The following is a 72089-nucleotide window of genomic DNA, read 5'->3' on the forward strand; positions in this document are numbered from 1 at the left end:
CTCTCTGTCACCCTCTGATCACGCTCTCATCACGCTCTGATCATCTCCAGTCTCTTAAGAGGGCAATATATATAGGTGTAGTCATATAGGTACGGTGCAGGTAGGTAAAATCGTATCGCTGGCCTTATCATTCCCCCATTTGACATCCGTGGAGCATGGATATGGTTCATCACTGGTGGTTGGGTCGTAGCCGGAGGTTTTAAGGACTCTACCCTCAGTCGCAGGTTGATCAAGGGACCACAGGTGAGAACATCCTCCAAGTACTAGTACAGCATCCAACCTCCAGAAATGTCCAGGCGGCACAGATTCAAGAGAACCGATAAGAGAAAGAAAGCATAGTAACGTTAGTCTCTTATATGAGGGTGAAGCTTCCTCCTGTTTGTCGAGGTTTTATACGAGAGAAAATACACATGAACACTTTTACTGAAAAACAGATCAGTATTATGCATAAGACCACTTGGAAGAGACCCTGAAGGACTCCCATTAGTTTATGGGCATCACCATAGGATAGACAAAAATAGTACCATACGTTTTATTGAAAGTTATAGATGGCGGAACAAACTTACAGCAGATGAGGTAGGAAGATCTGCAATAACCGAAAGAAAATACTAAACAATGGGCGAGTCTGTATAGTATACATCAATATACAGCTTAGTTACAACAAAACAAATAAAAGCTTATTATCAATACCCAAACTAATATATGTATATGACAAATACCTCTCCGGATTTTATCAAAATAACCAAACCTTATTGTCTCATCACTCCTGTCCCTAAGATTTGTCCCTAATCTTGACTACAGATGTAGCCCCCTTCTCTAGGTCCCTTTACCGTAGGACTGCTTTAAAGGTAAGACAATCCTCCGTCCCGAACCTAACCTAGTCTCCTGTCACTCCTACGTCTCCCTGTGACACTGAGTGATCAGACAATAAGTTCTTCACTGTATATAACAGACGTGACTCTATCACAAGGACTCTACCACTTTGGTATCATGTGGGTATTGGAAAGTCACAAAAACTAACTTTAAAAAGTTTCTGAAAATAAAAAGTTTTGATGTGAGCAAATCTTATCTCATGGCAAAAGCAAAATGAAAAGTTGATTGATACATAAACCAAAAACAGCATAACAGGTAAATGCAATAAAATCTCCACAATGTGACCTACTATGTAACCACTAGATTCACTTATAATAACCAATTAGTGAATTCACAACCTTCAGTAAGGGATTCTCAAAATTTCCACTTCTTTTTAGTCTTTTTACTTCATTTTGTACCTAGAAAACGTCTTTATAATTAGATCACACAGGCCTAATGACTGGTCGCATGGTCACATCTCTTCCTGTACATAATCATATAGTATAATACATACACCAATAATATGAAGTAATTGGGCGCTTATTACCGATATAATATTTTGATCCTACTGAATTGTCTCTTGTCTCACTGAGATCATCACATATTACACATAAGATAACCACCATAGAAATAAAAGCAAAGTGTAAACCATACATCACCTAAGGTTTCAAAGCCTTTTTATGAGAATAATATATATCATATGATCCTTTTTGTAATAGTAGCATTGGTATGGATCCTTTATCCTTAAACCCATCTTTTGACTGACAGGCCTCTTTACAGACACTTGGATTCTTGGCCTCAGTTATATCGCTTCTTTTAAGGCCACTAATATCACCTCAGACATTGGCTTTGTCGTCTCCCATAGTTTTGGCTTGACCTGTAAAGAAGACACCAATACAGACAAGGACATACCTATATAGGCCACCTGTGGCAGCTGGATGACGTCCACTTACATTCCCTGAAACAGGCAGGAAGATGACAGACTATGCAGACAGGCACTTTACGGTGTTACTTACAGTAGGTTATGGCAGGTGTAGATAATACAGCCCTACACAACCCTCTCCTATATTTGTTGTCCCCTGGGCCGCCCAATGTGAGGATACTACACCACATTACACATGGCTTCCTTCTGCTGGTTTTGTCAGATAACTTACAGTGGGATACAAGGCTGTCGGCAAATAGTTATTGGATGCCATCTTTACCCTGTACCTCCTCTCCATCCGCTGGTCTCACAGCTTGTTGCTGATTGTCTCTGGAAAAGACTTAAAAACAAACAGATCCACATCTCCCCCTCCACCTGTACACTATGTACGGTTACCTCAGGAAGAGACTGGAAACATCTCCCCATTCCCTTGTACGCTTTGTACGCTGTTACCTTGGGAAGAGCATAGAAACCACCGCATCACCATCTTCATCCATCATCCATCACCCTTTAGGCTTCAGGGTTTGTCTGCGTGAACGTTGCGTCAGCCGCTCTATGGCAGCTTTTTGGTAAGCCCAGGGACCAAACAAATCTCTAATTTGCCAATTAACCCATAATGGTGGGCTTCATATAGACCTCTGCACAGTCACCTCCAACCATCTTACATGTCTCAGTGATTGTCCTCACCTCCAGCTTATGGCAGGAGCGGTTTCTGCAGTGGAACGTCACGCTGCATGGCGGTCACCATATATCCTTGCGTCTTGTGTCATCCATCTTTGAAAAGTCTGGGATAATCTACAATGAAAACTATTAAACTTTCATTAATATTTGGGCTTTCAATTACATTTTCATCTTTCACAATTTAAAATATCAAACACAATAAGTAATAAAAACATCCTTATTCAAAAATAAAAAATTTGTACGGTGTTTAAAAAAAATTTAAAACATCAAAATTGGCTACTCCATCAAAATGGCAAAATTGGCTACTCCATCAAAATGGCTGCTCCCATTTCCATTCACCTCCATCCCCTCCCCCATTTGAATCTACATCAAGAGGCAACAGAGATGCTGGATTCAATGCACTTAGCAAAAATATATATATATTGGGGGCATAAGGAGTGCAGACTGGAGCCATGGACATGAGTTTGGTTTTTACTAGGGATAAAAATACATATATATTCATGAGCTAAGTTTGCTATAATCATCACAAAACTGTTAACCCTAAAAATAAAAACATTAAAAAAAATTAAATGAATCAGCTGAAATGAATATTCCTTCAATACGCTGCTCTTATCAGTAAACAGAACGCTCTGTACCTCACTTCTAACCTTGAGCAGTGAGCAGTAAAATCATAGATACAAGAGTTAAAACTTTTTGGAAGTTTTTTTTTTTTTTTTCAAACATCCTTGAAGTTACAGAAGATATCAGCGCTGTGCTCTTATGCACCAGACTGTAACCTTGGACAGTGGCACACATACTTATAACTTAGTAGGAAAAAAAACCAATTTGCGTAGAACTTATTAGGATAGTTGTGTACACATATATACACATATATATATAAAGACTTGTTAAATAAAGTTACATAGAAATATATATTACAGTAGTAAGTTACTACTCCTTAGAAATATATATATTTTACTGTAGTAAACTACTTCTTCTTTGAAATATCATACGTTGGGGACACACACTTAAAGAAAATCTGCTTACAATATATATTGGGATACATATATATATATACAAAATACTTTTTTTAAATACAAATGTGTAAGTTACAGTAATAAGTTACTACAGGCTCCTTATACCATTGGGTTCTTAATAAGTGCACAAAATTCTGCGTTTGATCTTTACCAATTATCACTTTTCTCTTGACATTCCTAATAAAACGTACTTTTTCTCTCTGACTCCTCCTACTGACACTTACGTATAACAATCTTATACACTAATAGGTCTAATAGACCCAGCTCCTTCAAACAATCTCTATACTTTTCCTTTCAACAAACCTTTGTCTAACTTTCTTCACCATCAGGTAATAACATTTCTTAATAAATGTGCAAAACAGTTGTTAGACTCTATCGGAGAGTCCTGTGCCCGCCCCCTCAGTGACACTAAGCAGTATGGGCGGAGGACAGAAATGCCAGGAGTTAAAATGGCCTCCGGACCAGATAACCGGATATAGGGGTGTTGGCTTAGGGCATGGTTTTGAGACGTCACAATTATAATACAGACGTGGATGATATGTGGGAGTGGTTGACTTTCAGTCGCCATCTTTGATTACAAAAAAACTGGCGTAGCTAAATAAGCAAATGTTCCACGGTCGGGACAACAGAAAATGATCAACATTTTGTAACACGTAACATACTTCCAAAGCGGAACACCAGCTTAGTAAGACTGGCTGAAATACAGTATAATGTAGGAGCGTACATTACATTACACTAACAGCTCTGATTCTTTTTCCTAATGCTGCTTGCATGTGATCTGCAGCCCTCAGAGCTGGTTGATGGCCTTGTACAAAACATAACAAATAACACACAAAAAAACTTTGTATGCTGCTTCACTACGCAGCATTAATTAACCTCTTCAGCTCTCTCAGTACTGTATCTAGCAATGAGCTGGACTGTTCTCCTTGTCTGAGTACGTGGCTTTGTACTTAAGACACTTACATGGCAATATACACTATTTGAGGTTAGGCTGCCCACCTCCACAAAGGCATTGGTCTTACTATCAGGTCAGGCACTTTAAATCAAAGTAACTACTTCAACAGCCGACCAAGGGGAAGATTCCTGCAGAACAGAGGGTCTATACGCCACCATTGGACGTAGGTTGGCATTTCGCAGGATCTGGGGTTTGTATACAGATATAAACTGGGTACAATGGTGTAACATAATGATGTGGCTTGGGTCTGCCACACACACTACAATATTCTGTCTTATCTAGATATTGCTGGTCACCGGCACATGTCCACCCAGCTAGACCTGTGCTTCCCACCCATTATCCTGAATGTTTTCCTTCTGTCTGACCCTCTGGCTCTCATCTATCTACTCCACACCCTCCCCTCTTAGAACTCTAATCCTTGATTCCCCCTTAGGGATAGTACTTCGATTAACCCCCAAGGTTCCTGGAAATTCCAAGGACCCATTTGCCCTGCATGTTACATGTAGGTCTGGTTACCTACCCACAAGGCAAAAATAAGTGTGCACAGGAGTGTGAGTGGTTTCCCAGGTGTTGGTCAGAGAGCCAGAGGTTGGTGGGGCTAAGGCATGTATCTGCCTTCATATCAAACCTCCTAAAGATCTGTTCTAGATCTTGCACTGCATCTTCTCATGCCCATCGCTAACTATATCTTAGCTATTCAATTTCCCATAGCCCTCCCATAAAAAATGTTGAGTTCCTGTTTTTTTTTTTTTTTTTTTTTTTTTTTAGTGAACATCTGTCCCATTCTCGCACCCAGCCCTAGGTAGCTTATTGGGGATTGTCCAGACCTATCTAGGTCTTATAGTAGGCTCCTGCTTGCGGCGGGATGCCTTCCCTCTTTGCCATCCTCCTAAGCGGCGAGAATAATCCACGGGTCTATTGATCCATGGCGCCTACATCTTGTACCGAATCGACAGGGCACAAGCAAGGAGTGGAATTAATACAAGTACTATTTCCACTGGTCACCGAACAGATTGTTTTCACTTCCGGAACCCATTCATACAGAGAGTCTATGCGCCTACTGTCCGTGACCTTGCAGCTGCTCTCGATATTATGCTGTATTACAAGGGTTAAGCATTAATCACAGCCTCCCCGTAAGGACGTAGAAGTGAATAAGTTCGGCAATCCCTTTCCTTAATTCAGCATGAATACAGCAACAGCTTATCTCAATCACACCACAGTTTGCGACGGCAATGCAGCACTTTAACCTTGTCCTATCCTGGGTTACAGAGTTCTTTGTCTAACAAATAGACTCAGCTTTACAAACATATATATAGAACGCAGGTGTGACGGGAATCTGATTAGATCCGTTCCCCTGAGGCACAGATAGTACGTAAGAAAGGAAAGTCTTTCTTACCTGGCCAGTTATATCTGTGCGTCCGATGACGGATAAATCACCGCATCCCGTCTGTCTGCGTTCTGGTTGCAAGCGGCTGAGTCCCGGTTCGGACGCCAAATTGATAAGTCTAAATTTATATGTTGACCTCTCTCTATGGAGAGAAGCCAAAAACCCAGGTAAAGGATGGTTTTTTAATTATATCTAGAGTTGGAATCCTGCAGTGTTCCCACTCGTTACTTATACGTCATGGACACAGATAAGACAATGTATCATGATTATAAGCCTGGAGAAATGGCCCAAGTTTTATTATGGTCATCACATTTTATAGACAGATAAAATATAGGGTGGTAACAAATGCTAATAAGGCATAGATGAGGCGGTGCTAGTGATTTAGATATTCAGTCATGCGCAATGGCATCTATATTAGTATTCATTATTATTATTCAAAAAGGTCAAAAAGGGTAGAACAATACATTCTGTACAAAGATACTTTTTCATGAATCCAAGAGCACAATGTATTTGTTTTCCATAAATTGTTTATAGATAAGTGTCTCTGGGTCCTTGGGGATTGTGTCTACAAATGATAACTTTCCAGGAGTTGTTCTCAGTGACGTGCTTCCAGCACTCCTTTTCTTTATCCAGAACATCTCTCTGTCACCCTCTGATCACGCTCTCATCACGCTCTGATCATCTCCAGTCTCTTAAGAGGGCAATATATATAGGTGTAGTCATATAGGTACGGTGCAGGTAGGTAAAATCGTATCGCTGGCCTTATCAGAGCACATGACTAACTGCACCGGAACAGTGCGCCAATCTCAAGTATATGCTGATAGAATAAGCCACAGTGATGCAGCATAGTCAGTTTGCTATCTGGCAGTTTGGACTGCTTATCGTATAGCTGTAGCTGTGTCAGTCTGTCCTGCAGGATCTATATATTTATCTGCAGGAGCAGGAGCTTAGTCTGGATTGTCACCAACAGACCCGCCCTCACACCCACTTCATAAGACACAGCTGAAAGTGCCAACGCATGGTTGCTCAGCACATACTATGGAAAAAAAGAAAAAAGAAAAAAAAAAGCTAAGCAGGACATGAGAACAAAAGCTGATGAGTATATAGAGGTTTGCATATATATATATATATATATATATATATATATATATATATATATATATATATATCTCATGTTTAATACGTATATTTCAGTATAAAACTTAATACTTATTAATGTGGAAATGTGGAAAAGAATAAGATGACTTTACTGACAGAGTAGTAGATGCTTAGAGCAAACTTCCAGCAGACGTAGTAGGTAAATCCACAGTAAGTGATGAAAACCTGCCTGGGATAATCATATATCTATCCTAAGATAATAAGGAAGGAAATACAAAAATATCTTCACTAAAACTTTTGCTTGCTTTTGCCTCTACACTCTCATCAGTTTTCTGTATGAGCTCTGTTTTCTCTCTACAGTTGTACACAACCTCTATGATTGTCCCTTGTAGCTTGTCTTGTATCTGCCCTCCTTGCTTTTCTTTGCACACTGACCGATCTATTCTATTATTGTACATACAAGAAATATCAACAGTAAGGCCCCGTTCACACTAAGCAATAATGTCAGAATTCTGTGGCGGAATCCCGCCTTGCTGAGTGTCTCACTGTGAGTGAATGAGAGGGCTTACGCTCCTCCGCAGCCACCGCTTGCGAGCGCGCGCCCTCTCATTTACTCACAGTGAGACACTCAGCAAGGTGGGATTCTGCGGTGGAGCGTTCTGCTGCGGAATTCCGTCGTTCTTGCTCAGTGTGAACGGGGCCTAAGGGTATGTGCACACTGAGGAATTCTCAAGGAATTGTAGAGGAAAGTTTTCTGCTTGAAATTCCTCGCCTATTCAGTTCTGGCAGAATTCGAGCAGAATGCAAGCAGAATCCAAGCGGAATTCAAGCAGAATGCAAGCGAAATTTAAGCCCCCTTTGACTTCTATAGGATTCCTCTAGCAGAATTCGCCAAAAGAATTGACATGTCAATTCTTTGGGCAGAAAGTAGATCTGCAGCAGAAATTTCTTCTCTGAAATTCTGCAGTGTGAACAACAGAGTGGAAATCCCATTGAACACAATGGGACATTGCTCTGTTCATATTTTACGGGAGGAATTTCAAGCTGAAATAAGGCCCTATTCCGGACAATTATCGTTCAGATTTTCGTTAAATCGTTTAAATTTAAACGATAATCGTTTGGTTGAATAGCAGTTAACGACTAACGACCGAACGAGAAATCGCTGATCGTTTAATAAGACCTGGCCGTATTTTCATCATTGCTCGTTCGCAAATCGTTGGCATTGAATAAGAAGTCGTTCGGTCGTTCGCAGTAGTGGCGAACCCAATAGCGAAAGCAAGACGACCACAAGAACGATCATAAGTAATGATTATCTTTCCATGTAAATGGGTGATTGATTTCAGGTCTTTCGTAATAGCGGTTGCTTGTATCGTTTATCGTTAACGATTATGCGAACGATAATCGTCCTGTGGAATAGGGCCCTAAGAGCGGATTCCTCTTCAATTCCTCACTTAATTCCTCACCTTTTCCTCACTGTGCACATACCCTAAGGTGGAATAGGCTATTTATGATCATCCTGTAAGAGGATGAGAAATGATTGGCCCCACAATCTACTCTAATAAAGGGATTATCTGCCGCTGAGGCCTTTATTTGTTGCCTATAACTGTGCCAGGCCTAAACCCAGTAAAGAATCCTCTGAAACCCCACTGGGCCAGCACTATCCTTTCCTTCTCGCTCTTGTCCCTTCCAGGAACCTCTATACCTGTATAGGAAGTGCAGGCTATATGGTTTATTTTTATATCGGTGCTGTATCCATGTTTTCCAAGGAGCCTTAGGGCTGCATCCAACTTCTTCAGCCACCGGTAATCAAATGCAGAGTGTTTGGGTTTGCATGATCCTGAGGTTAGGATTACATAGGTAAGGTTTTAGAGGAGGGGTTGGCATCTCCATTTTTTGCCTAAAAACTCACTTTCCTGAAGTATGACATGGTTGGCGCCGGTTTTACAACCTAATGGCACCACGTATGGAGTGGTGGCAGCGATAACCCCTATCTATACCACATTTGTATCATATAGACTCCCCCCTGACCTTTGTGACACTTTATATTCAGCCATTTATTCTCATTAACCTATAAGGCCACCATTACAACCCCCTGGCCCTAGGTTCCCATAGCAACAACTACTCTAATATTGCTGTATAGCTCTGTAATATTAGGTCTCCCAACAAGGTTGGTTGACAATCCTACATACACTTTACATGGCATTTACTATCATGAACATTCCCTAGTGACATTATTCATTCATGTGCAGCAGTTTCTTGGCGTTCCCCACCCCTGTTATCTCTGCACACAGGCCCGGACTGGACGTTCTCCCATAGGCTTTGTAGTGTCAGATAACAGAGACACGGGAGTGGTTGTATAGGCCGTATCTGTGTGTGCACAGACCCTGCACCTCCATTACATCCATGTGTCCGCCTGCTGATGTGGTTACTATGTACTAATACAGCTTAGATATGATAGAGAAAAGGGTGAGGATAGTACAGGGAGTAATGTCGGTCAGAATACATATACAGAGGTTAAGTGTGACACTTGGTCAAGAAGAATCCCTACTGTAGGGTCAAAAGAATGGGCCCTTATAATCATTACCTCTAGCTGGGTAGTGTGGGGGCAAAAGAACAAGGGTATCTAAACCCCCTTTGACCCATTGGGCAACTTTTGATTTTGCCTCTTTGCATCCATTGGTCAAAACTTTTTTTAAGGGGTACTCCAGCAAAAAATATTTTTCTTTTAGAAAGTTAAATAGATTTGTTATTTACTTCTATTTAAAACTATCAAGTCTTCCAGCACTTATTAGCTGTTGTATGTCCTGCAGGAAGGGGTGTATAGTTTCCAGTCTGACACAGTGCTCTCTGATGCCACCTCTGTCTATGTCAGGAACTGTCCAGAGCAGGAGCAAATCCCCATAGAAAACCTCTGCTGCTCTGGATAGTTCCTGGCATGGACAGAGGTGGCAGCAGAGAGCACTGTGTCAGACTGGAAAGAATACGCCACTTCCTGCAGGACATACAGCAGCTGCTAAGTATGGGAAGACTTAAAGTAAATTACAAATTATATAATTTTCTGACACCAGTTGATTTGAAAGAAAAAGATTTTTTGCTGGATAACCCCTTTAAGTTTTATTTGTCTAAGAGCCTTCTCACATCACGTTACGTCCTTACCCTTGGCGCATATACCAGGAAAAGTTCCCAGGTATATGACAGGTATATACCCTTAGGGCTCCATTCACCTGATGGAAGAAAGCTAATAAAATGTCCTTTTGTCCTCTGTGAAGTGAATATTTATTATGAAAGAATTGTTATGTGGGTGACTATACAGAAAAATAAAGTATACCATGTGATACTTTGTTACACTGGGAGTATAGGGGCAGCATAGACCTTATATATGTCTGTACACTGGGATATGTTGCGGCATTGTATGTGATGTGTCACATTTCTGTACCATGTGATACTTTGTTACACTGTGAGTATAGGGGCAGCATAGACCTCTATATGTTTATACACTGGGATATGTTGCGGCATTGTATGTGATGTGTCACGTATCTGTACCATGTCATACTTTTTTACACTGTGAGTATAGGGGCGGCATAGACCCCCTATATGTTTATACACTGGATTCCCTGTGATGCAATCAATGGGGCTCTTCCCATCAGTCTCTCCTTTTGTGGGCAACATTGATTGCAACATTCAGTGGGTTAAACAGGGTCGATCATAGGTGTCCCCTCTGTATTACAGACATTACCCCGCTCCTGCTTCGAGTTGTCACCCCTGAATCCAAACAGCTCTATAAAACGCAATAGGAGATTACGGCTATTGTCAGCTAGTAACGTGATAATTTTAAGGCTGAGTTCACACAGAGTACTTCTGCATTTATTCTAGCACATATCACTTGCCTAATGCAAATACGACGCGTCACATGTCGCTTTTGGAAATTCAGGACACAGATTATCGCCATTGACACTGGACTAATCTGCATCCAAAAATGTTTACAGTGTATTTCATGGCATATTCTTCCCCCTTCTGTGTGACCTAAGGAGAATCAGGGAGTAATATCACATGAGAGATTTGTATCCACAGGAAAGAATCACGTTCCTATGGAATCACAGCAAGCAGAGTTTCTGATAACTGGTTAGATCTGTATTACAGGCCTGGCTCTCCCCCATGCTCCGGGTCTGCGATAAATGAGCCGGGTGTAATTAATAGGACTTTCTGGATTGCTTAAGATTTGTTGGTCTCTGACCTGGCGTCATGCCCTGGCCTTCTGCTAAAGCCATGGCGCGGCGGCAGAAGTGTGGACGCCGATAATTGTGGACTTCATTGTTCTATATGGAGAGAAGAAAGGAAAAGCTTATCATAAAGGCAGTGAGCATTAGAAGAAAAATTCTTATTATTCAGGAGGACACTAAGGGAGCTTGGCCATGTAAGTATACGTCTTTATTACTTTCTTTACCCTTGCATCAGCTGTGCATCACTATTACTTTCACAGAGTCATATTAAAAAATTCTGATCAATCAGGAGAACAAGCTGTACATAAGCTCTACGTCTCATGACCAAGATGCCCGCATATTGTAAGTCTATAGGGCCGCCTTACATAGACACAGAGAAGGGAGGAAGGTGCAAAGCATCTCTATTTCTCCTGTTTGGTTGTAGTTTGAACACTCCGACTCTGACTGTTAAAACTTTTGACTTGTCTCTTTGATATGTCAAACGTTTGTATGGGTGCAGTGTCCCAGAACAGAGTATTTGTCTGTAATTTTGTGTCTGCATCTTTAGCATGGTTATTCCTGTTCTGGAAAGATAGTCCCACTGAAAACTGTGTATGTTATGTCACCCCTCTCAGTATTCAGGTCTGATATTTCATTTATTTCTTTATGCACATTCATTCATCAGTGTTCAATGGTGTGATGATGCAATGGGCTTGGTGTCACGTGACTTCCCCTGGCTGCCATAGTAACCCCAATAGCCGTCGAGCTCTGGCTGGGGATGCTGTGTTACTCAGTAGTCTTCTCTCTAGCCACAAGGGAGGAGGTTGTGTAGTCTTCCCTCTACCTTCAAGAGGGAAGGGTGTGTGCTCTGCTGCTCATGTGGTACAAGGCCGCAACTCCGCGGTACCAGCTCCAGTGCTACCCAGAAGTACTCCGGTCCAGTCGGGACCTTCCTCACTCTCAAGATTCTCCAAGATTCTCATCTTCAGCAAAGATCTGGGTGTCTTTCTTTAGTCATCACTCTTCTCATCATCTATTCTCATCAACAGCAAGTATTCAGTTCAATCCATTCCGCCCAGTATCATATCTCTGGCACTACTACTCCCATCATTCAGTCTCCTCACTTCAAGTAACGCTACCATCAAAGCCTATGGCAGCATCATCTATTCCTCAGTTATCTTCAAGTCTGCCTCAATCCTGGTTGCATCCAGAGAGACTGTTGCTATTAGTTACCACGTCACAATAAACGCACAACTACCGTTGTTTCTGAACCCTGGCATTGGTCTAGTTATTGGTGCCTTGGCTAGGAACAACGAAGAATTGCTCGGGCCCCGCATGGTCAGGATCCCCTCGTGGGTTAGTCTGCTCCCCTCGTGCCAATACCGTGACCTAACATCTGGCAATTGGCTACCCGGGTCCTAACCAGTACTACCACCTACTACTACCCTCAGCGGGAGGCCCCAGCGCATGGGTCACATGAACACTTTAAAGGTTAAAACTGTAAGAGGCACATCCACACAGTAATCCTTCCATCAGGGCCGGCGTCAGCACAGGGCTTACCCGGGCAAGTGCTGAGGCCACAGCATCTCTAGGGGCTTAGAGAGGGAGAGGGGCCCGGTGCTGCAATATTCAGCCCCCTTACTGTAGTGCAGGGGGAGAGGATGAACATCAGAAGACAGAGAAAGAGCAGGAACTGAACAGAGAGAGAAAAGGGTGAAGGCCCTGATCACATGACCTGCAGGTCCTCAACCTTATAGTATGACAGAGAGGAAGAAGAGGGAGAAGACTGAGCTGTAAGTGCTGTGTGTGTCAGTTAGTGTCCATGTCCGTAATGTGTGTTTGTGTATATTAGTTGTATCTCAATTTATTGTGCATAGAGTGGGAATGATGGATGCATAATGGATGAGGGAGGAGGGGCCCGCTGTGGCTCTGTCGCCCGAGGGCCCAAAAAACCCTGGAGCCAGCCCAGCCTCCTATTGCCCGGGCACTGCCTAGTCCTTGTCATCTGTGCCCCCTCTACTTTGTAATGAAGGTGTTTAGAAGACAGCTTTGAGACCGAAACCCCTGTCAGCCCGGGCAGCTGCGGGTTTACCCATCAGTTGGTGTACAGAATATGTGAGAAGAAGCCCAGGAATACACATACATTGGGCAATCGAGAAGTGGTGGCCACCAATGAGTGTAGCTTTCAAAGTCTCCTGTCAAGGGTCAAAGTTCATGGAATTCTGGGAAGCTGAGAATGGTGGGAAAAGGGGAAGAAAGCCAAGGAAGAAGCAAAGATGGTGGAGAAGAGGAGTGAATAAGAACATTATGTAACATAGCGGCACAATATCTGGATGCTAGCTAGTCGGTGACACTGGCCACTGGTGTAATGGCGGCTCTATACACCCCCCTTCTGACAGGTTTCTGGAACCATTGACAGTTTCTGGAGTCCCTGTTCTGGAATGGGATTATGAACATGAAAGGGGGGAAAAGGAAATGCACATATTCAAAATGTGTATACTGATCAATGAACAGACCACACACGGAGTATTGATGGCAGTAGGGCAGGCCACGGCTTTATTCATCTATTGCATGACAGCCAGAGAGCTGTAATAATCAACTTCACATTAACCTTACTGGAAGGTTCAGTCATCTTGGATGTTGGCCATCATGTGACTGATGCTTTCAGATAACTCTGTTCTCTACTCAAGGTTTTCTGTCTGACAAAGCTGTGACTTGTATAAGCAAAGTATAGAGTCGCACAGTAAAGTATAATAACACTGCAAAATAACAGAATGGATCAAAAAACATTCTAAAATGATGTTTTTTCTTCTCTCATTGGCTTGTAACCCTTCCCGGTGAAGGGGCCCCTGTGCTCTGAAAGCTTGCAAATAGAATTTATCTGGTTAGCCAATAAAGAGATGGCTCCTATTATAGGTCTGAAAGCAATTTACATCACATAGGTCAATAATAAAAGTTTTGTAATTGTGCCTAATGTCATTTGGATAAGAGAGTACATGGGAGTGGCTTTTCTTGGAGGTAACCGGATTACAGAAGAATTGAGGCGGAAGCAAAGTATACACACACACAAGAACAAAACAGGTTTTCGAGCCCAGCTACCGGTCTATGTTATATAAATCAAGAAGACTACGAGTCCAATCCACTTACAGCTATTTGTTCAGAAGGTTTTGCAGTTATATCGCGTTGGTCGGTGGAATTTTTGTGTTACTCTGGAAAGAAATGGTTATATCTTAAGCTGCATTTACACGGAACAATTATCGTGCGAATTTGCACGATAACGATCGAATTCGAACGATAATCGTACGTGTAAACACAGCGAACGATCAAACGACGAGCGAGAAATCGTTCATTTTGATCTTTGAACATGTTCTCAAATCGTCGTTGGTCTTTCGCAAAAAATTCGCAGATCTTTCCGTGTAAACAGTCGTTCACCAATTTAACCTATGTGCGAGGCAGACTTAAGCGATCACAAAACGATTTTTCCTTACGATATATCGTTCCGTTTAAACGCTGATCGTTATATAAAAAAAAATTGTTACTTTGAAATCGTTAATCGTACGATCGGGCCAATTATCACTACGTGTAAACCCAGCATAAAGTGTGGTAATAAAAACTTGAGTTTTTAGCTCAGACAGGCCGCTCTAAAGCTGAAGCTGCCGGGAAGCGAGCAGAGGGCAGGAGAAGATCGGGAGCGTGGAGAGGTAATGTATAACAGTTTAGGGCAAGGGCTGCATGGACATTATAACAATGTCCGTGCAGCCCTTGCTAAACAATTATCAAGCCGTGTAATAGGCCCAGTAAACAAGCGTCGATCTAGCAGATCCACACTCGTTTACTTTATTGATCTGGCCTGTCTAATAGAACCCATAAAGTGAATCTGTCACCCCCTGACCACCTACTGGTGGTGGCACTGCTGGATAGATATCAATTACAGCATTTAGAACCTACCTTTGTTTCCTGTGCCTGTGTTTTTATTTTCATAAAAAAAACACCTTTATTAGGGCTGTGAATAGTGTCAAAGAGGCGGAGCCTATAGTTCCATGGGTCCTAGCACCGATATGCTTTGCCTTGCTTTACATAATCAGGAAATGCCCACGCATACAGCTCAGTGAGGCGTAGTGGTGCTAGGACCTAGGAAACAATAGGCTCCACCTCTTTGACACTATTCACACAAAAATATTGTTTACTAAAATAAAAACATGTACGCAGGTAAAATGCTTTCAATTATATCTATGTATCAGTACCACCAGGGGTCAGGGGGTCATGGATTCACTTTAAAGAACCTAATATAATCTTTCCTGTGCTTCTGTTCCCTCAGTGATAGGTGAAGGGCTTAAGTATTTCAGAACATAAATGGTGCATAAAGTACCATTTTTAGTACAACTATTACTCCTATGGGAATCTTTTTTAACCCTAGTCTACAAAAATATATTTTTTTAAAAATAGTTATATAATTCCTGCACATTCCAGTTATATAGTAACGACCACAGTTATGCAATGGCCAAATAATACCGCCACACCGTGACCTAATATTAGCAGCACATAGTGAAAGCAGGAGGGAGCGTCCACACAGAAAGGAATTTCTTTTACCTCGGGCGTCACAGCAGATCTGTTATAGATTCACTGCAGATTTTACACCTGTATACTGAACTTTCCTGTGAAGCTACCGTGGCACAACCGTTACGTGTGCGTTCACCCTGATATACACTATTGGTATAAAAGATTACATTATTTCTCACGTACACATATACAGAGCAAAAGAGGAATCTAGGCCTCTCACAGCCACGTATCATGTGGTCCGACTTAGAAAGAAAGAGGTTTAGTTCATTAGACAAAGGAATTTTTTATGAATAGTGTATATGACGGAATAGAATCCAGGGCAAATGACCATGTTAGATCAGGTGATGTTGGGTTATCCTGCATGGATTAACCTTATACTGTATAGAAGCCTTATACTTAAAGCCACTCTGTACCAATAATATGACCCCCCCCCCCCCAAATCGCTTGTACCTTTGGATAGTTGCTTTAAATCCAAGACTTGTCCTGGGGTCCGTTCGGCTGGTGATGCAGTTATTGTGCTAAAAAAACTACTTTAAAACTTGCAGCCCTGTGTCAAGTTGACATGGCCTAGAATACCCATGTCCTAGGATTGTGACACCCCTCCATCGCTCCTCCCCATTATTAGGAATGCCTGTGGAACATTTTCTCCTATTCATCACCTGTGTGAACACTGCACATGAGCTGGATCGTTAAGGCTGGGTTTACATATATAAGTTGGCGTCAGTTGCAGTTTTTATCTAAAAACTGACCACAACTGATGCCACAACCGATGCCAAAAATGCATCAGTTGTCATCAGTTTTTCTATCCTTTTTTTCAGCAAAAACCATCAGTTGCCATCAGTTGTCACAATTTGCTCTCATCAGTTGACATTTCTTTTCCCTATAGGTTTTCCTGTCATTTTCAATGGGATTTTAAGGTACTTGCAGTATAGTATAGTGGCAGCCCTTACACGGCTCTACATAAAGTAATGCAAATGGGGTTTCCAGGGTGTACATGCTACCGCACCCCTGCATGTATGTATTCAGTGGTGGATTTTAATGTTTGCGATATTTTTTCACTTTTTTATTACAATTTTTCTGGATTTGATGCAACCAAAAATGCGCAATTTGCACTTTTGGATTTTTGTGTGCTTGCGCCGTTTACCGTGCGAGATCAGGACTGTGATAAATTAATAGTTTGGACGATTACGTACGCGGCCATACCAAACATGTTTATTTATTTATTTATTTTTATTTTTTTCAAACTTTTATTAGGGGAGGTTTTTTTTTATTAATAACAACACTTTTTTTTTTACACTTATACTAGAAGCATGAAGCACCCGGGACCGCGGCAGTTCAGAGCGGGGTCGCCGCACGGCCACGCTCTGAACTGCCATAATGATCGCAGGGCGTATATATACGCCTGACCCCCCCACAAACACACACACACCCACCTGACCCCCCCCCACACACCTTGACCCACCCCCACAACCCCCCTCTCACACACACACCTTGACCCACCCACACTACCCCACCTACCCCCCCCTCACACACACACACACCTTGACCCACCCACACTACCCCACTTACCCCCCTCACACACACACACACACCTTGACCCACCCCCACACACACACCTTGACCCACCTACACTACCCCACCTACCCCCCCCCCCACACACACACACCTTGACCCACCCACACTACCCCACCTACCCCCCCCTCACACACACACACCTTGACCCACCCACACTACCCCACTTACCCCCCTCACACACACACATTGACCCACCCCCACTACCCCGCCACCCACACACACACCTTGACCCACCTACACTACCCCACCTACCCCCCCCACACACACACCTTGACCCACCCACACTATCCCACCTACCCCCCCCCCCCCACACACACCTTGACCCACCCACACTACCCCACCCACCCCAACACACTATCCCACCTGATCCACCCACACACCACCACCCTTATCCAACCAAACACACCTCCCAACCTGACCCCCCCCCACACACACACACCAATGAAACCTGACCCCACACAACCCCACCTGACCCCCTGCACAGTGTACCATCTGACCCCAACACACACTACCCCAATCCCACACATTGGGGCTTTGGTGTGCTGCCAGAGAGCCTCTTCTCGGAGCACCGGAGCTAGAGCCGGACGAGTGAATACAGCATCCGTCATCACACGGCTGGCCTCCGGCGCTCCTTTCACTTCAGTGGATGCGGTGCCGCACAGCCTTGCGGGCCGCAAGGGAGGACGCTGCATGCTGCGTTCTCCTGTGCGGTCGGTCCGGCGGTGCGGCGTCACTTTTTGCACGCCGCATATATTGAACGATCCCATTGAAAACAATGGGATCAGTTCAATAATGCGTTTCCCTCCGGCGCTTTTCTCATGCACCGGAGGGAAACGCCGCCGCACCGCTGGACAAATGTAAACCCGGCCTAAGGCACCTGTGCAGTGTTGTGACAGGTGATGAATAGGAAAAATGGTGAAGAGGGCAGGGAGGAGGGACAGATGGGCGTCGCAATGCTAGGGCCATGCCAGTTTGACACAGGGCTGCAAGTTAAAAGTTGTTTTTTTGGACAATAACTGCATCACCTGCAGAACGGACCCCAGGACAGGTCATGGATTAAAAGCAGCTATCTGAAGGTACAAGCGGTTTGGGGGGGGGGGTCAGATTGTGAGTGCAGAGTCGCTTTAAAGTATAGCCTTATACTTAAACTATACTTATCGGTGGTTGACACAAATGAAGGAATTTTGTTTGGGAGCTAAGAAGGAATCTCTAGTTTTGTGTGATTGTGAATTGCAACAGTAAGGCCTGGTTGCCCTGCAAGCTTGCCGAGTGGCCTGGCAAGTCAGGCCTGTAATGTGGCTTAGATTTTGGAGCCAAAATAGTAGGCCCAGGTAGAGAAGTACTACGAGTGGTAAAAATAAGTTTCCTGAGAGTGAATCAATGGGGAAACTCTGCGGCATTGACATAAGACAGATTTCTGCGCTATTTAATTGAGTTGGTTCTTATTAAAAAAAAAAGGTATACTATTGGAAGACTATTGTGATAATAATAGTGAAATAGAGAGAATTATAATGTACACAGAACAGACTATTAGCAGGTTTAGCCTCCAATACCATCTCTATGCCAATGACACCTGCATTCCTACAAAATACCTGCTCTCTCTAACACTATGACCTCTCTGTTTCTCAAACTTAACCTTTCTAAAACGGAACTTCTTTTATTCCCTTCTCTTTAACCAACCTCGACCTGACATCTCTGTGGCACTAGTATAACTTCTGTGCATCAAGCACGATGTCTGGGAGTTATGCTAGACTTGAATCTATGTTTTACTCCCTATATTCAAGCCTTTGCACACTCCTGTCACCTACATCTCAAACATGTCTCCAGAATTCAACCTTGACACAGCTCAGACTCTGACTGTCGCCTTGATCCACTCTTGTCTTGACTATTGTAAATCCCTACTAGGGATGGTCCGAACCGAGTTCGTACGGAGTTCGTACGAACCCGAACCATCCGCAATGATTCCCGCTGTCTGCCCGCTCCGTGCAGCGGGCGGATCCAGCGGGAGGACCGCCTGGAAAACTGGGATACAGCCATAGCTATAGGCTGTATCCCAGTTTTCCAGGCGGTCCTCCCGCTGTATCCGCCCGCTACACGGAGCGGGCAGACAGCGGTAATCCGATGCTGAGCGTTCGGGTTCAGCCGAACCTTGGCGGGTTCGGACCATCCCTAATCCCTACTAATCGGTCTTCTTTTCTCTAAACTCTCCCCTCTCCAGCCTATCCTGAATGCGGCAGCCAGACCCAACCTCCTCTCCAGCCCTTAGGGTATGTTCACACTGAGCAAATTCGGCAGAATTCCCGCCTACCTCAGTGTCAAACGGTGTCTCTATGGGAGGGCTCTCCGCTCAAAGAATTGACATATCCCATAGAGAGCCCTCCCATTGAGAAGACATTAGACACTGATTCTGCCGCAGAATTCCGCTGAATTTGCTCAGTGTGAACATACCCATACACTGTGCCAGTCACTGCACTGGTTGCCCATTAAGTACAGAATTCAACTTAAACTCCTCACCCATAAAGCTTTTTGCCCAACCATACTTTTCCTTCCTCATCTCCAACTACCATCCTACCTGTGCTCTACGCTCTGCTAAAGATCCAACCCTTACATCTTCCATAATCAGAACCTCTCACTCCCGCCTCCAAGACTTCTCTCATGCTGCACCAGTTCTCTGGAATGCCCTACCCAAAGATATTAGACTCACACTTATAACATTCCCTAAATTTTGTTTCCCCCTCTGCTGTCCCCTCACATTTTACTCTGACGGTTCCATGCACTTTGTACCTGTACTCAGACATTAATAATAAAACGTATTTAATCCTGTAATATGTAAATGTAACTAACCCTTGTATTGTGCAAAAAAACTAAAAGTGCTACGGAATCTGTTGCCACTTTACAAATAAATATAATTATTGTTAGCAATGAACCACACAAAAATATAACCACCATAAACCGATAAGAACCTAAAACAATACCCAAAATCAAGAATACCAAACCAATTACAAGGCTATCCCAGTCAAACTAGAATTGTGTCCAAAATGATAATAAAACCAACAATCAAAGACCAATTCCAGTATTGAACACAGTAACCAACAGAAACGAACAATACCATTAGTGTTGAGCGGAGAGGCCGAAGAGGGCCCGATCAACAATGTAAACGAGTGGCTATCTGCTAGATCGCCGCTCGTTTACTGGGCCTATTCCACGGCCCGATGATCGTTGAGCGAGGGCTGCAGGGACATCGTTACCGATGTCCTTGCAGCATCATACATTACCTGTCCAGGCTTCTTCTCCGCGCTGTCTTCATCCCCGGGTCCTGCTCTCTCTATCTTCAGAATGGCCGGTCAGCTGACAGGCCACACTCAGCCAATCACAGGCCGCGGCGGTCCCGGCCTGTGATTGGTTGAGCGCTCCATCAGCTGACCGCCCATTCTGAAGATAGAGCGCGTGGGACTCGGGGATGAAGACAGCGCGGAGAAGAAGCCTAGACAGGTAATGTATGATGCTGCTTCTTCTCAAATTGTCGGTCGCCCACCGCGCACCGCTATTCAACCTTAGCGATGCGCGGTGGGGGAACGATGATTTTAGGTCTGGCCCTAAATGAACGATCAGCCAATGACACGATCATCAGCTGATCGTTCTCTCTATTTCACTGAACGATAATTGGCCGAATCGGGCCAAATGGGGCCGATCCGGACGATTATCGTTACGGTGGAATAGGGCCATAAATCTCACCAGTATAGTTAGCCAGACTGAACCAAGTTCCTCCATACCTTAATCTGTTACTTGAGGACTCCTTTCCTTTTAGTGATTTGTCAGAGATGCCTCCTAGGGACCCCAGCACCCACAGAGCAGTACACCAAATAACCCAAAGCCTGATTATTTTATAGAAATTTTTGGAATGGAATCCCCCCCCCACACTGGACTTCCCATTCATCCTGGAGACGCTGTTTCTTTGTACTCTTTCTCCTAATACACAAGAGAATCAAGACGTCTATTGTCATGGTTAACATAGTGACCTCACTCTTTGTCGTCACATTATGAAAATAACCAAGAGCCGCGCCGATGGCTTCTAACCACATCAGGCACCTGCATATGAATGGGAAAGACCATTCTATTTTCAGGAGCCATTGAAATGTAAGTTACTAGAAACATTTCTCTGGCATCCCGATTAGCAACGTAAAAGGCTTCTGACAATCCCAAGTGACCCTGGATAAACCAGTTATAGAAACCTTATAAAGACCTTTTATGACTCCGCTGGTGATGTACATTATATGCACAATGTGAGCTCTTTTATCATCTATATAGGATCTGATCTAGACACTATTTCATGCTATGTATGACGGATGCCATATATGTCTGGCGGACACTCCTGATGCAGTGTAATACCGGCCATGACTGTACAGGCCCTATTGGAAAACATGATGTTCTGACATGGTTCAGCTTTGTGCTTTCAGCCCTGTGTCAATGACGCTTGTGGCCGAGCCCGATCTGCTGCAGCCGGCAGAAATTCTTCTTTTGGAGTGGTCATATTATCTGCCAAGGTCTTATCTGAACGGCCATTCGACATCTCAAAGTGCTGGCCTCTTAGTTCTGCTGCAGTCAGGGCTTAGGAACACGACCATAGTACATAGTTTCCGTAGAACAAAATAAGCAAGTGTGTTGTAATCGGACATCGACAACCCTTCTGTTCCCTGACATCCGCCAATGGACTAGGGATAGCCAACATAGACGGTCCTCTGAGTGTAATGTGTATGGCTGGGAATGGACTCTTATACAAAAGAATTACATCTATTTGTATAGTTATATTGGTGGAAATTCTTTGTCTACGAACAACCTTATGCTACTACCTGGAAGCAAAGTAGCCAAAAAGCAGCAGACAGGGAGGAGCAGCCTAGGTGTACTACTCCACAATCAATAACCTGACATACCGTTCTCAGTACTGCAGGTTCACCCACATATTACCTAATAGGTTCTGTTCACGTGTGCATCGTGGCTTCTTATTACAATGACAGCCACAAACCTGGGCAAAATCCATCTGATGGGATTGCACCTGATGGGGAATTGGGGAAAATATAGCGCTCTGTGCAGGTTTACGTCATCAGAGGACAACATCCAGGACATCCTAGCAGAAGTCCACGGCAGTGTTATTCCTAATCCAGATGGCAGCTAAAGCGAAGGACGTTACAGGGATATTCCACTTTCACACTGCGTATGAATCCGTCCGTAGTGCGAACCGCAAATATACGCACGTGGTTTTGAGCTTGATGCGTTCGCTACATGATACGGCCGCACAATGCACACTACGTATGAGCTTACAGCCGGATCGTATATGGCGCCGTGAAAAATGAACAAGACCATTGTTTGAGGACGGAAATGTTGAAACTCACGGCCGTGGATTTCCATGCGGTCCCGTACAACGTACTTATTTCAGCCAAATTGAACTTGATTTTTCGATCCAAAAGGTTCTGTGTGGTTTAAGGGGCTGGGCGAAGATTTCCAAGTAAATGACCTGTTTCAGATCGCTTCGAAACAAGCTAGGGAAGCATAACTGTACTACGGGCGTATGTTCGCGGAGTGTACGCATCTGGCGCCATGTCGATTTTTCCCACGCCCGTAGTTTCAGCCGCACATGTATGGTGGCGTACGATCTACAGACGGATTCATACGCAGTGTGAACATAGCCTCAGTCAGAATTTCACCACTTATTGTTGCTGCAGTGTACAGGATGTGCTGTATGCTGTATGTGTAATGTACTCATCAATCCTGCTTTACTCCTTCTCCCACACACACGAACAAAGCCTCCTCTATGACACAGTGGATGGCATTTTACAGGCTTTTAAAAATTTAAGGTGGATATGGTTTGAAATAACTGGTAGTAATTTAAAAATTAGAACTATTTGTCTCCATGGTAACAGACTACTAACAAGCACTGTGTAGTCTGATCCCGCAGTCATATTACCATCTATCTGTCCTTTGTGTTTTTAGAACTTTCCTAATGTATATTGGTAAGAAACAGAGGAAAGATGGACTCTAGTATGACTGCGGGATCAGACTACACAGGTGTCTGCAATGATAAAGACTGCGGGATCAGACTACATAGGAGTCTGTTATCCTAAGGACTTTATCATAATTAAAAAAAAAACCTGTGTCCACAGTTGAAATGAGATTTTGAAAGCCACTTTAAATTCAGCCACATACACACAACTGACTCTGCATACTATCCCCAATGTAGGAGGCACAACTGCAGATAGTATATAGGACCCATTATGCTCCAATGGCCAATGCACATGAGTAGATTCCACAATCTTTGCATTTACACATAGACATATCGGGGGAGATGGTATAAAGTGAAACTGGCTCAGTTGCCCCTAGCAACCAATCAGATTCCACCTTTCATTCCTCACAGACTCTTTGGAAAATGAAAGGTGGAATCTGATTGGTTGCTAGGGGCAACTGAGCCAGTTTCACTTTACACCATGTTTGATAAATCTCCCCCATCATATTTAGCCGTGTGCATGATGTCAAAGTTAGGAGGACATACTGTCGTTCAGTGAAATTGCACATTGTTCATTGTTTTGCTGGGATCATAGTAACAATCGTATCTAACGATTATCGTTCTGTGTAATACGGTGAACGATTTCAGGTTAACGATAAACAATCTCGTTTGCGATCGTTTATCGTTAGAAATCGATTTGTGTAATAGGACCCTAAGACAAACATGGCCACTTTCTTTCAGAGGCAGCTCAATTCTTGTCTCCAGTTCAGGGGTGGTTCAAAATTCACTTCAATGGAACTGAGCAGTAAAACCTGCACCCAAACTGGAGACAAGAGTAGTGCTGTCTGTGGTGCCCATGTTTTGTTAATGCTGGATAACCCCTTTAATTCAAGAATGTCCCCGTTGGTGAGGGTGGGGGGAAGGGTATCTTGAAGGGGTTATCCAGCGTTAGAAAAACATGGCTACCACACTTGTCTCCAGTTTGCAACTTGTTTGTCTCTGGTTTGCAACTTGGTTCCATTAAAGTGAATGAAACTTAAAGGGGTTATCCAACGCTACAAAAACATGGCCACTTTCCCCCTACTGTTGTCTCCAGTTTGGGTGGGGTTTTGAAACTCAGTTCCATTGAAGTAAATGCACCTGAACTGGAGACAACAGTAGGGGGAAAAGTGGCCATGTTTTTGTAACGCTGGATAACCCCTTTAATTACAAACCACACCTGAACTGGAGACAAGAGTGCGTCTAGAGTGTCTCTGGAAGAAAGTGCCCATGTTTATCTAACCCCCTTTAATTCTTTGCTATGGAGCCCCTATAGCTGCAATAACATGCTAAAGGATATTTAAAGGTGAGGTTCACTGGGCAGCCCCTTACAGGTAGCATGGCTGGGCTGACACCATGGTAACCTCTTGTCACTGACTGCTAGGTTATCTCCACTGTGAAAAGCGAAATCAAGTATTCTGAACTCTCCCGCATTCCATCCCAGGCTTTTTTTTTTTCCTCTCATCTTCCCGCGTTCACGTGACCTCCTCGTTCCATAACTAAAGTGGGCGTGGCACGAGTAAGTTGTAACTTTTCCGAGAGCCAATCAGGAACGCGCAACACTTTTGGTCTCCTAGGTAAGAGAGAGGACGCCGCGGGCCGGGTAGCCTCGCGCTGTCAGGTAGCCACGCCCCCACCCTGCCCACGTGACGTCGCTTTGGAGTAGTAGGCTGGAGAAAGCAGAGTTTTGGCTTCAGTCGGCGGGCAGAGCTTGGCCTGCTCGCTACGTCCAGGGGGAGGGGTCTGCGCTCGTATGGCTGTCAGCTCCATGGAGCTACGGAGTCCCGGTCTTTCAATGGAAGCGAGGGAAGGAGTTCCCGCCTTGCCCGGTGAAGGCGACGAGTACGAGAGCTTACCGGAGGGGGTGTCTCCGCTGACTCACATGACGGCCGGGGCCGTGGCCGGTATCCTGGAGCACACTGTCATGTATCCGGTGGACTCTGTCAAGGTGAGGGGGGCGGGGCCGTGTGACAGGTGTCATGGCGCTCTACTGTAGCACGGCATGGCTTTGATTTCTACAGTAGGAGAGCCCCTTTAAGAAGAAATATTATAAGAGAGCAATCCCTCTAAATATTATTGCATTTTATTATTGCAAGTGACTAGAACAGTGATCTCCATCCTGTATCTCTGCAGCTGGTGCAAAACTACAACTCCCAGCATGCCCTGACAGCCTGCGGCTGTCAGGGCATGCTGGGAGTTGTAGTTTTGCACCAACTACATATACCAATCCATTCTAATTGATAGACCTTTCTTGCCCCCCTCCTATAAAGATCAATCGGGGTCCCAATAGTCAGATCCACAGAGTCATATCCATCGCTTTCTAATTTATGTAAATTTTTCAATGACGGAAGTGACTAGACAGTCTCCGGTGGGGTTGGCACCTATATAGTACACAGGTGGAGCTCTCATCTGTGCACAATGGAAGCTTTGTGTCTGTGCCCAAGTGCGTTCAGCGAAAGGAACAAGTTAAAGGGGTTATCAAGCGCTACAAAAACATGGCCACTTTCCCCCCTCTCTCTTGTCTCCAGATTGGGTGGGGTTTGGAACTCTGTTCCATTGAAGTAAATGAAGCTTAATTGCACCTGAACTGGAGACAAGAGTAGGGGGGAAAAGTGGCCATGTTTTTGTAGCGCTGGATAACCCCTTTAAACATGTACAGCAATGGCCGCCTTGCTGTTGCAAAACTACAACTCCTGTCAGGGCATGGTGGGAGTTGTAGTTCTGCAATGGCTCAGGTAAGTGACAGGCACCTTAGGGTCCATTTACACAGAGATTATCTGCCAAAGATTTGAAGCCAAAGCCAGGAATGGATTTGAAAAGAGGGAAAAATCTCAGGCTTTCCTTTATGACCTGTTTATAGTCTGTTCCTGGCTTTGGCTTCAAATCTTTGGCAGATAATCTGTCGGATAATCTTTCCGTGTAAAAGGACCCTAACATCAATGTTCTCCAACCTCCATGACTCCAGTGGTTGCAAACCTACAACAGCCTGAGACTGTCAGGACATGATGGGAGTTGTCGTTTTGCAGCCACTGGAAGGTTTGAAATTGATGTAAATTCATGTGCCATTTACAAGACCTATGTTGTAAGACTTCAACTCCTGGTATGTCCCAACATACTGCTGCTGTTAGAGCATGATGGTACGTGTAGTTTTGCAACCACTGGAGAGCCACACTTCAAAGGTTCTCCAGCAATTGCAGAACTACAACTCCTATCATGCCCTAACAGCAGCAGGTTGTCAGGATATAGTGGGTACTGGGATTTGTAGTTTGCAACAGCCGATTGGTCTCGTAATTGATATGCAATGTTTTTCAGCCCATGACTCTTCAGTGGTTGCAGAACTACAACTCTCATCATGCCCTGATAGCCTCAGACCACTGGTGAGTCCTGGGTTGGGGAATGTTAATGTACGATGCCTGTCATTTACATGACTGTGTGGAATGGGGAGGAAAGTGAGAACTGTAGCCAAATAGTTAAAAAAAAGCCCAAGTCAAACCTATAACCCTTCATTGTAGATCCAGCCTGTGGCTAGCTAAGCATGATAGGAGTTGTAGTCACTTAAGGTGAATTTAATTTACATGACTCCTTAGTGGTTGCAGAACCCCAATCATGTAAGCTGTCAGGGGATCATAGGAGTTTTGGAATTACTGGCGAGTGCCTGGTTGGAGAACACTGATGTGATGTAAAGTACGCATGTGGTGAATTTCAGCGAACAACAACTCACGATGGCCGTCAAGGCTTGATAGGAGTTGTAGGTTAGCAACAGCTGGCAGTCAGGAGTTTGAGAACATTGATGTAAGGCAGGGATGGGGAACCTTCGGCTGTCCAGGCATGATGGGAATTGTAGTTTTGTAACAGCTGGAGAGCCGAAGGTTTCCCATCCCTGATGTAAGATGTGGATGCTATTTGCTTGACAGTATGTCTGTGGTGACGAAGAGGGCATATTTTGAAAAGCCTTAAAAGACTCAAGTCCATCCTAAAATCCAAAGATAGGGAGCCTTTAACCCTCCAAAACTACAATTCCCATCATGCCTGGACAGCCAAAGCTTTGGGAATTTTACTTTTGCCTAGAGATGAGCGAATATACAGTAGCGCTTCGTCCCTATCTGTATTCTGCTCATCGGCCTGCGGCGCTTTGAAGTGTGCTCCGCTCCATGCCGCTCCTTTCCAGGTGCTGGGAAAAGATGGGTCCCGTCCTGGGAATCTTCTCCCAGTTTCCCAGGACGGGATCCATCTTTTTTTCCAGCACCTGGGAATGAGCGGCACGGAGCGGAGCACACTTCAAAGCGCCGCAGTCCGATGAGCATATTCGCTCATCTCTACTTTTGCCCCATTCTAGGGGAAATATTCTTTCCAGATTCTATATAGAACAATCAGACAAAATCCTTGGATCGATTTCTTACCCTCCAAAACTTAACTTCAGCTGATATTGTAACTTACAAGGGCCCCTCTTGAACTTGTTCAATGAATCGGCCATGACAACATATTCTAGTAGAGAATCCCATAGTCACTACTCTTACAGTAAAGAATTCTGTCTGTGAAGATGGTGAAACCTTCTTTCCTCTAGATACAGAAGATGCCCCCTTGTCATTGTTACAGGTCTCACTATAAACAGATCACTTACAAGATCTCTGTACTGTTCTTTCATATATTTGGTCCATGCAGTATATACCCTGTACTATGGCATCTAGGTACCACTGGGATTCATTTAGTAGCCACAAAGACAAATAGGACTACTGACCCTTCTGCACGTATGGCCACACTTTCTATACATTGTATACAGATGACAGCTTTGACTGTATTAATACATTATTTTTGCAGGGTGACTATATCCAATGTACATTCAGCATTTTCCACCAGCTGCTGGTATTATAACGGCTTCTGTGAAGTTTGCTTTGTAGGCCGCAGGTCACGGTGTCCGCTCCCTCTCATTGATGATCTTTGTCCTTAGCTGTCCCTTTTTACACTTCTACCCTAAGTGTCACATATAAAGGCGGCTCTGTACTACACGTGCACAGTGGGGAGGGTGTAGTAGTCGTGTGTTACTAGTATGGGTGTTACCTACGCGGCTTTTTATGATCAGTGTATGCACAATGAGCCGTGTTACCAATACTGTTGCAAAACTACTACTCTCATGATGGCGTATCCTAGATCGGTGGCTTGTGGCTGTCCAGCTGTTGCAGAACTAAAAGGTTAACCTCCTCTTGTGTAATGCACACTCAACTGATCAGTGTTCCTATTCTATATACAGCGGGGAAAATAAGTATTTGATACACTACTGATTTCCCACCTACAAAGAATGGAGAGGTGTGTAATTTTTATCATAGGTACACTTCACCTGTGAGAGACGGAATCTATATAAAAAAAATCCTAGAAATCACATTGTTTGATATTGCATGAAATAAGGGTGCCTTTGCACAGAGATTTATCTGACAGATTTTTGGAGCCAAAGCCTGGAATGGATTTGAGAAGAGGAGAAATCTCAATCTTTCCTTTATGACCTGTTGCCTGTTCATAGTCTGTTCCTGGCTTTGGCTTTAAAAATCTGTCAGATAAATCTCTGTAAAGGCACCCTTAGTATTTGATCATCTACCAACCAGCAGGAATTCTGGCTCTCACAGGCCTGTTATGGTCCTTTTACACTGAACGATATATCGTTCGAATTTGCACGATAACGGTCGAATTCGAACGATAATCGTACGTGTAAACGCAGCAAGCGATCAAGCGATGAGCGAGAAATCGTTCATTTTGATCTTTCAGCAACTTCTCAAATCGTCGTTGATCGTTCGCAAAAAATTCGCAGATCGTTCGTGTAAACATTCTTTCAACAATTTCACCTATGTGTGAGATAGGCTTAAGCGATCGCAAAACGATTATTCCGTACGATGTATCGTTCCGTATAAACGCTGATCGTTATGAAAAAAACATCGATCATTCTAAATCGTTAATCGTGTGAATTATCGCTCCGTGTAAAAGTACCATTAGTTTTTCTTAAGGAAGCTCCTCCTACTCTGCACTCATTACTGGTATTACCTGCACCCGTTTGAACTTGTTACCTGTGTAAAAAAAAAAAAAAAAAAACACCTGTCCCCACACACACTTAATCAATAACACTCCAACCTCTCCACCATGGCCAAGACCAAAGAGCTGTCTAAGCACACCAGGGTCAAAATTGTAGACCTCCACAAGGCTGGGATGGGCTACAGAATAGGCCAACAGCTTGGCGAGAAGGTAACAACTGTTGCCGAAAAGATTAGATAATGGAAGAAACACAGGATGACTGTCAATCTTCCTTTGTCTGGGGCTCCATGCAAGATCTTGTGGGGTAAGGTTGATTATAAAAAAAACAAAAACAAAAAAAAGTCAGGAATCCGGCGTCCATAGAGAATGAATAGAGCCGTGCGCGTGCTGCAGAGATGAGTCCGGCTCCATTCATTCTCTATGGACACTGGACCTCTCTCCAGATGGGGGGTGACAGGTCCTCTTTAAGGGTGGGTTCACACATAGCAGATTCCTGTACTGTCAGTTTCAATCAGTTTACATTCTCTCATACTTCATTCCGCTGTGAGTATGTAAACGCCGCCCCCCTTCACCCGCTGCGGCCCAGTGAATAACGGTCCATGCTCTGGCTTGCTTCTGAGGCTCCCAGCTATCTGGCTTACCACTCGGCCAATCAGTGGCTGTGGGGGGACAGCGCACTGATTGGCTGAGGGGGACGTCAGGGATTCGGGAGCCACAGAAGCAAGCCAGAGCATGGACTGGTAAAGTATTCACTGGGCCGCAGCGGGTGAAGGGGGGCGGCGTTTACATACTCGCAGCAGAATGAAAAATACAAACTGACAGTGCCAGGAATCGCCGTGGATTCGCTGCAAACTTGCAGCATGAAATCCACTGAGATTCTGGTATGTGTGAACCCACCCTTACACCAGAAGTTGACCTAGTGGAATTCTGCACTCCTGATCACTGTGTTTTTTCTTTTTGTTTATTTTACACACTTAAAAAAGAAAAAAAGCATACATTAACAGATGGTAAAAACGGATGCTGCCATATGTCATACAGCACACTTTGTTGCCCATTGACTTATGTTATAAGAAAAATAAATTGCAATGTATGTAATTTTTTTTTTTTTTATACACTAATGTGTTTGACCACACTTTTCTGGGTGTCAAAATGAAACATACTGTAAGGAAAACAGCCACACATTGACAAAAACGCAGTGTGTGTGTGCTTTCAATTACTTTTTTTTATATTGGTTTATTCTTGTGTAAATGATCACATGATCAGCTTACACTTCAATGGGTCTGATGCTCTGCACCCGGACCAGTGAATGTCTGTCACCTCTCAGTGTACTGTGCAGGAGCAGGGACCCTTGTCTTTGATAGATGTCCCTGCGACTGAACATACTTTTCAGGACACTTTTGAAACAAAAGGAATCTGACAGATTTATTGAATTTCAGGAGATATATACTCCTCTCTAATCCCTCCTAATCATTTATACTCCCAACAGTTACAGATGTATCCAGTCTAGTGAGTCCTCTGTGGTCTAAGCACATCAGTAACACATGTGGCTACAATGTATCAGTGTAGGTAACATATATCAGTCTGATGTCTACGCCTTCCTAAGTGGGATACAATTGTAGCGGCCTTTCAGCTGTGAGCAGGATTAGGTCACCTATTTACCTGGACTGGGTAGTTCGGTGACAAGGCTAGGGACCGAGAGCTGTAGTAGCAGCCATATTGCTTGTAACACAACTTTCCCAGAATTAGATACAACTGAAGAGAACGTTGTAGGAGAAGATGGCTCCGTAGTTATTACAGGGAGGGGTCTCTGTCCAGCTGTTGATATGACAGGAACTTCTCGCTGACTAATCTGTTTTTATAATTCTAACTTCCTTGTAAATGTTAATTATGGTTAAGGGATAAGAGGTGGAGGTGACACGTAGAGGAAAGCTGGGTGACAACTATTATGATGTCTGATAAAGCTTTCCAGGGAAAAATTGTGCAGCTCTCAGTAGGGCTTGTTGGCTCTTGGATTGTTGTTGGCTCTTGGATTGTTGTTGGCTCTTGGATTGTCTGCAGTGTGTGGCTCCTTTTGTCATGGGTTGTCAGTAAAGATCGGGTTGGTTGCATGCAGCATTTAATTACTGGCAGCTGCAGAAGTTGGATGCAGCTCTAACGCTGCCTGGAAAACATGGATACAGCCACAGGCCATATCTCGGATTCGTAAGAACCCAAGTGTGCTTGAGGCTCACTCTTCTGTAGTTATCAGCCCTGTAGGGCTCTTTCTAGGGATTGTCATCTCTGGTCAGGTGTCTTTGTGTGCCTTGTCATCTCTCTGCAGCCTTCTTGGCACAGGTTGTCGCCTCTCTCTTGGCCTGGGTCCCCCCTGTGGCTCTCTTGGCCCTTGTTGTCATACCACCCCCCCACGGATCTTCCCTGTAGCTCTCTTGGCTGGGTTGTCAGTCCCCCCTACGGCTGTTGTGGGCCCCCCATACCCCCCTTCCCCATGGTTCTCCTGGCCCAGGTCCCCCCCCCCCACGGCTCTCTTGGCCCGGGTTGTCTATCTCTCCCCCCCCCCCCCCCCCAATGAGTCTCTTGGCCAATGTTGTCATAGGAGCCCCTCCTCCCCCTGCCTTGCGGCTCTCTTGGCCTAGGTTGTCATACCACCCCCCACCTCACCCCAGCGACTCTCCTTGGCCCGAGTTGTCGGTCTTACCCGCAGCTCTTTTGGCCCTGGTTGTCACCTCCCCGTGGCTCTCTTGCACAAGGTTGTCCTGCTTTTTATAACCTGGTCATACTGTAGAATTCCATGATAACCATATGATAACCTTTATGGGTGTTGTTATGGCCCCCGGTTTTACCAGAAACATAGATAATCTGAAGAATTGCCAGAACAGAACAAGTCACAGAGCACGCCCCGTGGGCCTTCTATGATCTAGTAGGAGGTGACATTTCGGTGTGTACTATTGCATCGGCATCACACGGTGCCAGGTCTTTAGAAATCCCAGCACTTCCTTATCTTGTGGTAAATTGCTTGTGTCTTGTAATGCGGAGGATTTCCAGAATTACAGGGGAGATTAGCCTACTGAGCAGGGAAAGCATTCATCACGTGGCGGCCATGGTTACATAAATGAGCCCTGGCAAGCGGCTCCCGTTCAGCGGTTACGTTCCCGACGAGTCCATAAAACGTGGGGCTTATGCAGCAGATGAAGTGGCTTAGTGCCGCTGCCAGGACTCGACTAATATCTTCATCTCGCTAAATGCTAACTTAACTCCCCCGCCCGGTCTATTTGGCTGAATGTCTGAGGTAAAAAAGTGCCGTGTCATCCCTGGCATGTGCTGCTCAGCGATGTGACAGGATATCGGCGCAGGGCAGGAGCGTAGGGGCTGCTTACAGATGTAGCAGAGCGGAGTTTATCTTTGTTTGAGGATCATGACTGAAATAGGATGTTTTATGTACCTTTCTTGTCTGACTTGTGTTGTGATAGATCAGGGATGGGGGGGAACCTTCGGCCCTCCAGCTGTTGCAGAACTACAATTCCCATCATGCCTGGACAGCCGGAGGCTGTCCAGGCATGATGGGAATTGTAGTTCTGCAACAGCTCTAGGGCTGAAGGTTCCCAGCCTCTGCAGGAGACTCCAAATGTACACTATAGGCTGGACTAACCATTTAAAGGGATTGTTCCACCAAAATTCTTTATAAAAAATTTTGGTCAGGGCCTGGGTGTTCAGATCCCCGCCAGTCATTAGGATGACATATTGTACTATATACTATATTTATCTAAAGTTTTTGCTTAAGGAGAGAATGAGGAAGGAGCCGATGCAATCTTATCTGCATGGCGATAGGCTGTGTACATAGCCAGAGTTACTACACCAGGATGGATTACTCAATCAATACTTGTGTACTCGCTCTTACATGGTATATAGGATGCGACCGACCCCGTTCACCAGAGGTATCAGGCGCTTCCTATGTATAGGAGCAAAAAAAAATGCATTAAGGGGCTTGATATGAGCTCACAGGCTGAAAAGCAACATGGCTGCACTGCTGCGAAAAAATAGCCATCACAGCAGTGTTCTTATCAGGTTAATGACTAGCTGTGCGTTACACCCTCAGGAGTCTATTGAACGCTGTATACTAGAGGTGCGTTTACACAAAGATTTATCTGACGGATTTTTTAAGCCAAAGACAGGAATGGATTTGAGAAGAGGAGAAATCTCAGTCTTTCCTTTATGACCTGTTCTCTATTTATAGTCTGTTCCTGGCTTTGGCTTCAAAGATTTGTCAGATAAATCTCTCCGTAAGGTTTCTATATACCCAGCTTGTCCATTGACTCTCAGCATGGCAAGGTGACTTGTAGGATGAAGTGTTAACCTTTTATGTGCCATTAGTTTTATGGAAAGCTACTGCAGTCTCATTGTCCTGAAGGTGACTGCATGGTGGCTATATATAGTGTTAGATATCTTTAGGTTGTCATATATGATTTGCCTGTCTAGGATGACAAAGTGACACAGGTTATGGCTGCTTGACTAGTTATACAATGTATCAATATATTTCTATTAATTTTGCAGCTTCTAGAGATCTCCGCTGGCTGTCAATGAATAGAAACATTGCAGTACATCTGTCCTGGTCATCTCGCTGCAAGTATGTAAATGCTGCCCCCCTTAACCCATGGCAGCCCTGTGCATACATTACCTGGTCTGTGCTCCGGCCTCCTCCTGTGGCTCCTGGCATCCTAACGTCCCGCTCAGCCAATCTGTGCGCTGTCCTGGCGGGACCAGGTAATGTACGCATCGGGCCTCCACGGTTCGGACGCCATTTACTTACTCGCAGTGGGATGAAAGTTCTGCTGCAAGTATGTAATCCTATTCAGAATAAGAGTAAGGGACAGCACTGGATTTCATTGCGGATCCGTTACGTGTGACTCAGTTGTGAAACAATGAGGTGTCACTAGAAAAAAACACCCCTCCTATTGACTCCAATGGCAGCCGAAGAAACACAAAAAAGTAAGGTCTCACTACTTTTCTGCACATTTCCTTTCTATATAATGCATAACCATGATTTCCAGGAACCCAAATATCCCTTTTAAGCATAATATATCCACATACACAGCTGCAAATCCCATCCTGACCACAGACCTGATCACCCAGCCTGACAGCTGTCACTTCAGATTGGTAAACATGCAGTCAGGCCTGGACTTGCAGCCTTGATATAGTTGCAAAAATGTTTGCATTTGTATTATGTTTGTGTGAAACTGGCCTTTGGCTATGTTCCCACACTATTTTTCCTCTGTTTTTTTGGTCAGCATTTTGCAACCAAAACCAGGAGTGGATTGGAAACACAGAAAGGCTCTGTTCACACACTGATGAAATTGAGTGGATGGCTGACAATTAATTGTTATTTTAAACAATGGCCGTTATTTGCCATTAAATGGCAGCCATCCATTCAATGTCATCAGTGTGTGAACAGAGCCTTTCTGTGTTTTTAATCCACTCCTGATTGTGGTTGCAAAATACTGAGCAAAAATCCTGCGTGGGAGCATAGCCTTAGGGTGGTATTACACAGGCCGATGATGGCCCGATAATACCTGTAAACGAGCGGCGATCTGCTAGATCGCCGCTCGTTTACTGGGCCTATTACACGGCCCAATAATCGTTAAACAAGGGCTGCAGGGACATTGTTACCAATGCCCTTGCATAACTATATACATTACCCATCCATGTTCCAGAGCTGCTCCTGCAATCCGCTTCTCCCCAGGTCCCGCGCGCTGTGACGTCAGAGTGGCCTGTCAGCTGACAGGCCACTCAGCCAATCACAGGCCGGGACCGCCGCGGCCTGAGATTGGCCGGGCGGCCTGTCATCTGACATGCCACTCTGATGTTACAGCGCGTGGGACCTGGGGAGAAGACCGCAGCAGCAGCCCTGGAACGTGGATGGGTAATGTATATAGTTAGTCGCTGCCCGTGCACCGCTACGGCGGACGACAAAAATAGGAGGTCAGAACCTATATTAACAATCAGCAGATCGTTGTCATCGGCTGATCGTTGTATTTATTACATGGAATGATAATCGGCCGAATTGGGCCAATTATCGTTCTGTGTAATAGTACCCTTAGGGTGTATTCAGACTTGGTAGAATTTTACTGCTCTGGATCTTGACATTAATGTGTGGTGTAGGGCTACTGCTTAAAGGGCTATTCGAATTATAGACGTCCTGGTTATCGCATATTGTTTGGCTGCGTTGCACTACTGGGGATCCCTAGAACAACTTCTGTGTTCTTCCATGCAGAGGAACTGCCACTCTGCTTCATTCATTTCTGTTTTGAGATCAGCATCAGAGTCTTGGCAGCACCATCAGTCATCACTTGACTAAAACTGAAATATCCCTATAAATTTAAAGCGACTCTGTACCCACAATCTGCCCCCCCCCCCCCCCCCCCCCCCCCAAACCGCTTGTACCTTCGGATATTTGCTTTTAATCCAAGATCTGTCCTGGGGTCCGTTCGGCTGGTGATGCAGTTATTGTCCTAAAAAACTACTTTTAAAACTGGCAGCTCCGTGCCCTACGGCCGGGGTTTAGATTGTGTATGCATTAGGCTGGCACAATCTCTGTCCCTCCTCCCTGCCCTCCTTATCATTAGGAATGCTCCAGGCAGATTGCCTCCTATTCCTCACCTGTGGCAGCCCGGCACATGGGCTGGATCGTTAAGGCACCTGTGCAATGTTCAGACAGGAGAAAATGTTTCAGTGACATTCCTAATGATGAAGATAGTGGGGAGGAGGGACGGAGGGGTGGTGCAAAGTTAGGGCACAGTTACTTCCGTTTGGCACGGGCTGCAAGTTTAAAAGTTGTTTTATAGGACAATAACTGCATCACCTGCCGACTGGACTGCAGGACAGATTTTGGATTAAAAGCAGCTATGTGAAGGTACAAGTGGTTTGGTGGTGGTGGTGGGGGGGGGGGGGGGCAGATTGTGGGTACAGAGTTGCTTTATTGGTCCTTACAGCTTAGACCATCCTGGAAATTTGCAGGACAGCTGCTCCCCTCACCTTGTAGCTTGCAAGCCCTCGTGTGTACGGTCCTCTCTTCCTATGTACTAGTTTGTCATTGACTTTATTCATGTGGTTTCTTGATTTTAGGTTACCTTCTGTGTGTTTAACATAGTACAGTGCTGTAAAAATACTAATAAATATCTAAAACAATTTCCATATAAGTCTGTGTTCAACTGCTTTAAGATGCCATAGAACATGACTGGGGATTAATTAAGCCAAGCCAGAAACTCCCCCAGAAGGCATACTTACCCATGTGCAGACAGCTGTTTCATGGTTGTTGCCTCTTATGTAGCCAATCAGTTTTGGCCCAAAGAGGTTATAAACTGCTCATGCACCACTGCGAGGCATCTTTGTCTCTCCCTTGTGGATCCATTAACGGAACACAAGTGTCATCAACAGCTAGTGTCTGCTGATGAACTGGGAATCCATTCCAGACCCGGACCTCCATAATGATCCAATGGGTGCCGGGTCAGTGTGTCACCACTCCGGTGGGGGGGGGGGGTACGGATTGCCTGGCACACCCACTTTGTTTTCCTACCTGCTGTAACATTCAGTACCAGTCTGTGTAGGATGCTTCCACAAGTACGGGCAGGCCTGGCAGCAGGAAGGAGGTCTGGTGACCCGTATGAGGACGGCGATGGTGAGCTGGGTTTACAGCGTGTTAATGATTGTTACGCCTGGGTTGTGTAATCCTCCTTGAATAATGCACAAGGTTCAGAGAAGTTTAATGGCTCGGCTTATACAGACATTATCCTATTAGACATTGCTTGGATTCCGGCCAGCATCTGCTATGAAAACATGCGCTATTAGTATTGTGCGGGATAAGCGGCGGTCCGGTGTCTATGGCGCTGCTTATCTCTGTGGGAAATATACTTAAGTAGAAAATATTAAACCTTTTTTATGTCGTATTTTTTCAGACCAGAATGCAGAGCTTGCAGCCTGACCCCAACGCCCAGTACCGAGGAGTGCTAGAGGCTCTGAGGAGGATGGTCCGGTCAGAAGGCCTGCTGACCCCACTGCGAGGAATCAATGTGACCATGCTGGGTGCTGGCCCCGCACATGCTCTCTACTTTGCATGTTATGAGAAAATGAAGACCACCATAGGAGGCTATTTCAACCACGTGGGCAACAGTCACCTGGCGAATGGTAAAGTCCTTGTTGCTGCTCGGCCCAGTTACCTATAGCTAGTGCTGCTGCGTGCAGTGTACGGGATACTGAGCCTCCCCTGATGTCTACATTACACAGAGTGATTATCTGCCCAATCCAGCAAATTTTGGCAGATATTTCTTCATGATCGGCCCATAGTCAGCTGATCATTGTCTTTCAACGTGTTTAAAAATCATCGGCCGCCAGCGACGTATCGCTATGTGTAATAGTGATATCCAGCCGACAACTGATGATTGTGTAAAGTAAATAATCGAGATTATACTTGCCTGTCATATATATATATGACAGGCAAGTATAATATATAAAAGTGTGTGTATATATATATATATATACACACACACATACATACACCTTGCTGCATGATCATTGAGCCCTTCAATAGGCTGTGTAAGCGAGTGTCTGCAGCTCAGCAACTGTACTACATACTGCAACTTGGTATTATTGAAATGAAAGGCGCAAAGCTGCAATACCACCTACAACCTGTGGACAGAAGTGGCGCTGTTTTTCTGATCATGAACAACTTTTTTATCCCAGCAATTAATGTAGTTGTATTGTACAGCCACAGTCCTTATGCCGATCATGCGGGCACAATGAGAGAGCTGGCATGATTGGAGAATCATACAGGCACAAGTCCAGAATTTAGAAGCTATGTAGTTCTCCATCTTATTGGTTTGTACGTGTATTTTGTCACATTTCCCATATGTTTAATTCTTCATTTGATCTGTAGGGGTGGCAGGAAGTCTGGCAACTGTGCTGCATGATGCCGTCATGAACCCGGCAGAAGGTACGCTACATTTTCTTTTGTCCGTTCACTAGGCCATAGGCAGTTATTCACTTTCCCTATGGTTATTCTATCTATTTGCATGCACTCTCCCCCTCTTTCCTCATCTGTTGGCCTAGTACCATGTCAGTAGAGTTCATCACTGTATAATAAAGTGATGCAACCTTGTACACTCCTGCACTCCATTCCTCACTATTACAAGAGATCTTGTTGTCTCAGTGAATGAATGACCTGCAGCAGTCACTTAATAGTTAAAATCATTCAGTAGCACCACCGAGTGAGTCTTGTGGTAAGACCGCAGACAGCAAAGACTCCACGTCATCTAGATGAGATATAGATAGATAGATAGATTATAATGTGTGTGTATGTACATATGTGTTTATATGTATGTGTGTGTATATATATATATATAATCTCAGCCACATGTATTATACTGTATATCTATATGTCATGTGACTCTGGCCTTTGTGTAGCCATAGTCCTGCTCTCTCGGCTGCAGATTATTAGACTGTATGCCAGCGCCTCTCTACAGGAGCTCTTCTAGGATGTGACTCACACATTGCTTCATCTAGGATGTTCCCAGCATGCAGAGGACACTTGTCTTGTAAGCATGAGAGGCAGAGAATGGAAATGTAGTGTTGTGCTTGGCACTGTGGCTGACTCTCTGGCCTCTTGGCATGCGCGGTGTGCTTTGTGGATAGCACTGGTATACAGTCACTTTGGAAACGAAAAGTTTGCCACAGGACACCATCCAGACCATCATATCCGTGCATTAGAGGGCAAGATTATGATGTGAACGAGCCCTCATACTGGCCCCAGGCTGTTACATTGTGATGTTATAGGGGTGTTCCCATCTGGACCTCTATGGCATATGCACAGTATAGGTCATATGTGCCTGCTAGTAGCGGGTCCCACCTCTATGACCCACTTCTCTCTCAACATTATGGACCCCTGACCTTCTCTGGCTTGATTATAGGGGTACTCCAGCAAAAAATAAATAAAAATCTTTTAAATCAACTGGTGTCAGAGATTTGTAATTTACTTGTGTTAAAAATCTTGTCTTCCAATACTTATCAGCTGCTTTATGTCCTGCAGGAAGTGGTATATTCTAAGTCTGAAGAGCAGGAGAGGTTTTCTATGGGGATTTGCTCCTGCTCTGGACAGTTCCTGACATGGACAGAGGTGGCAGCAGAGAACACTGTGTGAGACTAGAGAGAATACACCACTTCCTGCAGTACATACAGCAGCTGATAAGTACTGGAAGATTAGATATTTTTTAATAGAAGTAAATTATAAATCTCTGGCACCAGTTGATTTGAAAGAAAACTCTTTTTTTTTTCTCTGGAGTACACCTTTAAGGGTGGTTGGGTAGACAGCTGAACCAGTTACTTTTCTTCCCATTCACAAAAACCTGTATGGAAGTTAGGTAAACTTTTGTAAAACATCCCACTTGGCTATTTATGGCTTCAAGACCACTTCTAGTGTCTTCTACCCAGCCAGAGAAGGTCGGGGGTTCTTGACCTCAAGACATGGATGGGTCTTGCCACTGGTACCCACACCGTGGTGCTGTCATCATTTAAAGTGATAGTCACCCCAGTTTTCCTGTGTGTTTTTATCATTGTTGGACCGTGCCACTAAGGCTGGGCTTAGCGTCTGTTGAGCACCCTCTCGTTTTTACTAGCGTTCTTCATAACTAGGTATTCATAGCTCTCGCCATGTTGTATCCATTGCAAGCAAAAATAATTGAATATTTTTTCCCCTCCCCCTAGTGGTGAAGCAGAGAATGCAGATGTACAACTCTCCCTACAGGAGCATGCTGCACTGTATCCGGACTGTAAGTAGGACAGAAGGAGTGGGCGCCTTCTACCGCAGTTACACCACCCAGCTCTTCATGAACATCCCTTTCCAAGCCATCCACTTCATTACGTATGAGTTCACCCAAGAGCAGCTGAATCCTCAGCGGCAGTACCACCCCTCTTCTCACATAGTATCCGGAGCGATCGCCGGAGCCGTGGCCGCTGCAGCCACCACTCCTTTGGATGTGTGCAAGACGTTACTGAACACTCAAGAGAACATGGCCCTCAGCTCTGTCAACATCAGCGGACATCTTTCAGGCATGGCCAACGCCATTAGGACGGTGTACCAACTCGGAGGGATGGCTGGGTATTTTAAGGGTGTACAAGCCCGGGTCATATATCAGATGCCTTCTACTGCCATCGCGTGGTCTGTCTATGAGTTTTTCAAGTACTTTTTGAGCAAAAAACAGTAAAAAGGATATAGATATATATCCTGGTCATGGAGTCTGATCTGGGAATCATATTAAATCTGCAAAAAAATTTTTTGCCAAATGCACAAGAGGCGACCTGTTTATGGCGCCTCAACCAGTCTACAATGAAAAGTCTAATGTGTCTTCAACCTTATCCTATTTATAGTGGCTAAGAGATGGGGCAACCTCATGTATACTGGTGACCAGCAATGCTGGGTTGTGGTTTTGCTGTAACAGCATACAGGTATATGTTCTATACAGAGATTTATAAAGATCACTGCCCACAAGTCATATACATATATATCTAAGAATATATATGAATATCTATATATATCTATTTATTTATGCTATTGTAATAGTCGTGTGATGCCAAGAACAAGACCACGCACAAGTTCGAGATTTTTATTTTAGAGAATATATTAATATTATAAGGTTTCTATATTCTTGGAGAGATTGTAAATAGTTTTTATGCTGTATTTTTCTATAGTGGGATAGACAGGGTATAAATATTCTGGGTATGATGATATGATGATGATAAGCTCCACATTTTTATAGTTTTTTTTTTATTGTATTTTATTGTGTGTGTGTGTGTGTGTGTATATGTATATGTGTGTGTATATGTGTGTATGTATATATATATATATATATATATATATATATATATATATATATATATATATATATATATATATATATACACATACACATACACACACACACACACACACACACACTAATATATATATATATATATATATATATATATATATATATATATATATATATATATATATATATATAATTTTTTTAGCATTGGCCTGGTAATCTCCTAGGTATTATGAATGTATAGCTCTCATCATGCTTTGCAGCCTATTTTTACAATAGCTAAGGGCACCATAGTTTGCAGACACATGGCTTAAAGTGATACTGTCATCATGAAGTCTATCAGTGTCTTGATATAGAGCATGAAAAGCTGAGCACATTGATATTTAGGTTTGTGGGAAAAGATTCAGTAAAACATATTCATTTAGATATCTGCTCATTCTGTGCTTAGGAGTCCAGTGGGCAGTGTCTTTCAGTGATTCGCAGCATGTTTAACACCACCCATTGGACTCGTATACAATTTAATGTATTAGTTAAGCAGTCTAATGGGCAGTCCTAATTAGTGTGCACACTTGTACAAAGTAGACAGTCAGTCATTGAGTGAGACCGCCCACTTGACTCCAGAGCCCAGACTGAACTGGTTTTGAAATGGGTATAATACAAATTTTGTTGAATCTTTTCCTTAAAAACCTATATATCCATCTGCACAGATTCTTCAGCGCTATAAGATGCTGCTGGGTAGATCAGACAGCTTGAACAAGGTTCCCTTTAAGCAGTAGCAGATGTAAGATGGTGGTCAGGCCCTCCATGCACATGCTTATTTTTAATTAATCTTTGACATCAGGGGGGAGATTTATCAAACATGGTGTAAAGTGAAACTGGCTCAGTTGCCCCTAGCAACCAATCAGATTCCACCTTTCATTTTCCAAAGAGTCTGTGAGGAATGAAAGGTGGAATCTCATTGGTTGCTAGGGGCAACTGAGCCAGTTTCACTTTACGCCATGTTTGATAAATCCCCCCCCAATGTTTTTGCCTTTGCAGGAGAAATTATAAGCTAGTTAAAGCTGGGAACACTATCCATTGACCAAAAAACAATGCAGCTCCGCTATAATAGGCCGCAAGACCCTGCCATAGGTGGCAGACAGCGGCCATCTAATGTCTTATGAGCAGCATAGGGCACGTGTGCTTCTTAGTAAAATATGATTGATATTTTAGGTAAAATTCCAGAAAAAAGAAAAGAAAAATTGAAGTGTGTGCTTGTATGTTGTCATTTGGATGTGATGCATCATGGGATATAATGAAAGTGATTTATTTGTACATTTCTGCTCTACAGTCGTAGAATTCAGTAGTCACTGGATTGGAGACAGGTTTGTGTCATGTGGCCCATAGCAACCAATTCCAACACGCTTTATTTTTCTGCTGTGATTGGTTTCTATAGGCAACAAAAACATTTTTTATTTTTTTTTAAATTGCCTTTTAAATTCTATGTGCACCTTTTTAAATTCCTTGTATTTCAATGTGTTAAATGAAGAGAGTCTACAGTTACCTCACAGATTTGTGTCGCTTTGGTAACAACTAAAAAGACCGATGGTAGTCTGATACGGAATCCATAAGCAGTAGGCAGTTGCCTATGGCTTTATTCAAAGCGGTGGCTGATAATTCTGTTGGTACATTCCACTCCTGCATACGTTCCCTACTTGCTAGATTGCTGAATGTATTCTACTAAGAAATGGAAGCTAAACTGGAGTATGACTACTTTATTTGTATGTAGTCTGTTACCATGGAGACCATTGTCGCTCAGTGCCAAACCTTTTATGTGCTCGACCAGTGATGATGGGTGGTACTGTGCATCTGCATAGTGTCCTGCTGTGCAAATAGGGATTTCGACCTGGTCCACTCTTGCTTTATGTCACTGCTCCAAATGATGCAGATGTACAACCAAAAGTGCCTTAAAGGGATTATCCAGCTTTAGAAAAACATGGCCTTCTTCTTCCAAAGAAGACTCTTGTCTCTATTTCAGGTGTGGTTTTCGATTAAGCTCTATTCACTTCAATGGAGTTGCAAAACCTACACCAAAACTGGAGACAAAAGTGGTGCGGTCTCTGGAAAGTGGCCATGTTTTTCTAACGCTGAATAACTCCTTTAAACACTACTAGAAGGTACAGGGTATAGACAGGCTTTGTGCTAATATTCTCTAGAAATTTCTCTAATATTGCCTTTCTAAAAGCCTTATGGAATGTATAGAACACAGCATGTTCTTATGATGGCATGCTACAAACACTATTGTTGCACGATCTCCAATATTATGTACATGCAACCACCCTCCTGCCTTCAGGTTATTTTAGTGAAGATACTGCCCCCTGCTGGTGCCTACACATTTTGCAGTCACCAGCTTTTGCTATGACTTGGAGTACACTGACCAATCAAAACTTTTGACATGTCTCTAAAGGTTAATAGTGCCTGATAATAGTTTTCATGTTATCTATTATATTGGGGAAAGAGGGGGGGGGGGATGATAAGTGAGGGATAAACCTCTTTCCTCATGACACCTATTGAAGCCAATATAAGTTGTCCAAAGGGGCAACTCTTCCTTTTATTTAGAGAAAATAGCAACTTTAGTAGCAACCGTTTTTTTTTTTTTTTTTTTTAAATAAATCTTAAAAATTAAAATGATAAAGTTTACAAGTTAAAAAAGAACAAACACACTAAACAAAAAAGTGATCTTTTATATTATCACGTTTCGGGGTTGCAGAAGATATGTGTTTCATACAAGCCACAGCAATTATTGCTATTGTCCTTATGCCATCTACAGGTTGACTGTGGTACTGCAGGAGCAGGGCCTTTATTTTATTTTTTTCTTTCTCCCCTCTCCTTTCTCCTTTCATATGATTGTTAATCTCAATATTAATCTAAAAGCTGCTACCCAATGTTTGCCTTATCTGCTGTTCCCACGGCTGTATAATGTTACGGCCGTATTTGACACGCTGGTTAAGTGAGCAGCGGTCTGCTAGATTACACAGCTCGATACTCATGCAGGCAGGCATCCGTATAGATGTCCGTGCTGCCCTTCCTTTAGTCGGCTGTCTGCTGTGCATCACCTATTACATGGAGCGTCATGGGGCCAATGATTTTGTTGACATATTGAACAACAACAATCAGCGGACAAGCAAGTGTTTACTGATCTCTATTTGGGTGCGTTTACACAAAGATTTATCTGACAGATTTTGGAAGCCAAAGCCAGGAATGGATTTCAAAAGAGGATAGATCCTAGTCTTTCCTTTATGACCTGATCCCTGTTTACAGTCTGTTCCTGGCTTTGGCTTCAAAGATCTTTCAGATAAATCTGTCTGTGTGAACGCACCATTACATGGCAGGATATCTTCTGTATTTGGCAGATAATGGCTCCGTGTAATAGAGCCCTTAGAGGAGTTATTCAGGGTAAAAACATAGCTGTTTCTATCCGAGACAGTGCTACACCTGTGCTCAGGTTGTTCGTGGTATTACAACTCTGCCTTAGGGTACTATTACACGAATCGATTTTCCGTCAATAAAAGATCGCGAACGACCTGAGATCGTTCGCCCAATTACACAGAACAATGATCGTTAGTTATGACGTTGTTGCGGTCATCGCTACTACGAACTACGTCTTATTCCATGCGAACGATCAACTATAAAAATAGGTCCAAATTCTATCAAACGACTAACGATTTTTCGTTGGCCGTTTAATCATTGTCTGCTATTACACTAGACTATTATCGTTCAAATCCTAACAATCTAACAATTTTTCGAACGATAATCGTCCAGTGTAATAGGGTCCTTATTCACCTCAGTAGGACTAAGCGGCAATACTGCATACAGGACAGAAGTGGGGCTGGCAGAGGCGGCCATGACGTGATGTGTGATCCCCAATAACATTTCATCCAGTATGTGCCAGGAGAGTACTTCATTCCTCTTAAATAAATGTAAAGCGCCACTCAACAGTGTTTACTATATGTAGTGATTGTGTAGGACCCCTGTTTTTTGTTTTCCCTATATTTTATGCTTTGTTTTAATGTTATGTAGCCCACCCCACCCTACCCTGCCAATCCCTTATAGATATAAATGTCTTATTTTGTGTGCGTGCATTCTGAAAGTGCCATACCCATACCAGTATCTTTTTGTATGCCTCTGATTGCCCACACTATATGGCTGTATGGGGGGGCACCATGCAGAAGCAGGTAGAGTAACTATGACTGCTATATGGGGACCATAGACAGGCAGATGTTTGGGAGAAATAGAGAAAAAAAAAATACCTTTTTTTAACCCCTTAAGGACGGCAGTCGTACATGTACGGGTGAGGACCGGCTGCTATCTGCGATTGCGCCACAGCCTGCAATTAAACTCTTAAAGTTTAAGTGTAAGTGACAGAAGCATCTCCTTTCACTTACCGATCGGGACCCCCACAGCGTGTCTGCAGGGGTCCCGATCGCACTGCCGGAGGTGTACTGCTTACCTCCATGCAGTGTAATCTTCTAATCTTCCCATTTGATACATAAAAATAAAAGTAATAAACATATAATATACCGTAGCGTGCGTCATCGTCTGATCTAATAAAGTAAAACAATATTTTTCCCACACGGTGATTGGTGTGAACAAAAAGCGGCAAAAAAACGCAGGGATTGTTTTTTTTTTAAATGACATTTTATGTATAAAAAAGATAAGTGATTAATACATCTAATCTAGAAAAAAATGGTGCTAATAAAAACTAGAGATCCTGGCGCAAACAATTATACCCCATATGATCCAGTGGGTGAAAAAATAAAAGCAATATGAGAGTCACAATAGGGCCATTTTAAATATACCTGTTTGCAAAAAAAAAAAAAAAAGTTTTACTGCTATTAAAAATAGCAAGACGTTAGAAAACCTAGTAAACATGCAAAGATGCCAGTCTTACCGTAAAGTGCATTACGGGAACATAGAACCCTCCCCCCCCCCCCCCCCCCACCCAAAAAAAAAAAAAACTTTTTTTTTTACTCAAATTCATCCCATAAATGATATTTTGGGGGTTCCATTCATTCATTTTATGGCAGATTGAAAGATTTTATTACAAAGTACACCTGTTCCTGAAATAAACAAGCCCTCACATGGTCCTGTTGGTGGAAAAATAAGAGTTATGGGTCTTAGAAGGCGAGGAGGAAAAAACAAAAACGCAAAAGTGACAATTGGCCCGGTCCTTAAGGGGTTGAAGTATAGAAAAAAAAAAAGTTAGAATTTTGTAAATATTCAGCTTTGTGTAGATATATATAGGGGGAATTTCTAATACAAACTGGTAAGTGTGATGTTCTTCCTGCTTGTTATGGTGAAATCATTGGGTTGTGAGCAGAAATTGTCAGGGCTATGCGGAGCATGCCTGTGTTCTGTATGGGGAAAGTAGATAAGGTCTTTGCTGGACCATTTAATTTTTTTTTTTTAATTCATTAAAGTAAATATGGCTGCATTACCACGCACAACCTGTGGACAGGTGTGGTGCTGTGTTTGGTGGATAGTAGCCCTATTTAACTAATCCTGGACATCAGGCCCTGTTGTGGAGTCCTTGCTTTATTGCTGCTTTCTGCACTATAGCTGTGAGGTGTTGTCAAAGAACAGAGCCCTGTTTTCTTTTATAGAAGCTCATCATGTGCCTTACGTGTGACATGTATGCATTTAGTTTTATATTTAGTTTTAATATTGGGGATATTATTTTCTTTTTTTTTTTTAATCAGGTTTTTTTTTCCCCATAAATGTTTCGCTGTGTAAAATGCTTTGTCAGGAATTACAAGGTTCTAGATGCTTCTTTCTACCCAGAGAAGAGAAGGCCTCGTGTGTTATCGCTTTCTGTTCTAGAAGCGGAAAGTTGAACTCTGGTTGCTATGGGCAACAAAGCCTTATTCTCGAGGTAGAGGCCGTAGTTAGATGGCTGTAATTAGACTGTATTTTAGTGTATTACACATTAGTCTGCATTACATCTGCGACTCCTGGTCTTCTTGAGGTTCACCTAAATGTAACTGGGGCTGCCATGATAGGTCAGCAATATCAGATTGCAGTGCCAACATCCAGCACCCCCATCAGTTGGAGCTGTTGCACTCGAAGATACAGAAAGCAGACAGCTCTGTACACTGTGTAGTGGCCGTACTGGGTAACTGCAGCTTGGCACCCATTCAGTCAGGTGCTAATTTGATGCCTAATGACTAATATACACCGATGCATAATACAAGATGACTATAGGATGGTTTTCTCACAACCTGACGGCCGAGCGTTCAGTTGTGTCTCCTGCCTTATCTGAGGAGTGTGTGGCCTGGACAACTCCCTTTAAATTCCCAATCTATGGTAATTTAAGTTCTGCTCATTGGAGCCATAGGATTTGTTGCCATCCTACAGGTCCACATACACCTTTAATAACTGCTGACCGAGCGATTGTTCAGCTGTCCGTTATCTCTCCTGTATTCCCGATACACAGGAACGTTCGTACAAATGAGTGATCCTGAGGGGAATCAGTGTGCAGCCTTCCTGCAAACCCACGCCAGGGCCGTAACAACATGCAGTCCTCCAGCAGGTATAACAGGCGCAGCTACTCCCAACAAATGAAGTATAAAACTACTTTATTAAAATAATAAAAACATGTATAAAAGGCTCAGCATTAAGCATTTCTAGACCGGACTGGTCTCTGATGAAGGGGAAGGGGGTCTCTAGCATTAAAGGGGTCTTCAAAAATATAGCTGCTTTCCTCCAAAAACAGCGCTACACCTGTTCTCAGGTTATTTGTGGTTTATGACTGATCCGTTCACTTTAATGGAACTGAGCTGCAATACCACACGTGACCTGAGGACAAGGATGGCACTGTTTCTGGGCAAAAGGCGATCCATTTTTCTTTAATATTGCCTTACCAAATGCCTTGACATCATAATTCAGGGCACCCCTACTGTTTGCGATCTACGTTACATGTTGGTAATGGGTACCTATAAAAGTAAATGTGTGTATTATATCCGTGAAGAATGTGCTGCTAATATTGGACACTGGAGCTTTAAATAAATACCAATTCTCTAAACCCTGAAGCGTCTTTGTTTTGTTTCCTCCCGCACGGGGGACGTTCACCATTTGTTGGGAGGGTGATGACCCCCGCTCTCTTCTCATTATTATTATTACGGTTGTTTATTTGACTTTGCCGTATTTACTCTTATTCCTCTGCTGACCACAAGGTGGCGCTGGCATCCTGTGTGACGGGTCCATTGTGTTCCTTCCCACATAGCAAAAATAAACACCCTGTGCCCAGTTATGCCGTTTGCTTATTTGCATGTAAATGATTTGTGTATTTAGAAAATAAAGGGCCATGTTGGTTTGGCAGAAAAGTTACGGTGAGAACGGCCCTCCGCACCATGTGTTTTATCCATCTGTAGCACTGTGCGTGGCAAGCTTATATATCACAATGTAGTCACCATTGTTTCTGCATAGGGGAAGAGAAACCTCACAACTGGGAGTTGTCATGTTTTTCCCCATAATAAATGGGTTCATGTAAATCTTATCGGTGGGGGTCTGACTCTTGAGAACCGCACCTAGTCATTGTGCTCTGACAAAGAATTGCCTACGTGTGCACCTGTGCTCTATGAAGAGTATGGGATGAGCCCCCAGTGTTAATGTCTTATTGCCCACCAATAAGGCATCAGGCTAATACGCCATAAATGTATATTGGGATGAAAGTGGACATGCGCATAAGTGTTCATTAACCTTGATGCTGAATGGCATCAGGACCAGGAGGTGGCTCTGAAGCCAGAATGGTAGATAAGTATGCCACCCAGCTGAGCATTGTTACACCACCCTCTCCCAGTTAAGGAGCCAATGGAGTAAATAGCCATATTGATACTCCTTACCTTAGGATATGTACACACTGAGCAATAGGCGAGGAATTAAAGAGAAAATTTTCCTTTTTTATAGTTGGCGAGGGATTTGGTGTCAATTTGGCACAGATTTGTGGGAGGAGACTTAGAAAATGTTGCAAAAGATGCTCGCAGCGCATATTGTGTGAGTATTCTGCAGCGGAAAGCATAAATTTAAAGGGTTTATCCAGCGCTACAAAAACATGGCCACTTCCCCATACTATTTTCTCCAGTTTGGGTGGGGTTTTAAAACTCAGTTCCATTAAAGTAAATGGAGCTTGATTGCAAACCACACCTGAACTGGAGACAACAGTAGGGGGAAAAGTGGCCATGTTTTTGTAGCGCTGGATAACCCTTTTAAAGCCCAGTTGACTTTTATGGAATTTCTCTAGCGGAATCCACCCAAAGAATTGACGTCGGTGGAAAGCAGATCCACGGTGGAACATTGCGCACGTAAATTCTGCCGTGTAAACAGCAGATTGGAAATTCCATTGAACACAATGGGACATTGCTCTGTACATCTACAAATCTCTGTATTCGGCTACACTTATATATGTAATTTTTATTGACTAACATAATGTGCTCTTAACTAAGTATAAAAGGGTTGGTCAGAATTCAGAAAATTAAAAAAAAGTCAACATTCTTTTATAGTCCTATTCCACCACTTGCTTTTATATGGACTAGACTTGATGTTCTATCTAAAGATGAGCGATCCTCATACACTCTGGTCTGTCCAAACCCGAATGCTCTGCATTTGATTGCCGGTGGCTGAAGAAGTTGACGTTTTTCAATTATATATTATCAAAATTTAGCCAGTCTCAAAAGTTCTGCCAGTCCTTCCAGCTCCCATTCAGGGTCTCCAGTGGGCTTCTCTCAGTAGTTCTGCCGGACCTTCTAGCTCCCGTTCAGGGTCTCCAGTGGGCTTCTCTCAGAAGTTCTACTGGTCCTTCTAGCTCCCATTCAGGGTCTCCAGTGGACTTCTCTCAGAAGTTCTGTCTGTCCTTCCAGCTCCTGTTCAGGGTCTCCGGTGGGGTTCTCTCAGAAGTTCTGCCGATCCTTCTAGCTCCCGTTCAGGGTCCCCAGTGGACTTCTCTCAGAAGTTCTGTCTGTCCTTCCAGCTCCTGTTCAGGGTCTCCGGTGGGGTTTTCTCAGAAGTTCTGCCGATCCTTCTAGCTCCCGTTCAGGGTCCCCAGTGGACTTCTCTCAGAAATTCTGTCTGTCCTTCCAGCTCCTGTTCAGGGTCTCCAGTGGGCTTCTCTCAGAAGTTCTGTCTGTCCTTCTAGCTCCTGTTCAGGGTCTTCAGTGGGCTTCTCTCAGAAGTTCTGTCTGTCCTTCTAGCTCCCATTCAGGGTCTCCGGTGGACTTCTCTCAGAAGTTCTGCCGATCCTTCTAGCTCCCGTTCAGGGTCACCAGTGGACTTCTCTCAGAAATTCTGTCTGTCCTTCCAGCTCCTGTTCAGGGTCTCGAGTGGGCTTCTCTCAGAAGTTCTGTCTGTCCTTCCAGCTCCCATTCAGGGTCTCCAGTGGGCTTCTCTCTGAAGTTCTACTGGTCCTTCTAGCTCCCATTCAGGGTCTCCGGTGGACTTCTCTCAGAAGTTCTGCCGATCCTTCTAGCTCCCGTTCAGGGTCACCAGTGGACTTCTCTCAGAAATTCTGTCTGTCCTTCCAGCTCCTGTTCAGGGTCTCGAGTGGGCTTCTCTCAGAAGTTCTGTCTGTCCTTCCAGCTCCCATTCAGGGTCTCCAGTGGGCTTCTCTCTGAAGTTCTACTGGTCCTTCTAGCTCCCATTCAGGGTCTCCGGTGGACTTCTCTCAGAAGTTCTGCCGATCCTTCTAGCTCCCGTTCAGGATCTCCAGTGGGCTTCTCTCAGAAATTCTGCCAGTCCTTCCATCTCCCATTCAGGATCTCCAGTGGACTTCTCTCAGAAGTTCTGCCAGTACTCCTGGCTGCCGTTTAGGGTCTCCGGTGGGCTTCTCTCAGTTGAAGTAGACTCTATTGCATTGAAATGTTTGTTTCAGATGAGATGTGTGTGTGGTACCCATATACTTCACACCTCGCTGACAGGCAGGATGAGAAGCCAGCAGGCTGCCAACTGTACAGAGAGTGCTCGGCCAAACCCCAAACCGCTGTGGAGAGTGTTTGCTCTCGCTTTTCATGCTGAGATAAACTAGTCAATAAGCCTGAGCTTGGAAAAATGTTACATATGATAAAGAAAACCTATCGACTTACACTAAACATTGAATTTGCATGAACCAATAAACTTCATCAAACAGTTTGAATATGAATATGAATGAGAGATGAATTGTATACACACATGATGAGGTTGTTTAGAATTTGCAGGGGCCATCATAGAGGTAGGTAAATAAGTACAGGTATATCTTATACCTGTAATTTATAAGTTCATATGGAGGTGGCCTTTCAATACTATTCCCATTCTCAGAACTTCCCTGTTAATTGCAAATACAAATGCAGGAGTTTTACTATATAATCTCACAGATCCTTGTGCTTTGCACCCTATCTAGGAGGATCATCTAGCTTTACCTATCCTAAAATTCTTGGTTCATGAATGGAAGGCTGGAAGTTCAGCCCTGCCAGTAACTACATAACAATACAATTACATAAATGCTACTGGAAAACAAAGGAAATAAAAATATGTTCAATGTATAACTATTTAACACAATAGCTGGCAACTATTCATTTAGGGGGTTATCCAGCCTTGAAAAAACATGGCCACTTTCTTCCACAAACAGCACCTCTCTTGTCCTTAGTTTGGGTGGGGGCTTTGCAGCTCCGTTCCATTGAAGTGAATGGAGCTTAAATATAATGCCACACACAACCTGAGGACAGGGGTGGCGCTGTTTTTGCAAAGAAAAGTAGCTGCATTTTTTCTATTCCTAGATAATCCCTTTAAGAATGTGCACCTCTTAAGGCCCTATTCCACGGAACGATTATCGTCCGTATTCGGCCGATATCCGCCACTACAGACTATAATCGTCCCGTGGAATAGAGTGCAACGATCAGCCCACATCGTTCATGACGGCTGATTGTTGCAGTCGCTTGTTTTTCAACAACAATACAGCAGCGATCTGCTGCCGTCGCTCCGTTGAATAGGAGCATCGGCAGCAGACGCTGCTGTATCCTATGGGCTGCCCGGACGATCAGCGATCACCCGGGCAGCCCCCTGCAGGTCCCCGCCGCCCCTCCCGCACTGACCCGCTCGCTGCTGCCGCGTTGAATGCCCCGACCCGTGAAATAGGGGCTTTAATGAATCTGCTGAATCCAACGGCCATGGGGTTTTACTGTAAGACATCTGTAAATTCTCCCTAAAAACTTTGCATATTTTTGTGCAATGATAAATTTTTGGGGGTGAACTGCTGCTCACTTACAAAGTATGGTGTAAAGGGTTTAAAACCCAACAGTAAAATCCCCCCAATTTTTTTAAACCAGAGGTAGACTTCCCCCAAACACAAATTTGGCACTTTCAGTATTTAGTTTTTCTGGCGTTTTTTCATGTTTGTGTAAATTCATTATAGGCTTTTTATTTTTTATTTTTTTTTTATTTTTAATGTCTCTTTATATCCTGCGTTTTTTTTTTCTTTTTAGTGTAAGGCATGTGATTCCAAAATTTCTATTGCAAAATTGGGAAAAATGTGAATATATGTATACTGGTGGCTGAACAAGTTGGACGCAGCCCTAAGTAGAGATGATCAAACCTCGGGATTTTGCAGGTTCGATCAAACTCGAACATTCTCGAACTGGCAGCATTTGATTCCTGATTCTTTCCCAGTCCATGGGGAAGGAGAAGAATGCCCGGGTACCGCCTGGAATTCCGGGATACAGCCTATTACCTAGGCTGTATCCTGGAATTACAGGCGGTACCCGGGCTGTCTCCTCCTTCCCCACGGACCGGGAAGGCATCGGGAATCAAATGCTGCTGGTTCGAGAATGTTCGAGTTTGATCGAACCTGCAAAATCCCGAGGTTTGATCATCCCTAGCCCTAAGGAGTCCCGGAAAACATGAATACAGTCTGTAGCCTATAGCTGTATACGTTTTCCAGCCAGGCTTAAGGCTTATGGTCCTTTTACAAGGAACGATTGATCGTTAGTTTTTGCACGATAACAATCGAATTCGAACGATAATCGTACATGTAAACGCAGCGAACGATCAAACGCCGAGCAAAAAATCGTTCATTTTGATCTTTCAACATGTTCTCAAATCATCGTTTATCGTTCGCAAAAAATTTGCAGATCGTTCAGTGTAAATAGTCTTTCAGCGATTTCACCTATGTGTGAGATAGGCTTAAACGATCGCAAAACGATCGCATAGCGAATTTTCCGTACGATGTATCATTCCATCTAAACACTGATCGTTATAAAAAAAACATTGTTCATTCAAAATCGTTAATCGTGCGATCGGGCGAATTATCGCGCCGTGTAAAAGTACCATTAGAGATGAATGAACCTCGAGCATCTGAACCCGAACTTTCGGCATTTGATTAGCGGGGGCTGCTGAAGTTGGATAAAGCCCTAAGGCTATGTGGAAATCATGGATATAGTCATTGGCTGTATCCATGTTTTCCAGACAACCTTAGAGCTTTATCCAAGTTCAGCAGCCCCAGCTAATCAAATGCCGAACGTTCGGGTTCGGATGGACTTGAACCCGAACCCGGCTCGCTTATCTCTTTTAAGGCTGCATCCAACCTCTTCAGCCACCGGTAATCAAATGCTGCACACTCAGACTTGAGAATGCTCTAATTGCGCTCAGATCTAGTTGTAATTCCATACATTCGGTAGTGGCTTTACCTGGTATTGCAGCATCTCCCATTCACTTCAATAAGCTGAAACACCAAGTTCAACCATAACCGAACATATGGCGCTGTGCAAGATAAAAATTAAGATGCCACAGCATAAGCATTAAAGAGGTTGTCCAAGCAATCCACGGGATAAGAAAATATGAATACAGCCACGGGAACAGCACATGCGGCTCTGTTCATTCCTATAGAGCCGCCGGAAAGAGCTGAGTGTAAGTCGGAAGAGCACTGTTTTCGGCTCTTTCCGGCAACTCTATAGGAATGGAGGGCCCCGATGTTCACTGCATTGTAATATTTTACCCACAATATTTCTAAGAATATGTAGTCAGAAGTCTGATGGTCACAGCCGGTGTCTTTGGCGGGTTGCCAGAATCTATGTGGGTGAGTGACACTGCTGATTAGTACATTGTTCTCGTTGTATGCTTGGCAGGATAATAAACAGGATTCTTTCATCGTTGTTGAGCTGTGTTTGCATTGCACAACACACAGTAATGGATCTCCTACCAGGGTAATGCTGCTCTTCCCTGGCATCTTCTCTTACCCTCTTCCTGTGAGAATGTGTAGCAAGTAGTAATACAAGTGTTCTCTTACTATGGATTCTACTGTTCCAGTTCCACACATATAGTTGGCTGGCTCCATGGGAATATAGTGGTTTTGAACTTTATTGTTCTTTTTGACCTTATGGGATCCATAAAAATGATGGATAGAACAGTAACTTACATCAACTAGTATACAAGCAGATGTTGCCCATCCACAGGGAATACTCACCCACACAAGGTATTCCTTATACACCATTCGAGTTAACCAACATGACTCTTCGAGTGGATCTGTCATCTGAAAAGTACACATACATGGACTTCCTTTTCCCTTACTTCTCTGGCCAAGCACAGCACAGCTCTCATACTACTCTCTGCTATATCATGACCCATTGCTTAGATGATGATTTACACAGTACAGTACTAGATGTCATGAGGAGTAAGAAGAGGTTACTGATGCACTGATTTTGCAAGGTGCTATGTGAGAAAAAGGCCCGTTTCATTGCTAACTTCTGATCTCAAAATAAATGCAAAATTCATACCATCCCGTATCTCCCTGATTCTCCCCTCTCTCATCCACTGGCTTTATTAAGACCAGAAAAGCCTACAACTACACCAGAAGCCTTATTAACGTCATTAACATCATTCATCAAATACAGGTTACCCGCCAACCAGCTGTCCTGGAAGGCGTTCGACCCAATATGCTGGTCATACACCTTCTCAGTGCCCTGGAGATTGGGGTTCATAAGTATCATCTTTCAGGGGATAGCATAATCTGGGCCAATTTGCCTGCACATATGTAAATGGAGCCTTAGCCCCTGATTTAACAATAAGGAACGGTACACGACTTGGCTGTCCATTATTGCCCCTAATATTCATCTTCTAGAAAGAACCTCTGGCCCAACTCTTTTGCACAGATCCTATGTTTTGCTAACCAAGCCCCAATGGGGAGGATCTGGGAGGTGGCAAGGGGGGACTGGTGGGGCCCCGTAACAACTGTGGCGGCTGTAGCTATGCCACTGGATGCAGGGGGAGCCCTGAAGCAAGTGGGCCCGGTGCAAATGCGCCATCTATCCTGTGGTTAAAACGGTCTTTGAAGATGTTGATCATCTTTAGTAAATGCACACTTGCTAAGCTTGCAGTTACACTGTCCAGGCTTTCTTCCACTCTCTCCTACATGTAGCACACGGTACAGTAAATCCCACCCACACTTTCTATAATTTGTCCTTATCTGGCTGTTACTAGGGACGGATTTCCCCTGCCAATAGGTGGTGGACAGCAGATTGCGATAGAGACCTAGTGGCCAAGACTTTAGAGCATTTTTTCTGGGGAATCGTTATTTTATTAAGGAAGTGATTTAGAAATATGTTACAGATCACATAGGCTATCACATGGGGGAAGTTGTTTGGAACAACAGTTCCCACTTAATATCAATAAGGTTTAAGAAAAAAATGACTAAATTCTCTAAATCGAGTAAATTACTTTGTCAGTGAATTCAGTCTATATAGCATTATTAGTTCTTTATGGACATTTTATTAGGCCATTTATGGCTCTATTATGTAGTCACTAGGGATGAGGGAACCTGCCGAGGTTCGGGTTCGTCTGAACCTGAACTATCGGCTCCTCATTCTCGCTGTCTGCCCGCTCCGTGGAGAGGGTGGATACAGCCTGAGGACCGCCTGGAAAACTGGGATACAGCCTATGGCTATGGCTATATCCCAGTTTTCCAGGCGGTCCTCAAGGTTGTATCCATTCTCTCCATGGAGCGGGCAGACAGCGAGAATTAGGAGACGATAGTTCAGGTTCATACGAACCCGAACCTCAGCCGGTTCGCTCATGCCTAGTAGGCACCATATTTTACACTTTGGCACTTGATGCTATCCTCCATATGGGAGGAGACACTCTCTAATCACGACTTTCATTGGCCCCATTTGTTTGGCACACAGACAGGGTCTATAGAGCTGATGTTAGTAATTGTAGTGATTTGCCATGTTGGCATCCTCTCTATCTATAGTTTTTGTTACGTGCATATTTGCAGGTTTTGTGTATTGAAATATAAAACCTCCTCACGCTGCAATGATCATCGCTAGAAACATTGCTTTTCTCTTACGGTAAGCCCGGTCCTCCATCAGCCTCCCCCACGTATATCTTGGCAGATGCCATGTGAAGTGTCAGAAGTAACGGGTATTTCTGGACTGCTGGGAAATAATAGGCTGTAAATAAATAAACACTTGGTGATGGGGAAGTGATCAGTCATCTGGATCATGGTTTCCACAACACCCGATCTGTCACCCAAATCATAACATGGCGCATGGAGATCGGACTAAGCAAATCTTCTTTTGTCCTCTGCGGCCTGTTCATTTGCACAGTATAAGTGGTGAAGGCGTTAGGTGCTGATACAGTCACACAATTTATCAATGATAAAAGACTTTGCATTGTTGTATTAAGTGACTTCTTTTAGACATGTCACCACTTCACGATAATTTTTTAACCCCTAAGGACCAGGACATTTTTTACCTTTATTTATATATTTTTTGACGAAAGATTTAAAAATTTTCCACTGTGCTATTCTATAAATTTTTTGTATTTTTATACCAATACAGCAATTAAGCATGCACATAGGCATAATACGGGTGGTTTTGAAACTCCCATTGACTTAAATAGAAATTTTAGCGCTTGTGCAGTTTGCAATGTCCCGTGTCGCACATGGATATTGTTGAGGTTTCTGCACCAAAAGTGTGTGAACATGCCCTTATTGTTTTTGCTGGTGAAGTAGATTTTACACATGTACCATTATGTTGTATATATGATAACATTTCATTTTTTTTATTAATTCTGCCATTTGTTTTACATTTTGTTCATTTCTAAGTCATTCATATTTTACCAAATATATTAGGGTTATAGTACAGTCTATCAACGTCCCTGTATTTTGTAAAATAAATAAATAAAAAAAATATATAAAAGAAATGTTTTCTCTTCTTTGTTTTTATTTTTATTGCACACTTTTCTCTTTTCTTTTTATTGTCTTAATTATTTTAATTTTTTTTTAAGTTAAATATACTGAGATAGTAATCTTTGCCTGGATACTGTATTGTTCCTGTGCATTGAAACTCACACTACTGGTACTATATAAATAGTGATACCGGCACTGATAATCATGTGTGTGACAGTGGTCCCCAACATGTACAATTCTGTAATTAAAAGGAATGTATAGTCAGAAAATGACATTGTTGTATTTTTTTAAGAATTTTTAGTGATATTATTTCTAATTTTGCCCTTTTCTACTTGTAGTATAAAATAATCCTGCAGTTTTCATTTTTACCACTGGGGCTAAAACTAAGCTGAGACTTCCTTTAGTGTCTGTGGTGATAAGAGGAGGCTGCTGTAAAGTGATTTGTACAGCATTGCAGCAACATGTGACACCAGTAGATAGAGGGGACAATAGCAGTTCCCTGTGGAATGACCTTTTCAAAGGTCACAGAGCATGCTCAATAATATTTTATTACTTTTATACATTCATCTTAAGGGGGCAGTGTCTGTCTATTGTCATCTATGTCCATCTATGTGTAAAGTATGTCACTAAATGCTGTTACAAACAGCCCAGGCAATATGGCAGCCCCCATAACAATGTCAATAAAAATGACATAAAAAAACATTTAAGTCAGAAAATAGAAACATTAGAATAAAACAACAGTTGTTAGTATCTTACTCTAATCAGTAAAAGAAAATTTGGGTGACACACTTCCTTTAAATCTGATAGTGATGCTGAACAATGAACAGGTTAAGCAGTTCCAGCAGCTGTAGTGTAGCTGCATGCTACTACCATCCTCCCCCATAATCAGCAAACACAGTAGCAGTGCCCACATAATCCTCTTGATGTTATAGTACGTCAAGGTGTCTAAACTTCCCGAGGCCCTAAATGTACTTTTACATCAAGGTGCATTAAGGAGTTAACCTCAGAGTGAATACAAATTCAGTAATATGTTCTTCTTTAAGAAAGCGTTCCCTTTTACAGCTCTGGGAATATATTTTTTGACAGAAGATTAAAGACTTTGTTCCTTGTCAATCAAAACAGCAACTTTTCTTCGGAGCACACAGGGCTCTGCTGACTATATACCAGGTCTGAGGCTTCTCTAGTATGGCAGATAATAAGGAGATGGGTAATATGGGAATATTCTGTTTACAGACAGCTGATAAATAGTTTACCTGGTGATTGGTGCTCGAGGCTGTGTTCACACATTCGCAGTTTTGTTGTGTTTCTTTGTTTACATAATTAGAACCTAGTTGATTATGTGGATTCTGCAATGTTGTCTAAATGGACTGTCTTTGCCATGTGATCAGCATTACCAGGCTTTATCGCTGGTGTTTTTCTTAAAAAACAATCTGATGAAGCCTAGTAATGCTGATCACTTGGCAAAGACAGTCCCTTTAGACAACATTGCAGAATCCACATAATCAATTAGGTTCTAATTATGCAAACAAACTCAACAAAACTGCAAATGTGTAAACACGACCTAAGTTAATTCCTGCTGTGCTGTGACAGTGGCAGCTGCTTCATTCACATTTTTGACTATATATTGCTCACATTACTCCAGAGATCGTAAGGGTTAATAAAAACTTTGAAAAAAACTCCAATAAAGTTACAAATTGGCATAGTATATATATATATATATATATACATACACATATATATATATATATATATATATATATATACACTTACCGGCCACTTTATTAAGTACACCTGTCCAACTGCACGTTACCACTTAATTTCTAATCAGCCAATCACATGGCGGCAACTCAGTGCATTTAGGCATGTAGACATGGTCAAGACAATCTCCTGCAGTTCAAACCGAGCATCAGTATGGGGAAGAAAGGTGATTTGAGTGCCTTTGAACGTGGCATGGTTGTTGGTGCCAGAAGGGCTGGTCTGAGTATTTCAGAAACTGCTGATCTACTGAGATTTTCACGCACAACCATCTCTAGGGTTTACAGAGAATGGTCCGAAAAAGAAAAAACATCCAGTGAGCGGCAGTTCTGTGGGCGGAAATGCCTTGTTGATGCCAGAGGTCAGAGGAGAATGGGCAGACTGGTTCGAGCTGATAGAAAGGCAACAGTGACTCAAATAGCCAACCGTTACAACCAAGGTAGGCAGAAGAGCATCTCTGAACGCACAGTACGTCAAACTTTGAGGCAGATGGGCTACAGCAGCAGAAGACCACACCGGGTGCCACTCCTTTCAGCTAAGAACAGGAAACTGAGACTACAATTTGCACAAGCTCATCGAAATTGGACAGTAGAAGATTGGAAAAGCGTTGCCTGGTCTGATGAGTCTCGATTTCTGCTGCGACATTCGGATGGTAGGGTCAGAATTTGGCGTCAACAACATGAAAGCATGGATCCATCCTGCCTTGTATCAACGGTTCAGGCTGGTGGTGGTGGTGTCATGGTGTGGGGAATATTTTCTTGGCACTCTTTGGGTCCCTTGGTACCAATTGAGCATCGTTGCAACACCACAGCCTACCTGAGTATTGTTGCTGACCATGTCCATCCCTTTATGACCACAATGTACCCAACATCTGATGGCTACTTTCAGCAAGATAATGCGCCATGTCATAAAGCTAGAATCATCTCAGACTGGTTTCTTGAACATGACAATGAGTTCACTGTACTCAAATGGCCTCCACAGTCACCAGATCTCAATCCAATAGAGCATCTTTGGGATGTGGTGGAACGGGAGATTCGCATCATGGATGTGCAGCCGACAAATCTGCGGCAACTGTGTGATGCCATCATGTCAATATGGACCAAAATCTCTGAGGAATGCTTCCAGCACCTTGTTGTATCTATGCCACGAAGAATTGAGGCAGTTCTGAAGGCAAAAGGGGGTCCAACCCCTTACTAGCATGGTGTACCTAATAAAGTGGCCGGTGAGTGTATATATATGTGTGAAACTGGCTCAGTTTCCCCTAGCAACCAATCAGATTCCACCTTTCATTCCTAACAGACTCTTTGGAAAATGAAAGGTGGAATCTGATTGGTTACTAAGGGCAACTGAGCCAGTTTACGCCATGTTTGATAAACCTCCCCCATGGTTTATAAAGTGTTTGGATGCTTTTTAGGCATTTTTTCATTGATCCCATTGAGCTTTCAGACAGAACCACTCTGAAAAGTGATGTCATGTTTTTTAGCACACATTTTCATGCTTTTTTTTTTGCACATCAATCAAAAGTTTGCTAGTGGGCCCAGCCACTTCTAGTTACGGCCCTGAATAGATCTCTATACACTTTGTATGCTTATGGATTCTATTTCTGAGAAAACAATTTTTAAATATGTTTTTTTTGTTTTGTTACCCTTTTAATTACCAATCCACTTCTCCAGTCTCATTACTCCACGATGCCCTTCTTGACAAATAGGGTGATGACCCTGAAAAGTTCAGTCCTATGCAGCAATCTGACACTTCCAGCTTCCCATTGCCCCTATTTCTCCCTACACGTTTATTCCTTGGGAATCCTTAGGCAAACATCACTCCAGAATACTTGCTGAGAGCCATACACAGTTGCAGTAACCATGAACCTCCAGGCTACTCTATAGTTATTAAAGAAACCTATAGCATGGCACAATGGTCACCGTCACTCAATACTTCTAGCAAGATGGTCGCTCTGAGCTACTAACATATGGACCTGAAATCGACCATCAGTGCCCTCTCCTCGCTCAATTCTCATGAACCAAGGATTAGCATAGGAGTTACAATAGGCTATTAGACTGCACCAGCCCCAAGAGCCCTGACGTGGCAATGCTTTTTTTTGTATGTGGCTTTCTCCATTGTAGTCTATGGGAGTCACTGGCACAGATATATTTGTAGTTGCATGGTGTCCACGCTCATACGTGGCTGTGATAAAGAGTCGGTAGAGCCTGGATCCCACAGGTGGGATAGAGACCCCCCCAAGGGTTTTGCCCAGAGGCCTCCGTCAAGCTTATTCAGGCCCTGTATGCTGTATACTGAACTTCTATGCCCATAAGCTTACATTCTACAGCTGTAAGCTGTGCGGCTCGGTGACATCTGTCTGTCTATGGACTGTGCGCAGGTTTTAACTGAGTTAATCTTCTAATTTGCTCTAAGACAAACAATTTTTTGTAGCTTAAATCTGTTTTAACCTTTTCATGGGTCACATATTGAGCTGTGGGATGACAGCGCTCTCAAGGCAAGTCATGGTGGAATGGGAATGACAGCGGTTTATGGAGTATTAATCAGATTAGCATAAGAAATAGTCAAACAATGTGCAAATCTCATATTCAAAGCCGGAGCATGTGAAACGCGTCCTCTTCTCTTCAAGTGAACTATTTAACATGTTAGCGACGTGAGGTCATGCCGATGGACCTGAGCTATGTGCTTTACTGGGGAGAAGAAAGCTGCCATTAGTATCTGCCTGAAAGTGCAATTATCACTTTGACCTTATCGTTTAGTAAAAGTGATGTGAGGTAATGCCCTGGGAGGCATGAGAATTAGTGCTATCCATTACTGTACCTCAGGCTGTTGTATAACAGGTAGACTGCCTATTATAGGAATACATAGCTAAGTGATGGCTGAAACTGATGCAAACAAGAGCTGAGAGCCCAGTTGGAAAAAAAAATCATATGATAAAAGTTGCCACTACATATACACTATTAGTGACCATAGCACCGTACAAGTATAAAGCATACCTTTTATTTAGAATGCATTAAGGGGGCATACACGTTCCGCATTTACGATGGATGATGTGCTAAGGACAAGGATTGGGAACTCCTGGCATCAAGCTCTGCCATGTGGTTGTGTCAGTACAGAAAATTTTACTTGTTTCAGAACTTCTGGCATCATCATAAATGAAGGTGTAAGGCAGGGGTGGGGAACCTTTTCCCTGTTGAGGGCCAGTCGGGCATTAATAAAATCATTTGAGGGCCACATACTGTGCGCGGCAGTTTATAGCGTGGGTTAGCAGCACCCAGCTCTAGTTAACCCCTTATTGATGCCCCTGGTAGCTCTAGTTGACCCCTTATTGATGCCCCTGGTAGCTCTTGTTAACTCCCCCAGTCATGCCCCTGGTAGCTCTAGTTACCCCCCCCCCAGTCATGCCCCTGGTAGCTCTAGTTAACCCCCCCAGTCATGCCCCTGGTAGCTCTAGTTACCCCCCCCCCCAGTCATGCCCCTGGTAGCTCTAGTTAACCCCCCCAGTCATGCCCCAGGTAGCTCTAGTTACCCCCCCCCCCAGTTGTGCCCGTGGTAGTTCTAGTTAACCCCCCCAGTCATGCCCCTGGTAGCTCTAGTTACCCCCCCCCAGTCATGCCCCTGGTAGCTCTAGTTAACCCCCCCAGTCATGCCCCTGGTAGCTCTAGTTACCCCCCCCCCCCAGTCATGCCCCTGGTAGCTCTAGTTAACCCCCCCCCCCAGTCATGCCCCTGGTAGCTCTAGTTAACCCCCCCAGTCATGCCCCTGGTAGCTCTAGTTACCCCCCCCCAGTCATGCCCCTGGTAGCTCTAGTTAACCCCCCCCCCAGTCATGCCCCTGGTAGCTCTAGTTAACCCCCCCAGTCATGCCCCTGGTAGCTCTAGTTAACCCCCTCCAGTCATGCCCCTGGTGTCTCTAGTTAACCCACCCAGTCATGCCCCGGGTGGCTCTATTTACCCCCCCCCCCTCCCAGTCATGCCCCTGGTGGCTCTAGTTAACCCCCAGTGTCTGTCTCAAATAAAAAAAATAAACATCCCACTCACCTTTCCTCCGCTCCCACGCTGCCCAGGTCCTCTTCTCTCCCCTCTAGCCTGTGCCCATCTCTAGCCTGTGCACGCAATGAAATGACGTGCGCCGCTCTAGTGGGGAAGGGGATGGCACAGACAGCATCCTCCTGTGTCTGGCAGCCGTCACAGAGACTGGAAGATGCTGTGTATGCTGGATCCTGCCCCACCAAAGCGGCGCGTGTCACAGGAGGGCCGCGGGCTGCATCAGGAGGTCTCAGGGGCTGGATGCGGCCCGCAGCCCGGAGGCCCCCCCCCGGCGTAAGGGGTTCCAAACTCCGTTCCATAGCACATCGTCCGTATTTACGGACTGTGCACGGAAGGTGTGAATGACCTCTAAGATTATAGATTCAGATTAAGTAACCAATATAGTTCAGCCCATACCAATTAAAAAAAAGCATGATCCCTACGTACAAAAGAACACCAATCCGCCATGTTTCCAGTTTAACTTAACCCTTAGAGATAGTAGTGTCCCAACGCATCTCTCCTGCAATGAACCAGGTTCATCAGGGACCAAAAACTTGGGAAGGACAACAAAAACAATAATAAATACAAGATACTTATAGTAAGGCCATTACTAATGAAGTGATGAACTGGCTGATTTTAAGTCACTTACTGTGAGCTCATGCTAAGATGAGTGCCAAGGCCACTCCATCAGGGAAGTAAACCGTCTGAGACGTAGAGAGTGCAGGCGCACATCCCGCATGTAGGCCTATGTTGCAAAGACATTGCGCAGCTATTATTTGGGTATTCCCCAGGTCATGCCATGTTTGACTGTGACTTGTGGAAGGTGGTTTCCTTGACAGAAGACCCCTCTTGGCCTAGTTGTTCCTTCCCGGTAGAAGGTCAGGCCAGCTTACTGATGTTGAGAAAGAAGTGATGGTGTCTCCGCAGTATTTTTGCATGTTGTGTAGCTATTGGGCATCGCATGCAGGCCTGGTTTCGTCCACATCCAATGATTGGCTTATGTGCCTGTCTCCTCTACATCTAGGAAGCAGTCTTCAGCTCCGGTGACAACCCCTTTAAGTAAAAAAAACAATGCAATTGATAAAAGAATATCTGACTGGATTGACAACAAATGTGTGCCTTAACTGGTTACTGGTTTTAGATTTTTAATTTCTGACATTTTCCGGGGCAATGGAAAAATAGACAATTGCAAAGATATGGCGGTATAATAGAATTATTTTATCTTTATATGTGGTATTATGTTGATATTGTAGAAGAGTATAATTCAGGCAGAGTTATCTGGTGGTATTATTTAGGTGTTGTATGGCGGTAATAATTTACATATACGGCTTATAAAACTGTCCAAAGTTGGTGAGAAGTGGAGCCTCACTTACATTGTTGTCAAGGGCCCGATGTTCTTAGCCTATTACCGTGGTCATGTGCTTCAAAAGCAATGGGTATAGCTTGGAAGAAGAGATGAACAGGGGTGCTGGCTGCCAGGAGAACTCCCACAAGCCACTTTGCCTTTGCCAAGGTATTTTAAGCACTAGGGCAGTGGACAGAAGGTTTTCCAAATTGATGGAAATATAGATAGCTTTGGATATCATTCTTTCAAGGTTGTGCCCAAAAGCAATGGGCAAAAGTGCCTGGTTTGTCCCCTCTGAAGACTGACTCTGGTGTACATGGCCAAAAGGAAGGAAGCAATGCTTTATCCACCGCTCATGTTGAGCTAGACACATGTTAAGCAAATTATTTAACAAAATACCAGCCATACTAACAACTGAAACAACATCGTTTTTTTGGCATAGCTAGAGATGAGTGCAACTTGTGCACGCTTGAATCCGATTGTTCGGCATTTGAAGACCTTGGACTTTGGGAAACCATGGATACAGCCATAGACCCGGACTCCCTAGGGTTTGATGTTTTTCTGCACTACCTTGGGCTGCATTCAATTTCTTCAGCCACCGGTATTTAAATGCTGAACAGTTGGACTCGAGCATGCTTGAGTTGCGCTCATTACTAGTCGTGAACAGAAACAACTTTGTAGCTTTTTTCCTGTTTGAGTCCCCAAAAAGTCCAATGCAAAGAGCTACAATACCAGCCCAACGTGAGTCATTCATTGCATACCTACGGAAGTCCCTGCCCCCAAGTTTCTTACATATTTCACGTCTTCTCTTTGAAGGACCTCCAGACACCTTGACATACCTATGTAACTAATATTAGTCGCTCATCTTATTAGCAGCATCACCCAACTACATACATTAACAGTAAACAAGTCCTCTATGGAATTCCAGTCTTCGGCTTTGCAGTTCTGGCAGTGTATTTTTTTTCTCTTTGAGATGGGTTTCGACAATCATCTTTGGTTTTGGGGTGTGGGTTAAGCCAAGTATAGGTCACAGAAGTGCTTGTCCTTAAAATGGTTCAAATACCTGGCAATTAGAAAAAGCAGTTGTGTAACCGCATTTTATCCCCGTGATTTGCTGCCCAGAGGAGAGACTCCGAGACCTTTCAAGAGCTTAGCTGGAATTAGGATTTTCACAGCAGAACGACACAGCCTACCTTCCTTGCTTCTCTTGGGTTGAGGACTGAGGTTTTAGGTCACATTGTAAATATTATGCACAGTGTCGTACGTCATATGCGTCCCCATTCGGCTGCATTTTTTCTACAATTATGGGGATTCTACAAATTTTAAAAATTCTCAGGACTCCTACTGTTGTCTGTGGCAAAATTAAACCCAAAGCGCTTTAATATTTTTTATAGTAATTTATCAACTTCCCCCAACAACATCAGACTCTATTCACATCTCAGTCCTACGGGGACTCACAGATCGACTTACTGGATTTAATGGACAACATGTTTCACAAGTATCTCCTCTCTTCATCAGGTCCAAAATTTTTTACCAGATCTGTCACATGATGCACACACCTACAGACCCTACTGACGTATAATAGGGTCAGTTAAGCTCTGCCATTGTATCTGGTGTTTAACTTGAAAGAATAGCACTTTATTTTTCACCATTTTCCATAAAAATTGAGAGAATCTGTGACAAGGGCTTTGAAAAGGGGTCTCTGTGGCAGATGTGAGCTTAAGAAAGCTGTCGAGGATTATTAGACAATAATAATATAATGGTTAATAACATAATAAGGCTTTTATCTATGCCATCTCTATACGTATTTTAGTTGATGTGCCATGTATGGTATAACGGTAGGAGTCGTGGATCCACTGAGCCGCCACTAGTGATGGCGAAAGCTGCACCAGGGAGCAGAGTCTAAATGGACGCTGGTTTTTACCAGAGCCCGCCGCAAGGTGGGATGGATTTTCAGTGGCAGGTGACCCCAGGTTGCTTCATAGCGGAGGCAGGTGAGGTGCAGCTGGAAGCATGTAGGAACCAGGGCAGGAACTACAAGGGCTGGAACTACAGGCAGCAGTCACTGGCAAGAACCACAAGCAGGAACCACGGGGAGGAATCACAGGCAGGAACCATGGGAAGGAATCACAGGCAGTAGAGCTGGGGCCACAAACTAAGATTTAGCATGCAGAGCAGCCAGGGAAGGGGCTGAAATTTATAACTCAAGGCTACTGTGCAGAAGCTGTGGCGTACGCACCACGTGGGTGCGGTGGTTGTTACTGCCCTTCCGGTGAGCAGTGACAGACGGCCCGTCACAGGTTAGCTTGTACAGCGTGACTCCACTGATGTAGTGCTTGGCCGAGGTATAGCTCTGCCCGGTGGTAATTTGTTGTGACGCCAGTGCCGGTTGGGCACACAGGTATGGAGGCACACCTGCTTTTTTAGTGGGCGGGCTACACCTTTTCCCCCTGTGGACAGTAGCCTGCCGGGCTGTTTGGGGGTCCCTTGGCAATTATCATGGTGGTTCGGAGTGGAGTAGTGACCCACCCGAACTATTGGCACTGCCACCCACAGAAAGGGAGGATAACACAAAGAAGTGTGATTACTGTGTCAGTGCTTGGTGAAGAACCTCAGAGTCCCATTAAAATAAATACAATCTTGTTTACTGTCAAGATACTTGATACAGGTGAATACAGTATACTTTCGTCTTGATAAGTTACTTAATACTTTAGAGTCCAGATATGTACTGAGAGTAGAAGGAGTGACACAGCCATGCTGGCTGGGTTGCGTGCTCAGAGGTAGAAAAGAGAATCAGAAGAGTAGAGAGGAGGATACTGTCCTGCACTGTGTTCCTCTTGTCCATGGAATGGGTTAGGATGATCCCTGACGTGTCCTCTCTAGTAGTGACTTAACACTGCATAGTGTGTGGTAAGGTTGCTTGAAGAAAAACTGTGTCTAGATACATGTGCTCTGCTCAACGTCTAGACCACAACTTGGACTGGGGGCCTGGCAGGAGCCAGGGCCCAACTTGAATGCTGTAGGGAGCGTCCTAGCTTGCATCCTTCCTCTACAGAATCCAAGGCAAAAGACCTCACACTTCCTCTACCCATGTGACTTCCTTCCTACAGCGCATGTAAGGTGTGCTGTGAGTGGGTGAGGAGTGCGTGTGAAGAAGTAAAGAGAGAGATGATAGGTTAGAAGAAGACAGAAATCTCATTGGTGTACAGATCCATGTGGTACACAAGCAAAACAATAACCCTTTAATTCCTACAGTTGTGCAATATCTGAATATAAATACTTGTAACAACGACATCTAGTGGTAAAACTTTGGTACTGCTACATTACCACTTACACTTTTAAGTACAGGCTCTTGCGAAGGGTGTAACCAATAGCAACACCCGTGGTGGGACACCACAGCAGCCAGTTAGGGGCACACTGGCCCATTAAATTTTAGCAGAGCTGGTTTGAAGGTGGAAAGGAGATAGGGATGCGCACGATGGCCTGAAGATGGGAAGGAGGAGGTGACACCGCACAGTGTAGGAGAGCCGAGAGAGAGGGAGAGGGTGACACTGCGGCCGAGCCAGGAGCTACATTCATTTCCCATGATACCTCTGGCTTTGCAGAGACAGGAGGTGAAATCTCTTCACTGCCCTTGAATCCCATGTAGGTGTAGTAATTCATATATTGTTTCCCCTTACACTATGGAGGATTATACTATATAAAATACAATTTCAGCCTGTCTCATTTTCTCCCCGTTACTGTATCTCTTACATATAGGAGAACAGTGTCAGGCTCCATCATGGAGGACACAGTACAGAATCTACTCACAGCAGGGCAGGCAGCGTGGCCAGGTAAGATGTATAACTGCAGTAATCAGTGTATGGACTCACCAACCAGGGCCAGACTGGCCATAGGGCACTTCTGGCAAATGCCAGAAGGGCCGGCCTCCGGGGGCCGGTTTTGTGCTCCTCCTGACCCGGCGACTCCTTTCCCCAACCATAGGGAAAATATCGCGGCCACAGGCCAACAGAGAGCTCTATGATACGCGCTCTGCCGGGGATAGGATGTGACACCCCCGGCAGCCGCGCATCAGACGGAGGCTGCAGGTAAAAGGCTTGACGGGGGAGCGCGTTGTTAGGTGAGTTTTTTTATTGTTTTTTTTTACCTGCTTTCCACGAGGGGGGGGGGGGGGGAGAAGAGAAGGGGCCATCAATAAGGGGGTGGGGGGATGGGGAGAAGAGGCCATCTATAAGGAAGGGGTGGAGGGAGAAGGTGGCATCTATAAGGGGGGGTGAGAAGGTGGCATCTATAAGGGGGGGATGGGGATAAGAGGCCATCTATAAGGAAGGGGGGAGAGGGGGACATCTATAAGGGAGTGAGAAGGGGCCATCTATAAGGAAAGGGGGAGAGGGGGACATCTATAAGGGAAGGAGAATTGGCCATCTATAAGGGGTGGGAGAGAGGGCCATCTATAAGGGAGGGGGAACAACATAGGGGGAGAGGGGGCCATCTATAAGGGGACAACAGAGGGGGAGAGTGGGCCTATAAGGGCACAACATAAGGGAGGGGGGGACAACATAGGGAGAGAGGGGGATTATAAAGGGACAACATTGGGGGAGAGGGGAACATCTATAAGGGGACAATATAGGGGGAGAGGGGGCCATCTATAAGAGGACAACATAGAAGGGGCCATCTATAGGGGGGGGGGCAACATAGGGGGCCATCTATAAGGGACAGCATGGGGGGGCTTCTAAAAGGGGGCAACATAAGGGGGCTATCTATAAGGAGGGGCGACAGAGAGGAGGGCCATATACTGAAATGGGATTACATAGAGTCAGCCTACCCACTAAATGAGGGTGTAAAGGGGCCAATACAGATGTGCAGTTAGTATAGAGATGAGGATGGTGCCAGAGTGAGGAGCCTAATATGTCTGTCTGGCAGATCCTGTGGATTCGTGGCTCGGAGAAGTTCTCATAATGGCCCAGGGCAGATGGAGAAGAAAATGAAAAGTGAAGAACTCCGATCAGAGAAGACGTCCCCTGTGAGTCACCTAATATAACTGCACTTTAATGTATATGGAGTACAGAACCTGTGTGTAGCTGCGTCCACCTCTATATGACTGGATGAGGTGATAGTGATCTGTGTACAGAGGATCTTATTCAGTAGCAGCGGTGGGGTTAGTCAGTATGCAGTGGTATTAGTCAGTATGTGGTGACATTAGTCAGTATGTGGTGACATTAAGACCACCACACACTGACTAATGCCACCACACTGACTAATGCCACCACACACTGATTAGTCAGTATGCAGTGACATTAGTCAGTATGCGGTGGCATTAGTCAGTGTGTGGTGACATTAGTCAGTGTGTGGTGACATTAGTCAGTATGCGGTGGCATTAGTCAGTATGCGGTGGTATTAGTCAGTATGCTGTGGTATTAGTCAGTATGTGGTGGTGGTGTTAAACTCAGCACGGTGCCCAGGGCCGGAAGCAGTCTGTCTCTGTACACTGTGTAGTGGTGACGACCAGTAACTGCAGCTCAGCTACACAGTACAGAGACAGAGGCTTCTGACCCCATTTACTGTGTTATTATCTGTAATTCCAGTCATGGCCGTGATGATACAACATGTAGCCATGCTGCACTCACAGCATTGTCTCATAACTTATCACCACACGGCGAGTGGGCCTGTGTGCTTGGAAATGCCAGGGCTGATTTTCAGTCACAGTCCGGCCCTGTCACCAACTACTACATATCCTGCTTTCATAGATATAGCAGTAGCATTCTGAGCTGTCAGGAGGGATCTGATGAGTGATGATGCCAACCTCTATTTCACAGGAAGTCAGCTGACCCAGGACAGGCCAATCCTTGTTAAGCCTTTTAATTACCGTTGAGCTGGGATGAAACAAATAGCACTGTAGGAGCAAAGAAAACCCAATAGTTCTTGAATGTTATCCCCTATTCAAAGGATGAAGGATAGATAGCGGATTGGTTAGGGCCTGACTGCTGGGACCCCCTTGATCTCAAGAATGGAGGTCCCTTGCAGTCTATTGATCTATTCAATTTTTACTGGACTTATTGGACTATGCACAGTTCTTATCAATGTTTGGAAGTCTCTAAGACAGTGAATGGAGTGGCGGTTGAGCATGTCCACTGTGGCTTTATTCACCTGGAGACAATTGACCTATGTTCTTGTGATCAGTGGAGGTCTCAGTGGTCAGATCCCACCGATCAGCCGTAGATAGGGGATAACAGTCATTCTTGACACTTAAAGGGGTTTTCCAGCACTACAAAAACATGCCCACTTTCTTGTCCCCCCTCTTGTCTCCAACTTGGGCAGGGTTTTTCTGCTCAGTTCCATTGAAGTGAATAGAGCTTAATTGCAAACTGCACCTGAACTGGAGACAAGAGTCGTGTTGTCTCTGAAAGATAGTGACCATGTTTTTTTAGCACTGGATAACCCCTTTAACTCTTACATTCTCAAAGAGAAGTGACCCTACATGCTCTGATACGGTTAAGTCAGTGTGCCAGCTTTTAAAGTTAATGTACCATCATGTACATCGCTTTTTTTTTTTTTTTTTTTTTACACTAGCCAGTCGGCACCAGCGCAGGGATCCTAGGGGGCTGGTCCTTTTTGTTGAAACACTGCCCGTTTCCCACAGTCCCCCGTTTCCCCTGTTCTTTTGCCATGCATTGATTTTAAAGGAGCCACGTCATAGAGGAGAGGGGATATCATCACACTGGGGGTGGCAGGCCCATCCCCAGTGTATAGAGCCAGGCCGGCTCACGGCAAAGGAATGGTGCTCAGCGCGGGAACCGGGCAGCATTACAAAAAAAAGGACTGCCCCACCAGGATCCCCGCACAAGCATCGATTGGCTAATGTAAAAATGTACCTGATAATACATTTGCTTTATTTCTAATAGTTTCTGTAGGTTTTCTTTAAGTATTTCTGGCCTATATAAAATAAGTTGAATACTTGCTAGAAGAACCACCTGTACTCCCGGCCCGTTCTCACTAAGCAGATGTCTATGAGTTCCCATCTGGTGCCGGGCATGTCAGTTTGAGGTTGATTCTATTCACCCATCCTATGTGTGAGCTGTCAAAAGGAAATATTATACTAACTCGAATTTCCCTCTTGCCAATATTTGCCTTCAGGTTAATATTCAAATCCTATTTAATGTACAGTTGTGCTTGGCAGCCCGAGCTGGCGGAGTAACTCAACCCAGGCCAATGTGAATGTGCAATTAGCAGCCACATTTACCGGAGAATGACTTCCTAATCCTTGAGACAGGGGGGTCAATATTTATTCCTTGCAGGAGATGTGATGATATTTGCACAGGATATGTACTTAGACCTTCTAATTAGGCCCTTGTAAGGCTATTAATACAATAGGATGCCATTAAGTTAACACCAGCGGACGATGGTTACGTTACCCATGACATGACATGTACTCTGGGTACAGAATGCTGCATGTGAACCGTACAGCTTACACTCCACTATCAGTCAGATTATGTGCATGTTCTATGAAAGTGGGAGGAAAAGAAGAAGGTCTTGTCACTAGTAAATTGCACCGTATCTATCAAACTTTGAAAAGTGTATTGTTTGTCGTCTCTGATCTGCCATTAGATCCATAGGCAATAAATGAAGCTA

The 72089-nt window shown here is 44.1% G+C and overlaps 1 protein-coding gene across 2 annotated transcripts; it reads left to right on the plus strand.

Annotated features, from left to right (window-relative positions):
• Positions 1-24865: 24865 nt before the first annotated feature.
• On the plus strand, positions 24866-41128 carry SLC25A37 (solute carrier family 25 member 37). 2 transcript variants are annotated; one of them, XM_069961670.1, is made up of 4 exons: positions 24866-25230; positions 37247-37475; positions 38224-38280; positions 40047-41128. In XM_069961670.1, the coding sequence occupies exons 1-4, from the start codon at positions 25036-25038 to the stop codon at positions 40544-40546; spliced, it is 981 nt and encodes a 326-aa protein (XP_069817771.1). In that variant the 5' UTR covers positions 24866-25035; the 3' UTR covers positions 40547-41128. The 2 variants fall into 2 exon arrangements, with proteins under 2 accessions (XP_069817771.1, XP_069817860.1); XM_069961759.1 differs by lacking the exon at positions 24866-25230 and adding an exon at positions 33795-34283.
• The last annotated feature ends 30961 nt before the right edge of the window (positions 41129-72089 follow it).

Source organism: Dendropsophus ebraccatus, chromosome 1, assembly GCF_027789765.1.
Source record: "Dendropsophus ebraccatus isolate aDenEbr1 chromosome 1, aDenEbr1.pat, whole genome shotgun sequence".
NCBI lineage: Eukaryota > Metazoa > Chordata > Amphibia > Anura > Hylidae > Dendropsophus > Dendropsophus ebraccatus.

What these genes read in the sequence shown, in the direction of transcription:
- SLC25A37 (XM_069961670.1), top strand. Translation starts at nt 25,036, where the DNA reads ATGGCTGTCAGCTCCATGGAGCTACGGAGTCCCGGTCTTTCAATGGAA. An exon ending in CAACAGTCACCTGGCGAATG is followed by an intron (nt 37,476 to 38,223) that starts GTAAAGTCCTTG and finishes TTTGATCTGTAG; the next exon opens with GGGTGGCAGGAAGTCTGGCA. An exon ending in CGTCATGAACCCGGCAGAAG is followed by an intron (nt 38,281 to 40,046) that starts GTACGCTACATT and finishes CCCTCCCCCTAG; the next exon opens with TGGTGAAGCAGAGAATGCAG.